The sequence below is a fragment of the Mercurialis annua genome, linkage group LG3, assembly GCF_937616625.2.
Source record: "Mercurialis annua linkage group LG3, ddMerAnnu1.2, whole genome shotgun sequence".
NCBI lineage: Eukaryota > Viridiplantae > Streptophyta > Magnoliopsida > Malpighiales > Euphorbiaceae > Mercurialis > Mercurialis annua.
This window is the reverse complement of record NC_065572.1, coordinates 61,471,878-61,543,966: the sequence shown is the minus strand read 5'-3', so window position 1 is coordinate 61,543,966 and position 72,089 is coordinate 61,471,878. Positions and strand designations below refer to the sequence as shown.

Sequence of the window (72,089 nt, the reverse complement as noted above, 5' to 3'; positions counted from 1 at the left end):
TACCATTGATGAGTTGAAATATGGAGGCGGGATGGTTCTGGACATACAGGGACAATTTGGTTTCAAATTGTTTAATTGTAAGTGATGGTCAAAGGCTGAAAGTGGTCCTTAAATTGTTTTGTTTGAATCAAATAAATCCCTTAAGTTAAAACTTACCAATCGTTTAATTATAACTTTGAATTTAGATATGTTATAAATGATATATTTAAACGAGGGGTGTTTATAAATTAAACTAATATAATTTCTCGGGTAATTATAATTAATTTCAATTTAAAATTTGGTTTAATTGGTTAATTTACAATTTAGCCCCTAAACTTAATTTGCAATTAAATTAATTGGATCCTTGGTTGGTTACTTCATATTTTATTTTAATTATAAAACAAGAGCTAATAATCGAGTTTGAATATCAAATTGGCTAAATTACAATTTAGTCCCTAAGTGGCAAAAGTACAGTTTAGTCCCTAATTGACTAAAGTGCAATTTAGTCCCTAAACTTTTATTTGACTTATTTGATTAAGTTTTTGAGTTGTAACTTGGGTTACGTAGAATTGAAGTTATTGAGTTCCGCTTTTAAAATGGATTAATATTTTGTTAAATTGTTTTATAAATATAAACTCGGGTTTATATTTGATAAACGTTTTGAGTCGGATTAGACTTGGGTCATCCGACAAGTGAGGTTAGCTTGGTAGTTATTGGTAACTCGGCAAACCCACTATTTGTAAATTATTTATTATTTAAAGATTATTAAATAATATTTATAAATTGGTTTTTAAGCGAGAACTCAATAGACTTATATTAATTGGGCTTTATTACCTTTTGAATATATTTGTGTTACTTTGGATTGTTTATTACTACGTGTTAATTGTGCTAGTCTTATGTGGTGTCTAGTACTCTCTAGAGTTAGGGTCTGATTTTAATAATTATTTATTTGTCTAGACTCGTCTACTGTTCGTGCTTCAGAGGCGAATCAGAGTTAGTTGCTTGCCGGTATTTCACGTGGATTAGCAAGCAGTGAGTTTATATTTACTATTTACCGCTTTATTAAGTAAATTGTTATTTTAATATTAAATATATATACTGTACGTATATTTCGAACTGTTTTTATATTATGGCTCTTAGTTGGAACGTGCTACCTAATGGGCATCATTAGGACTGCGTGCGCACCGGTATTGATCTGGGTAAGGTATTTATAGAAAAGTGGTAACTCGGTGTGAGCATAGCTCTCGGGACCAGGTAGAGTAACTCGGTGTAGCTCAGCTCTCGGGACTCTGGAATAAGTGTGGTCAGTGGTAACTCGGTGTAGCTCAGCTCTCGGGACCAGACCTATTGGATTATGATTACTATTTAGAATTGTGGATTAGGGTTCCAACTATTATCTGTAATATCGTTATTAAATGTTTTAAACGTTTTAAAGGTTTTCCACTTAATAAATGTAAATAGTGGTATGAACTCATCTCAGTATATCTGACCCCGTTGTTTTCCCAATTTTCCCAGGGTTGTGATCTGAGAGAGTCTGGAGATCTCCGCATTTACTTTTCCTCGGAGGTTCCTTTATTTTGATAAACTGTCAAACTATTTTATTCTTAGACCGCAGTAGTTGACTAGACGTCTTTATTACTATTACAGTTGTTTGTCGGATTGGTCTGACTAGTTATATTGCTCTGGCATGTTATGTATTTATTTTGGTTTATTTACGATAAATCTATTTTAGTTTCGGAATTGGATAAGCATGTTATATTAACCGTTGAATATTATAACTGCTAGATTTAGGCTGAAGTCTCGGTTGCCCCCGAGCATTGGTTTTCTGCAGGTTATGTGTTTATATTGTTAATTGAAAGGCTAGCTACGGGTTTTGGTACTACATTACCCATACCCTAGCGCCGGTCGCGATTCATGAAAATGGGTCGTGACATAAAATTATTAGATTTATGACTTTTTTGTTGTAATTATTTGAATTTGTAATTTTATACTCATTCGCCTACATCTATTATTGAATTTAGTGTTTATTAAATTTGTTAGGTGGCTTTTAATAGCTCAAAAACCCTGACAAAGTTTGGTGTAATATTCGGTCCAAATATCATGACTAGAATTGAGACTATTAGTCGATTTACTTCACTGATTAAAATTTTATCTTTCTACATCTCTTTATCTATTGATCGATGTAATTTTTTTTTTTTGGGTTTATTCATTCATAAGTATTACCCTAATGATAAGCTTTAAATATAGACAACTATGAAACAACATTAATTACATTAAAATCATGAATATCATTGAAGATGATACTACTAGTTGAAAGCTAGGGCAATAGACCTTAATTACAAGTTAGGCAACGTCCCTCTCATTCACTTCAATTCCTAACCATTGCCTCCTCACAGTCTCCCTTTTTAAAGTCACGAGACCACACACACATTCACTGTCCTCTTTCATTTAGAGTGAGAGATGAAGTCCGGCCAGAAATAAGTTGGCAGATTTTAACTGATAGACAACTTTTAAACCTCTTTTTAAATTTTTTTTATGAATTTTAATTCTCCACCTCCACTACTTCAACTATACCACCCTCTATAATATATTTGCTGTCTCAAACTGAAAGTCTTTGTAATTTTACTTATCTTCTCACCATCTGAATCACTAAATATTTCTCACTATTACCTGATCTTTTATTTTAAATTTCTTCTGTCTTTCTCTGTCGGTACCATGTAGGTCTCCCCACATCTTTTTATTTTTACTATAATATTTACTTCTCTCTTTTTCAATACTACTACCACTTCATTAACTCCTTTTACATCAATTATTTTTCTTGTTTTTTGGTTTTTTCAGGAGACCTGAAAGGAACCCTTTAGACCTCAACAATTTGCCTGATGATTATAGCTCTAGAGACCATGGTAAACAAGTCTTTGATGATAGCTCTTCTTCGGGTAAGTAGCAGAATTTTGTTTCTTGTTCTTGTGTTTTTTAAGTTCAAGAAAATAAGAGAAAACCCAAGATTTTCAAGGGCATAAATTGGTTTCTTGATGGGGAAACTGAACTAGGGTTAGGCTTTTTTTGGGGTGTCTAATTGGTTGGTATTTGGAAATATGTAGGAGGAGGCTATAGGAAGAAGAAAAGCGGCGCTAAGGATGGGAAAGATGAGTGTGGTAAAGTCTACGAGTGTAGGTTTTGTTCCCTTAAGTTCTGCAAATCTCAAGCTCTTGGTGGCCACATGAACCGACATAGACAAGGTTAAGTCTTTTCCATTTTCTATCTTCTTTTTCATTTGTTTGATTGATCATGGACAATGATTTGATTTGATTTGATTTGATTTGATATACTCCATGGAAAATATTCAATCAATGACCAAAGGTCATATCATATGTTCAAGTTGGTTGTTGAAATTGTTGTGATATTATTATTATTATTATAATGTTTTTGAGTTGATGTTTGTTTGTTATTTTGATTTGATGGTTGATCTGATTTGTGTCGTTTGGGTGGTCAGAAAGAGAGACAGAGACACTGAACCGTGCTCGCCAGTTGGTCTTCAATAGTGAAAACCTAGTTGCTCAAGCTCCTCCTCCTCATCTAGGGTACGTATATAGCTCACCATTTCTTTAATCTTTTCTTCATATAAACAAAATAAATCCGTCCATTTCACTGTTTTTGCTTATTTTCTTGAATTTTGATCAAGCAAAATTCAAGATTTCCCACTTATTTTGTTGCACCAAAATACATGTATTCACTGTTTCATCTCATCTACTTGTTTTAGCAGTTGCCACATTGTAGATCCATATAGATCAGTATACCCACCGGCATCAAGACTATTCACCGGATCTTCATCAACAATCTTACCACCACCGCCGCCGCCGCAGCCGCCATATCTCTACACATCCCCATCTCGAATCCCATCACAATATCCTCAACAACAACCCATTAACGATTACTACATCGGCCATGTCATTAACAGTAACACCACATCACAAGCATACCCTATGAACTACAACATAGGAGCAGCTAATAATTCATCCCATCAAGAATCAAATTTCACCTGCATTGGTGCACCAGTAGGTCACGGCGGGTTCGGCGCAAGCCGGGGAGGTAGACCGGAGAGAGACGGGTCGTTGAGCAACCAAGAAGAAGAGTTAGTGAACTGGGGAAGAAGCTATACAACAGCAGCAGCAGCAGCAGCAGCAGGAGGAGTGCAGCGTTTGGATGGTAGTTCATCGATCAATCGGTTTCATCAAGATGGGTTTTGAGTTCACAAAAGATTTGACATTGATTACATGAAATTCATTGTTGGTGGTGATGATGATGAGTATAAAAATGGCGTGGTTGGACACGGCAGGCAGAGAGAAAGAGAGGGACCTAACGAAGCTGACAAATGGGGTCATGCAAAGAAGGGTTCGAGTTTAGGGTTGAGTTAGGGTTAGGTTATATGTACAGGCAGGGATTGGTGCAGCTTTCTGAGCTCATTCACACTCTCAGCTAGTTTGGCTCGAAGCAGATTTAAGGGATTGGATGGGTTTCTTTTTGTAATTGTGTACTGTCCCTGTGAATCGAAGTGGACTTGAGCTGCTTCTGTGGGACAAATACTTAGATTTCAACTCAAAGTTCCTAACTCCTTTTTGCATTTCTAGTTCATTTTGCATGCTTTTTTTTTCTTTTTGAGAATTTTTTTAAATTTTTTTATCTTGTTTTCTTCCTCTTTCTTTTTAACTTATTGTGTTTTCTTTCCCTTCCTTTTTCTTTGACTATTCTGATATCATGGTACTGTTTTATTAATGATAATTAAATCTGTTAAGGAAGATTGTCACATAAGTTAAATTGATAGAAACTAGATGAAAAATTAGTAATTTTAAGAGATCAACACCCAGTTTCTTAAGCTTAACAAAAACCAATGCAATCTAACACCAGAGATTTTCAATTTGAGTAAAACAAACCATTCTTGTTTGGCCTCTACTGAATCTGAAATATTGGGATCCATGCCCCAAGATATAGTAATATAGGGCTGTAAATGAATCGAGTCTAGCCGAATTTTGAGGTGTTTATAAATTTTCGGCTTTTTCATCTTTAGTTCATATTCATTTGATCTTCGAATAAAATGTTTATATTCGGTTGATCTAGAATTTGTAGAGATTATATTCGGTTCATATTCAACTCGTATTTGTTCGTTTAGTTGCTAATGAATGAGCTCATGAATGAGTTCGCGAACAAGCTCGTGAAGGTACTAAACCAACTCGTTCCCGAACTTGTTCGTTTAGCAATTAAACGAACGAACATGAACCGTAATTACGTAGTTTTTTTTTAGAAAAACCACATAGTTTGTTTATATTGATATAGCTTTAATGTATTAAAATAATAATTTATATTTAATTTAAAAATGATTAGTTAAATCGCGAAAACTTTAATGAGTTTTTAACGAGGCAAATCATGAACTCTTTATCGAGCTCATATATGTTGAAGCGGGAGTATCCCACATTATTTGTATGTGCGAATGGACTTGTGTCTATATATTTATTGGACACCTCCACTTAATACCAATTGGTTTTAAAATGGAATCTAACAATATATACATACCGCAATACCAGCGACTTACTACCTATTGATGGTGATTACAGGAGAAGCCGCAACGACCTACACATCGATCTACAACCTACAGCACCGGCGACCTACAACCTATTGGTGGTGATTGTAATAGTGGATAGTGGAGGCGAAGGAGCTGCGCAGCTGGTTGAAGTGAGTTGAAGAAGATAGATATTAGTTATTGTTTTAATTAGATTTTAATTAAGATTTAATTAATTTGGATTTAATTAGGGAATTTTCATTCAAGTTTTGATTAGGTTTCTAATTAAGTGTTCCTACTCATGGCGATCTAGTAGAATTGGGAGAAGCCGTAGGTATTATCGCAGCTCAATCCATTGGAGAGCCGGGCTACGGTTTCCTTAGCGTGTGAAGAGGGGCGAAAAAGATACAAAATGATAATTTTTTTAGTTTTTAACCGCTTTCTTTGAAAATAAAATTTTTGATATTTGTGCCAAATTGAGGTGGTGAGTTGATCCGTTGTTCGATATATTTATTCCAATTCGATAAATTAGCGGACTAGAATGTCCAATTTATTGTTTAAGGATGTTTGACAAAATAATCAAAATTATAGATACAAAAGAGCACCTTGCCATTTAAATATCAATGAAGCTAACCAATTTTACCAATCTTTGTCCACACAAGTGAGTCATAGTACGGTGGAAGTACAATCACCTAAGTATGAGTGTATAAGTGACTAAAAGTCTAACTTTTCTTTTTGATGAATCCAATTTATATTTTAAAGGAAAAAATATATCTTTGGCCTAATATTGACGAAATCTGCTAGTAAACTAAAATAACTAGTTGCTAGGAGAATAAATTGAACCAAATATCCATTTAGTTTCCTGTCTTATCTTTTTAGTATAGAGAGAGAAAGAAAACTTTTTTTAGAGAGAGAAAGTTGCTTTTTATCGTTTTCGAACGTAAGAGAAGGTGATTTACGGCTTCTTGCCAGAAATTATCATCTTTTAACTCGTTTATTTCATTGCTTTTCAATTTTTTTGAATAAGCTGCTTTGTTTGTTGGAAATTTATATTTCATCTGAGCATGTTGGTGGCTTATCTCAAGCCAATTTTGTGTTGAAAGAGAGGTATCTACATGAAATGATGGAGACTGGTGGTGTTGGTGGGACCAAGAAATTTGAATTGGATTTGTACCTTGAAGAGGCAATAGTTGCAAATGAGTGGAATTTTGACATTCTCAGATGGTGGAAGCTGAACTCAGAGAGGTTGCTTGTCCTCTCTAAAATGGCTAGAGACATTCTTGCAGTTCTAGTCTCCATAGTTGCTTCTGAGTCAGCATTTAGCACTGGTGGAAGAGTGCTAGATGACTTCAGGAGTAACATGACTCCAACATTTGTGGAAGCTCTAATATGCACTCAGGATTGGTTTAAAGACCCAACTAAACATGTTTCTGTTGAGGAGTTTTTGGATGAATTGGAGCAGTTTGAAGAAGGTATTCTACTGTCCAACTGTAGATTTTATTTTATTTACATTTTACTTTGATTATTTATGAATTACTAACTCTCTATTATTCTTTGCTTCCAGGCTTTCAAGAACCAACAAATGCTAACACTAATGCTGTAGTTTGTCTATATGTCCTTTTCTCAATTTACTTGATGTTTGTTTGCTCATATGACCTGTTGGCCTGTTGGACTAGGAAGCCAAATCTGAACTTGTTGCCTTTATGATCTAGTTACCGTCTGATAAGTTAGCATAGACATAGCTTATATGTGTGTTGATGGATTTTATTTGTGTCTTTATGCTTAATATTGGCTATGATGATGCTTCCATCAAAGTTTGGATACTAATTATTGTAAATTGATGAAGCACTATATTTATGCCACCATCTTATGGTCTTAGTGTTTGTGCTTGACATATCTTATATCTGAGCCTTTAAAGCTTTTGACATTGCTGATGAGATCCATTTATGTTTTTTTGTTGATTTCTCTACTATGTCTTTGTTAATTTATCATTACACATTTTGGCTATGATGAAGCTTCCACTTGTTTAAGTCTGATAGTTTGATCATTAACTGTGTGACATTAATTGTTGTCTTTTAATAGATTTGAGTTTAAATGAATTATATTTGAAATCTGAGCTTTTTTCTTTTACTTACATTAATGTGAATACTATTTTGCTTTTGGATACTGTCTGATTTTATTCTGTTCTTTTGCAGGATTGACTTGTGAAGAAAGTTTTAAGGTTGTACATAATTATTTTTACCTTAAACTGACAGATTCAGGGGATATTTTTGGTGAATATTTTGCACACCCATTAATTGTAAAAATGTAATAGCTTAGTCATGTTTTCTTTTTGTAAAGTTAAGCTATAGTTTAGTATACTAAACTTGATATTTATATAGGCTTAGTTAGGGGTGATTTTGAGCCAGTGCAATATGCAAAATTGCAAATGATTGGCCTTTTAAATTATAATTTGTATTTTTCATAAAACTGTCAAATATATGTATAGTATATTATCATTTTTTATTATTTTTTGTGTATTTAAATTTCGGTTCAAACAGCTCGGTTCGGACGGTTAAATCGAACTTTCGGTGCAACGAACCGAAAAAACCGTATACCGAACTGCATGGTTTGGTTCCCTTAAAATAAAAGTGGTTTGGTTCGGTTCTGAGAATTTAGACTCCGCACAGAACCGAACCGAACCGAACCGTGCTCAACCCTAGTTAAAAAAGTGAGATATTTTTTCTACCTTTTTTTTATTGAGATAATAAATTATATTTTTTAAAAAATTGATTATTTAACTTAAATTTCTATATTGATAATTATTATTAAAATCTCATTTTATAGTATAAACTTTAAGGTGAATTGCTTATTCGACATAATATTAGAAAATCTGTGAATCAATACCCAGTCATGCTTCAATAAAAATAAATGATGTGCTAGAATTAGTTATACATTTTTCTAAAATTTCATATAACAAGTTAAATTTTAAGATGAATTGGTTATTTAACATGAACCGCGGCCCCACCCCGACTACCTCCGCCCCTGGACACGACTGCTTCCCGATCAGAAAAATCAATGTATGACTGTGTACAAATCATGGTAAACTGAATTAGACTTCATATATACGAGAATTTCGTATCAATTTTAGATTTTTCATTGTTTAGTTTCTTACTTTTCAATTAATATATTTTGTTTCTTTCTGTCTTGGACTTTTCAAATTACCACACATCTAAGCTATAGCTAATGAGAGCTCTACATATATGAGTTAAAAAAAACATCTGTTTAATGAACCCTGGAGTTACAAAAAAGAACTAAAAAACTTCATAAAAGATTGACAAATTTATACTCCCTCCGTCCCAATAGAATTGTCCACTTTGTCTTTATCACACAGTTTAAAAAAAACAATTATTGTTTATAAATTTTGTAAAATTTTCCTTATTTTTCTTGTCATAAATATTTAATATAGGGTCTACTTTCAATTTACTCATTAGTGGAATTTTTTTTTCTCAAAGGCTAAATTTTTTATTAATAATAATAAAAATTACAGATGAACGATTCATCAACACATTGAGTGAACTATTCTAAAATATGATAAAAACTGTAAAATATTAAAGTCATCGACTAGGGCTTTTCTAACCACCAAGCGGGTCACCCAAAAAATTAGGCTTGATTTTATTAACATGCTCGCACAACTTTCGGAACGTTATAGAAGAGTCTAATCTCTGAACGTTCCATACTAAGTGATTATTGATCTCGATGGTCCTGCATCGCTTGAGCCACCGTTAAAGCAACATCCACAGAAACACCTTCTTCATTAATCAACTCCAAAACTCGAACCGCCTCTGGTTCTTAGAAATCCATCGTAAGATGGAGACTCTAAATGTTTCAGAAATCCAAGTTGTTTGCACCGCAACAAACAATTTCATCTCCCAAGATGAAAAAAACTACTCTTAATTTCGATTAGATCAGATCTAATCCCAATGAAGATACTAGGGTAGAAATTTATTTTTAGATCTAGACCAAATTGGCCAAAAAGAAACTTTATTCAAAATAAAAGATAAAAACTGGGAAAAACTGGATTTTAAAGATTGGAAAGGTGATTTTTGGCAAAAAATGGCCAAAAACCACCTCCCAAATGAACAAAAAGAAGAAAACTTACTAGATTTTGAGAGATTTTTCAAAATAGAGAGACGGTTAGGGTTTTTTTTTTTAAAAATAGGTATAGTATATAAAAATTGAGTGTAAAAATTAATTATTTTTTGAAAGTGGACAAAAATTTTGGGATAATTTTTTTTTCTCCAAATGGACAATTCTTTTAGGACGGAGGGAATAGAACATTAATATTTTTTTCTCATGGAAATAGATTCAATCAGATGAGGAGTTTCAGGTGCTTAAAAGTGCAAATATTTTTAAGACATTGAAGGGTAAGATGTAATTGCAATCTAACTGGGCAAATCATAGATACACTAGAGAAGCTATGAAAAAAAAAACAGATTAGTTATGAGATGTAGGATTTAAAAGCAAACCCTAACCCTAATTCTAGCCCTAAAATTATATAAGTAGAGACTACTCAAAGCAATAGGTTATGCTGGATTACTGCACTTTCTTGCAATTTTGATACCCAAATGTCAACCATGCTGCTATTGCTTAACCTAAAATGGTTATATAGTTAGCTGTACCAAGAAACTTTTTTATGCAATAACATAGAGATAATGCTTTAATTAATTAAATTTATGTATTTACAGATTATTTTTCTCCTAAGATAGGGAGTGGCAGGTTTTGCTTCTCCTTAGTAGACATATAGGTCAAGTCTGGTCAGGTGAACTAAAGTTTAACTTCCATTTAATTTTGTACATAACAAACTTTTTTTTATCGGGTGTACATAACTATTGATTAAGTATATTTTAATGAGCAACTTTTGTGCTTAAAGATTCCTCGACCAACAATCCGTCAGTAATTAATTGAAACTATGGTCATGTTCTATTAACTAGTATCTTCATTTTGCCAAAATAGAAAAACTAATTTTTTTTAATATATTCTAATATACTCCAAGTGTTAAAGAAATATAAGGAGAGAATTTGAAGTTGAGTTTCTCTTATGTAATACTAGTGTCGCTTGACGTGTTACACACACGTGGCTCGTAGTGTGACTCATAAAATAATGATAATTATATTTATTATAAATTAAAATATTTATATTTATATTTATGTTTAATTAATAATTATAATATTTTAAGTATAAAATGTTAAATAATAGAAAATATTAAATAATAATTAATAAAAAATAGTATAGTGTACTTTACTTTTATTGGAAATATACACTATATTAATTATTGACATCATATCCGAGAATATACCATTAAAATATTACAAATTGTTTAATATATTTACTTTGTATTAAAAGCAAAAAAATTCTTAATTTTAGATTTTATATTCTCTAATCATATGCCAAGTGATATTATAGAATATAATATATAAAATCTTCATTGAATTAATAAACCCAACTTAAAATTGAATTAGGAATCCCATCACTTATATATATGCATTATACTTCTCAAATAAATACATCGGCTACTCTTTTTTTTAACAGTAATGTTGACTTCTAAAAATTAGTCATTGATTAGGAATTAAATAGATAATTTACAATATAATACTCCCTCTGATCCAATAGAATTGTTCACTTTGCCTTTATCACACAGTTTAAGAAAAGCAATTATTGTTTATTGGTTTTATAAAATTTTCCTTACTTTTCTTGTCATACCCCTATTAAATATGGGGTCAACTTTCAATTTACTTATGAGTGAATTTTAAATGGGGATAATATTGAAAAATTAAGTATAAAAGTTAGTTACTTTTTGAAAGTGGACAAGAGTTTTGGGACAATTTTTTTTTTCAAAGTGGACAACTCTATTGGAACGGAGGGAGTATAATTTTATTCTAATTAGGACTCTAATTTTAATATATCTAATTAGGATTCTAATTATAATATATCTAATTAGGATTCTAATTATAATATATCTTTATTAATAATTTAAACAAATAATTAACGAATGACCATTAAACTTATTTGTAATAAATTATAAAAGACTATTCGGTAAATTTGTTTCCCCCTCATCCGTGCTTTTGTATATAGTATAGATAAAGAAATGGCGGCAAACCATTTGAAAAAAAATTAAGTTTAACAAGTCAAATCCGGCCAATACAAACTCCATGTAGCAAGCTCAATAAAAGGACACACTCAGTCAGGAGCGAAGCCATAATTTATATTTTTGAAAGGGGGGAAAATTTTATGATTTAAAATGAGATAAATAATTAAGGTGGTCAATTTATAAAAAAAAAACAAATATTATATATGTTATTTAAACCAATTGACTACCTTCTCAACAAGGTGGCTTCGCCACTGCACCGCAACGAACTAGAAGTAGCTCGATAGCCTGCTAAGATTAAGTCCGAGATGCCAGTCGTAAGGATAACAAAGTCAAAGACAAAAATAAAGCATAATCTGGCATGTAACATAACTTCTTAGCTCGGAGCATAATAGAATAAGAAAAAAAAAGGACCACGCATATCTTTTGATATAATGGAACGTTCCTCACACCATACACACCTGATACATTCTTTCTAAAATATAATATAATAACACTACTCATCGATTAGTATAGACACCTATTTTTCGGACATAACTCCCTAGCCCTACTCACCAAAGTTATATAGAGAATCTATGAGGACCCAAAATAGATATATATATAGGTATAGCTTTAATAAGATATCAATATCTTCATTTCCCCTTTAAAATCAATAGACCAGTTGATCACTGTACCATAACAAAGAGAAGAAAAAGATCCATAAAAATATTATAGAAATGAGGTGTTTGGTTCTCCAACAAATATATACAAAAGCCAGAGGATCTTTGTCAACATACAGTCCCGTACCTCTCTCGGGATCAAACACCAACACAAGATATAAAAGAAAAATAAATTAACTAAATAATTTGTATTTGATAAAGATGATATATAGAGCCAGAACTACACTAAAAAAGTTGCATGAAACTGTCACAATAATACTGCAAAAACAATGCCCCAATGGAGAATAGTGCGGCTGTATGCATAAAACACCATAGGCTCAGCTTATTTTCATGCAAACATAAGTGTGTTGGAATGTTTAAAGCCTGCTACTTTTCTTCCCTTTTAAAAATCTCATCAACCATTATTACATTTTTAAATTTATTTCAGAATCTGATAATTAATTATTTCACTAGTTTTTATCAGCTTTTAACAGTCTTTTAACTTAATTCTCTCTACTCTTCATGACTTGACTTGATGTGTCTTTTTTTTTGTTTTTTGAAGAGATGTGTCTTTATTATATGTATGTTTTTGTTTGATGAATGGGAACTGGATACACATCTTTAGTTGAACAGTGCATAAAATGTTACTTTTTCCATTATTTTATCGGCTGGGGAACAGAAATTGCGATGGGTATATTTTGAATTTTGTAAAGGTGTTTGAGAAAATGAAACACATTATTTACTAGTTTATGAGATCCACTCGATTAACCAGGAGTTTCGGTTTTCTTTGGTTCAATTCAACGAGAGTATTTTGTATATGCATGTAGTGTTAATTAAAAAGAAAACCCCATTTTCGGATCCTTGAACTATACTTGTTTTTTTATTTGATTTTTAAATTATTTTTTATTTTATCTGGTCCTTCAATTTAATAAAAATTATTTTCCAGCCCCTGACTAACAAAAGCGGCGTCGTTTAGATTATCAATTTGTATTTATAAAAATAACAAAACAACGTTGTTTTTTAGGGACTTGAAAATACGTTTTTGCTTAGTTGAAGGATCAGATAAAAACAAAAAATAGTTTAAGGACCTAATAAACAAAACAGATATAATTTAGGGATCTGAATATGAGTCATTCCTAATTAAAACCATCTCCAACTCATTGCCTATCTTAGGATAAAATGCACACTTTTTTTTGATCCAACTCATTTATATCTCACAATCTATCTTAATTAGAGGATTGGTTTACACAATTCACACAAATCTATTCTTTCGTTATTTATTCTTTGATTTTCTAATTACTATGTATATTGTTAAATTTTAATATATTCAATTTGTTCCAATTTTTCACTATATTGTTAACTCTTTTAACATATATTTAGTTTAGTCCAATATATATAGTCATAAAAAACAATTTAGTCCAAAATATTTATTTTTATTCAAATATTTTTATTCATAAATTTATACAAAAAACGTAAATAATAAAATGTTTTTATTTAAGTATTAAATATTAATTTATTATAATTTAATTTATATTAGAATAGATAGATAGATAGATAAAGATGTATTTATTCAAAAATATAAATACAAGTGTAAATGATTAATGTTTTAAGTATAATAATGTTGATTATAAAATAAAATGCACCGAGAATATTTTTTTTTTATGAATACCGAGAATATTCTTTATAGAGGATGATAGTGTACTGGGTCGGAGTAAAACACTATGAAAATGCAAAGATAGTGTAAATTTTATGCTAAAATGGTATTTTGGATTGGAGATACTCTAGCTATTTAAAATAGGGTTAATTCCTAAAAAAATCACGAACTTTACACGAAGTTTCATTTTAATCATGACCTTTAAAAGTTGTCATTTAAAGGTACGAACTTTCATTTTATTTCAAATCTATCACCAAAGTAAAATTCGGTGTATTTTATCTGACTAAAAATTCCTAATTCTAGATACTCTAACTGAAAGATAATAAGATTTGATGTTGATTAATAGCTTGGGTCTTTCATTAATGGTTTAGTGTAGAATTTAGTCAATAAAAATACACTGAAATGATGAATTTGAAACAATATGAAAGTTTGTGCCTTTAAATGGCAACTTTTAAAGGTCATGATTAAAATGAAATTTCGTGTAAAGTTCGTGATTTTTTTAGAAATTAACCCTAAATATGGTAATTTTTTTATTTTATTTTTTTGCCAAAAATAACAATATATAAAATATAATTAATATTACATGAAGGTAACAAATAATTTTTTTGAAAAAAGTTATAAATAAAGTTAGCGGTTATATTATAAGTCATCCAATTATATGTCCGTTTAACAAATTAAAAAGAACAAAACGTGAATAATTTTACTAAGCGAATGATATAAAATACAACTACCGCACTAAAATCAGATAAACATTTGCAGCTTCAAAAACATTTTGGATGTCATCGTACAATCTTTTTTTCAAAACATAGAACCGGAGGCCCAAAATAAAAGGGTACCAATTTTACAAATTATCATCCAAAGAAAAAAAATAAATAGATAGCAAAGAGTCGAGAATAGAGGTGTACAAAAATCGACCGAAACCGAAAAAATGAATCAAATTGAGAAATTTAATTCAGATCGGTTTGATATTGTAACGAAAATTCAAATGTTCGATTTGATCCGGTTTTAACATAAAAGAATTTCCATAAGGTTTACTGAACCGAAAAACCGAGCACACCAACCAGTTTGATTGAAATCACACTCTCAAAAAAATTATTTTGGTTCAGTTTTAAAATAATCGATTCGATTTGGTTTGATTTGAAGCGAATGTACATCCCTGGTGGAGAAGACATATATAAATATGTATATAAAACGAAAATCAAGATGAAAAGGACGCGTCAATAGCAGAAAATAAAAGTGGGTGGTAAGTGCAGATCACGCCTTTGATGACTGATTATGGCATAATATATCCCATCCACATTTTTACTTATTTGCTTCTCTCCTTTTTTTTTTTTCTATTACACACTCTCTCTTTGTCTTTACATTATAATATTTATTTGTACCTTCTTTTATTTCTCTGTGTTTTCACATTTGTTTTTGCTTTGGTTTGGTTTTATATATATGTTTGAGTTGCTTCTTTTAAATGTGGTATTTGAAAGTGTGATCCATGTTTTTTCTTTTGTATTTTATTGTATCATGCCTGTATTTGTTGTATAAATTTGTCTATTCTGGTGTTGTTTGTGTTACAATCAGTGATTCATTATTAAGTTACTATACCAATTGTACCAGGTCTATAGCCCGATTTCTTAACCTAATCCCGGTAGTCCGGTCTGGTGTTACCTTTAAGTGTTCAGTTCAAGGGAGTGTTTATTTCAAGTTAGAATCGGATGTTCAATTTTGGTTGCACTTTCTGAGCTATTTTTGAATATTATGAACTTGTAATGGTGAGGGGTCAACCGCCCAAATGACTAAACACAGAACCTTAAAGGATCATTCCGATTGCCCGAAATCTGAGATCTCCACATACTCACATAGTGATAATTGCATTAGTGAAGCTTATGGGGATGAGAGTGATGAATGACTACTAGCATATACCTGATAAAGTACAGTTACGGCCACCGGAACCATGAACCATAGCAAATAACAGGTATAAGAAGGTAACACAAATTTATTGCACGGAAAACATAAAATAAATTTCGACCCCTTTCACCGCGAGAGAAGATAGATACACGCTCAGCTTACCAGGTTCAATCGATAGCAAGTATAGGACAAAGTAATTGCAATGTACATTTTTCTTCTGTGATCTTGAGTAGCTGCAGATTAAGCATAAGAACTGCAGTTAAAGATCATTATGAAGCACTACAATGTCCTTGCTTCATCTAGTTTCAATGAGTCAAATTTAACATTTACTAGCTCAGCAGCAGCACGGGCTGCTGCAGTTGCACGCTCTGCCAAGGCAATTGCAGCTCGAGCTTTCTCCATTACATCAGAGGATGGTGATGTTATGCCCCTTTCATTAACTGATCCAGTATTTTGATGCCGGACTGATGGTTCTTTTTCAGTAGTATCCAATGAGGTCAGTTGACTTACGTGTATAGGAGCCTGAAGGTAATGAGAGCCAGATCCTTGTGTGCTATATGTATCAGTAATAGGATTCGCCCCATTGGGAGATGAAACTTTAAGGGAACTCTGTTTCGTGGGAGCTTGGGGACGTGGAAGTTCAGCTACAATTTGCTTTGGTCCAGCCTAAAGATAAAATATTAAGGCCATCATTAACTTTTCTTTAATCAATAGAAAGCAATTAAATATGAAAACAAAGGATGCACAAGCAATAATACATAGCTGTAAGCTCATTACACCAAGAATTTCAAGATTGCGTCTAGGATCATAATGACTTACGAGGCCATAATCGGCAAGGAGAGATAATTATGAAATCAAATTTCACTTAATCCCATAAAGTGGTCAAGCAACTTCTTTACATGTAAACAAAAACAAAGATTTCCTGACATCATTGAAGTTGCAAAAGTTATCGGAGAGAACAGTAAACTATAAGGGCTTTACACGACATCTCACAATGTGCGCTCTAGAAGGTCAGCTGCAGGGTATTCCTCTTGCAGATTCTATATTTAAATGCGACCATCAGGTCATGGAAAAGTCAACTAACAGTAGCATCATGACCAAAAAAGTCATAATTTTCATAATGTAATCCCCAGTGAAACAGATAAATTGGCCTAAAAATAATTCACAATTTCTCCCAACTACAAGTATTAAAACTTTATTGAGTAAAATGTGAACACAGTGCTAAAAAACTACCACCAGCAAATTGGGAAATGAAACATTTGTATTAAAGACAACATAAAGCTAATTAATCTAAATGCAATCAGAACTAAAAATAATCACCTACGAGAAGACTCATTAAAGTCAAAAAGCATGTAACTTCTAATTACTTTTGATTTTCACTTGAATACATATGATAATTAAAAAACCATAGTTCATTTAGCTAGTATTAAGGTATCTTGAATAGAAATTTTGGTTTCAAGCAAGATCCCCTGAAACACGGGAGGCAGGTCATATAAATTTTGACTGCAATAGGCAATATTTCACAATGTCTTCAAATATCTTTTAGTAATTGAAAAAAATTCTGCCCCCACAGAAATAAGTAAAATAGAAAGTTCATAAGTTTCCATGATGAAGTCGTGAATAACTTAATCAGCCAAACTAACACAAAAACAAAATAGGTAATTAAACTGTTACCAGCAGATCTTCATGTTTCTTAAGAAGCTCGGCTTCTGTATTAGAAGAATTCCACTCCAAGTTATATTCTCGTGCAATTTCCTTCAGAACTTTAAGCCTTGCCTCTCCAGATGGAGCATTAACTGAAAGCTTTTCAATGATCTGCACAAACAGAAATAATCAATTAGGTAAAAGAGACCAATACATTCCAGACGTAACAGCTGCTACTGCAAAAATAGCACACTTGCAGAAAAACTAAATAAGGTAAAGCCAATTAACTGAACGGTTGACACCAGAGTCAGGGCGAAGCTCAGAAGCAGCAATGACAAATTCCTTGCCATACTTTGTAGCAAACAAGTTCTTAATATGCAATAAATCAGGCACTTCTGAACATCTTGGAGCAGAAAATATTATGCTTGCAACAGCCTCTCGCAATTCAAATGGACATTCCCTGTCAAATAAGAAGGGTGGTTATGAAAATAGGAAGGATGCAGAGTTTAGTTATTTTAACTTTAGTAGCCCCCATTAAAGCATGGAGTTAGTAAACAGGAAAGGATATCAAATATAGGGAAGAGTTCTCTTAAATAAATATTCACTTTGTAAGGCTAGAAGAGGGGAGAGGGAAAATTAATTTTCTTGCCTTTCTTTCTACAGTAATTTATACACAAAATTGTTGTTTTGCATTTTTCTTATAAATAATTACATCCAAAAATGAATATCACGTCCAAGGGATTAAAACAGATTCTACAAACCATTCCTTAGGAACCTGATTTGTCCATCTAAGAAAACAAATTTAGGTATTACAAGACGTAAAAAAGGAAAAGAAGTAAGGAAACCTGGAATCTGAATCCAGGTCTAAAATTCATTCCAATGTTATTAAACAAACACGGGTTAAACTTGGTTCCAGCGAGAATAAAAATATTGAGAACTAATAATATGATATGGATCACCTGCAGATGTTTGAAAAAGAATTACTGAATCCACTTATGCTCTCACCATCTAATACTTTACAGATTCTAATTTATTCATACGTTGATGAGTTGAAAGTCAGGACATTGCTGATTTATAAAAAGGTAGGAATTTACCTATGCGAAAATCATTCACCAACTCTAATTTCTAATTACAAGAAGGTGGTCATGAAACTAATTCTTTCAAACTAAGAGTATATTTGGTATCTCAAGGAATTGAAATCCAAATGGAAATAAATTACAAAAGTCAAGACATTTTATTTTGAAAATTCTTTTAGATAATTAAACAAAATAAAAATATTTTCTTAGGGATGATGCAAACAAATAGGTACTGATTCCAATAAAATTCGAAACATTTCATTTCATTTGACACTGCAATCTTGAAGTTTACATATAAATCAGTGTACTGAACCAACAATTGGAATGGGAACCATATCTTCCATTGTCAATCCGAATAACAAACATGCTCTAAGTGAAAAGAGATTCTACATGGTAAGTCTTTGGAGCTTGAAGTGGCTAGTATTCAATGTGACTTCAGTCTCCAAAACAGTAAAGTCAAATAATCAGGCACTGAAGAACTTTTATATCTCACTTCCATAATTAAGAAATAGAACCCAAAATATGAGACTTGAAAAAGATCTAAATGCTATCCACCGCAAAAATGTATAAAAATACACTAATAAGTAACTCCTAAGATCACAGAAAAAAATATTAATTTGTAATTTCATTGCTCAAAAAGGAACATAATGTAAGGTCAACATCAACTGCCCTAGCGTCTTTGAACTCTTAATTAAGATAGGCATAACATGCGATCTATTAAGGTTTGGCCATGATAACTAGTTGCAGCACACTTTGTGATAAGTTTCCAATAGAGAAACAGGAAGTTCCATTATGTCTAGAGGCTAGTAGTCAAATATGTGCATCATAGTATAAAAAGGTTAAGTAGGAAACCCCTCTTTCTCCTCCCCTTATCACCTTTTAAGTGAAAGAATTAAAAGAAGACAGCCACAGAGATTCATCTATATTTCTAGTATTTTTGAAAAGCAGTAACAACAATGTTCCTCTACAGGCACAAAGCATAAGTGCAAAAGAGACAATTCCAAGGTCGGTATGAACCCAACTTCAATTATTTATTAAACATCAAAATAGCAACGACCGAAGATACTAAGTACTAACCAGTTGAAACAACTGGCTAAATACATACTGAATTAAGAGATGCAGGTATTGGAAGATTATTTGAGACTTTGCTGAATATCAAGATAAGGCTGAAATTGTGGTGTGAAATAGAGAACGGAGAACTATAGCTCTAATCAACTTTATATTTACAAACTGACTTTTATAAACTCTGATAGCCTAATTACCCGATATCATCTAAATGCAACCCGATATCATCTAAATGCAACGTTACATGCAATCACTGAGGAAGAAGTGTATATTGAGAGATGGTAAGAAACAAATTAAAAGTTCTCTCCAATAAGAAACAAACCCTTATCACTATATGGACGTACTTCTGACTTTCAAGAATGGGAACACGTGCAAGAACAAACTCGCAGAATAGCTCCAATATCTCATAAGCAGCCCATATATTTTGTTCTCGAATCACATGCTCCACCTAGCAAAAAATGCACAAAAAAGAAAGGAAATAAGAGATTCAATTCAACTAATAGCATCCTAATTGCGCAATTGACTTTTCAGCATTCAAGTTAAAAACGAAACGATACCCGAATTCGAGCAATCGCTTCTTGACCAGCCTGCAAAAACTGAGCTATTTCCTTGCGCATATGTTTGACTTGCAAATCTCTCTTGTTTTGCAGCAATTTCATGCGCGAAATCGACAATGTCAAGCATGTTTTGCTGAGAAATCCAATTATCAAAACAGAAATTCAATTATCAAGACATGTAATAAACTAACCATAATACAATTACTCAATTCCAAAGCACCAAAAGCTAATAACTTGACTAGAGCATCCACAACTACAATCACATCCAACATATGCAAAATAAACAGTAATCAAGATTAGTTATGCCACAAAGTAAAATTCATTGAGCTGATAAAAACCCAGAAATTAAAATCTAATTGTGGGAAATGGGTATCTATTAAATTCACAAAAAATAAAAAATAAATAACTTTCTTGCACAATTTGAAACAAGAAAGACTGAATTCAAGAAAGAAAAAGAGAGTAAAAACTGTAGAACAGACCATTTAGCCGCAAAAACGCCTCTGTTGAAGAGTTGATTTAAGAGTGACATGTTGATTTATTTAATTTGATTATACAAACTTTCTTGCTGCGATGATCGATTATGGTTTTGGTGAAGTTTCTTGAGTCGCTTTTGTTTCTGTTATGGATGATTAAGGGGGTGTTTGATAACCCAACTTATTACTTAAATTAATATATTAAGCACTTAATTATTTTAAGTTGGTTTGATAACTTAAAAAAGTTCAACTTAACTTATTCAGTTAAGCCAAAAATCACTTAAAATAATAAGTCAAAAATTTTGACTTATTTTTTTTACTGAAAATATTAAGTTATTAAATATTAGTTTTATTATTAAATAAACTTTATATCCGTATTATTTTCAATTATTACTCACTAAAAAAAATATTTTATTTCACATATATATTTTTTTTTTTTAATATCACAATGAGTGCATTATACTTAGAACAACACTTAAAATACTATATTTTTATTATTACTATTTTATTTTCTATCTTCACTTTTTTCTTATAATCTATATGTCATTTATTTAATATTTCCGTTTTTAATATTATTTAGACTTCTGTTTATAACATACAACATTGATTATTAGATTTAAGCGGTTTTTCAGAGTTTTAAAAACTAATATTTTATTTTAAGGGCTATTTTTCAAGTTAAAAGGGAGCATCATTATAATCTTTAAGGACTAATATCAGCATATGCAATTAAAATTTATGATTTTTATTTATAATATTTTTATATTATTTATCTGTATTTTAAAAATTTAAATAATTTATAATTTATATTTAATAATTTATTTTAAAATAGTTAATATTTAAATATTTAATATGTAAATATAATCATTTCAATAATAATCAGTAATTGCAGACTTGCAGTTATCAAACAGACTTATTTAATTCAGCACTTAAACAAATCAGCAATTATTATTTTCAGCACTTATAATTCAGCACTTAATTTTCAGCACTTAATTTTCAGTTTTATCAAACGTCACCTAATATTCGCTAGTTGGCTTCTCAGAAATACTTTCTGAAAATTAACTCTATCTTCCTACAACTTAAACTCCATCACTTTATTTCTTTTTATATTTTGTTGATTGATTAAGGGTTAAATCTAAAGTTTAATTTCATTTCTAAACTATTCTTTTATTAATGGAATTTTTAATTGTTTTTTTTAATTTACCTTAGTCTAGTTGTTAGCGGAATTAGCTTCAAAGTTAATTCAGAAATTTATTTTTAATTTAGTCCACGGGTTGCATAGGTCGAATTCAATCAGAACCTCTGAAAGATGCACATAAGTTTTGCCAATCAGGTCAAATCCCCCGGCAAAATTGTTAATTATTAAATATTATTTTTTTATTTAATATTTTTTATTAATTGTAAATAAATAGAGTATAATATACTCAAAATAGAGGCCGAAATGTTCAGTCCGCAATAATTGACATCATGCAAAAAAATTATATTTTTTATAGCATTTACTATTTTTCTTAAAAAAAATTATTGTTATTAATCATTTAAAATCTTTACATTTCATATCAAGGTCTTGTTTTTAAGTAATTTTTAAAATTTTATTTACTATACTAACTTTTAGTTTTTAATACTTTTTTTGATTATTTTAAATTATATATTTAAATCATTATTCATTCACTTAATATCTATCCTATATTTATTTATTTTAATTCTTTTGACTTTTGACTTTTTTGCACGATTTTATTCAATTTTCAGGTCAATATAAAATCGACTCAATATCAATCAAAGATCAACAACATGTAATAAATCGAGTAATTTAAATTTTTAAATCTTTTTACACTAATTATTTTTATTATTTTGTTTGCTCATAATTAATTAATCTACACTCTAATACTTGAGGAGATACTAGTGAGAGGTGCTCAAAAGTTCAGTGTTTGTGCTGTAAGTCTGAAAAGCTTTGAACTTCTAAATTCTGAGAGTAGGATGCTTCTTTACAGAGGTGAGTTTGTTATTGTGGCTCCAAATGGTTATCCTCTTAGAGCCTTCTCTACCAAGAATCTTTGTTCTCTGGAGCAAATTGAATTTGATCTATGGATTAACGGATTAATGACGAAGCTCTTCAATCATAGCGATGAGCTAAAGCAACGCTTAGCTCTCAAAGCGCTCAAAATGCTCAATGCATTTCCTATTGCAAAAACCATCACATTGTCCATGAATGTGGTTCCGAATCTAAAGTTTCTGAAGTTGAAGAGTAGTGAGTCGTCCAAGAATGTTAAGATTCCGGGCTTTATCTTAAATTACTTTCTTAAAAGCTCTCCGTTGCTGGAAATATGTTGGTGAAGATTACAATGTAGGTTCATATCATGCAAGTCCAACGAGCTTCGCAGCATGTTTCTGGATCTCGACTTAATTCCGCTCTTCGTTTTTGAATGCACAGGCAACTACTAGTTGCTTACAACACAAACAACAATAGTATCATAACTTCTGCATTAGCTCAATTAGTTATCTTTTTGTTCTCAGTTGTGGCTATTGCTTGTTTTTCTCTGTGGTCCTCCTTTTCGTTGAATTGCTAATAGTTTTTTTACGCGAGTTCTTGTGTATAACTTTTCTCCGTTATGGTATAGTTTCACGCTAAAATTTATGAAAAAAAAAATCTACACTTGTTATTTACCATATATTCAATTTTTTTTTCATGAACAATGTTATTTTTTGTCAATTTTACGATCAACTAAAAATTAACCAAAAATTAAATAAAAAACAACCAAAAGATTAATGTATCATTATTATGTTTCAATTTAATTATTATTTTCTTAGTTTATTTTACGTAAAATATCGTGTTCTTCGTCAATGTTAAAATCAACTAAAGATCAACAATGTAATATTACAACAATTCAACAATCAACCATCATGACGAAGAGATAACCAATTATAGTAAAATACATAAATAACAGTATTTTGAAGATGATTTTTATGCACGTTTTATGGCGAAAAACTAATGTTACATAAAAATAATAGAAAAAATTAAACGGATTGTAAATTTGAAAACGAAGAAAAAAAAACAAAAAAAAAACAATGACAAACAACGACGATAATTACAAATGGAGATGATGACAACCACACTGGTGATAATAATGAACAGAGATCATGGACGCGTAGCAACGACGGTAAATTTTATATCTGAAATAAAAATAGAATAATGATAACAATAACGACGGCGGCGACGGTAATAACAAATAGAGATAATTGCTACGACAGCAAGACAGGGGCAAATGGATAGTATAAATGATATAACTTTCAGCTTATAGTAGGTTTGCAGAATAAAAGTGTATATTTTTGAGAATCAAATCGATAAGTTGGTTAGTTCTGTAAAACCCCCAAAAAAATTAGCTCCGGAGGACCGGAGGTCATAATAATTATCCCCATATCTTTTTAAGCTGAAAAAATTGCCTTTTAAAAAAAACTATCCTATGTGAAAATGGTAAATTCATCTAATGTGATATGACAAAATAAATATTCATGCAAAAACCAACTAAAAGAATTTAAATGGCTCATGCTTTACTTTCACAAATGCAGAGCAAAAGAAATTGCAGAGGATTTGCCAGCTACATTGTTTTTAATTTTATTCAACATTTCATGGATATAACAAACTTAAACATAAAATACATTTACATTACTTACATTTGCTTTGATTCACCAACAAATTTCTATTGTTATCAAATATAATGAATTATCTGATAATTATTTTTTAGTTATATGATCCTAAAAAACTAAATTAGAAACAATAATATACCAGGCTGGACACTACCACCATGTGCAAGAACTAGAAGCAAGGGATTGATATTGCATCAGGCAAAAAAATGGGTATTTGCATGGGCGGTCCCTCAACTTTCTTCTCTCTCCATAATAGTCGTTTTTCTTTGATTTCTAACAATCTCTCTCGTTAGTTTGATTCCATTACCGTTACTTTTAGATGATGTGACGATGAGTTTGAAGCCTATAGGCGTCCTCCTCATCGTCATGTAATCTAAAATTAATGGAGATGTAGCCAAACTAATGGTATGATTTTTTTGATGCAATAAAATCAAAGAAAAAGAACTATGATAGGACAGAAAATAAAGTTGAGGGACGTTAGTACAACTTTCTAGTCAGTTGAACACCTGAAATCCAGCCATGAAACAATATCATCAAAGATGCCAAATATTATGTCACCAGGTTCCCCTTCAAGAATACAGTGATAACCTTCTTCATATAGTTTCAATGTTTTATCTTTGCTAGAGGCCCTCTCATATAGGAACTGGCTCACCTGAGGATCCGTCACCTTATCGGCAGCTCCATGAATAATCAACAATGGAGCTGAAACCTGTAACACTTGCCTTATCAGTTAAAAGTTGGTTCGTTAACTAATTGCGTAATCGTGGCAGAATGTCAACCGATAAATGGGAGACGACAAATGATAGGAAGGCACCAACCTTTTCTAGCCGAGCCTCAATATCCTCTGTAGCCTTCGAGAGTTCCACAGCAGTTTTAAGCCGCATTAGACTATTGTAACTAATTACATTGTATTCGGCCTAATAACAAAGAAGCAACGTTAGAATCAATGAAAAATCCGACTCTGAAGACTGCTATATTTGAGACATGCATTTGCTCATTCTTTGTTGATGTATGTGTTTGTTAAATGCATATTCATATAGTTTTCTTACCATGGTCACAAGTCATGAAGATGCTAAGGATGATTTCCAGTACCCAGAAAGAAAAAAGTGGCTTACAGTAAGCAGCGTAAGATCAATAAATCATTGATAAAGTGCTATTTGATTTCTATGGTGATGATCAACCTAAATTGTTCTTGGTATAAATAGTTAAATTCAAGTTCCTCTTCTAAGTTCTACTTACTGACTATAAACATGCTCAAAAGACAGCATCCTATTCATTAATAGCATGTATGAAATATTACTAAAACGAGCAAAAGTGCCTGCATGTACTTGGCTGTCCACTAGTAGACGCAAATAGAATACAGAAACACCTCACCATTTAGGCCATGGTTATAACTTTTAAGGTTCATAGGGGCAATTATAGGGAATTGATTTCAATTTTTTACCATTCAAAAGCTGAAATATAAACAACAAACCATTTTTCTTGTCTTCAGGTCTCTGATGAACAGCTCTGATAGATCTTTCTGAGGGACAAGCTTTGCCTTCGGCAAAACTCTAGATAAACAGGTTACTGCCTTCAACACTAGCGGCGGTGGCTTCACATCCTCTGCAATCTTGGCAACAATTCAAAGTTAGCAAAAATTGCATAATTGTACCTTTCTGTATGTAGAAAGAATCGCAGAAAAAGGATGTGCTTGCAGAAAACATGCTGAATTCAGGCCGAGGGAGAACTAAAATTGACTAGGGTGTCAAAATTAGATGAATGATGCATAGGCGATGAAGTGGGCTCTACTCTACATAAGCTTGGTACTATTATAGCAAGAATTACTTCGGCTAAAGCTTTTCTATGGACAATTTAGCACCAAAGTAGAGCTCTACTGAAGCAGGACTCCTTGTATAGTTGTATGGTTCTTTTACTTATTTATTAAGGTATATGCAGAGTTTGTAAAGTTGAAGTTTGCCTACTTGTTCTTAAAATGGACTAACAAAGATGCAACTAAGGGAATTTTACAAATTTTATGAATTCATATGGACTGATAATAAGCCCACTAGCATGAAGAACCGACATAGCCATGGTTAAGTAAAGAGCAACAATGTGCTTACTCTGCACATAGGAGCTATAAGGATCATGCCATCCCAAGCATGTGAATCCTTTAAGTGAACTTTAAGGGTAACAGCTCCACCCATAGATTGCCCTAATAGGAAGCAAGGCAATCCTTTTAGTTCTGGTCTTCCTGCCAACATAAGAGTAGAAAGAAAACTAATTAGAACTCACATTCTAAAATGCCTCAGATCTGCAATAACTATAGTCTATAAACAATTTTATAATTTCCATTAAAAATGCGGTAGATCACAAACCTTTGATAGTCGTATATTGTTCCATAACATTGTCAACTAAGTATTCAAAGTCTGGAATGTAACCATGCAATCCTTGAGAAAGACCAAAACCAGGATGATCCAAAGCATAAACTGCATATCCCGATGCAGCAATTCGCCTTGCTATACCTGATTTTTTGCTTATACTTGTTACTTCAATTCAAACATAATGTAGAATGTAGAATGCCAGCTGTTTCAGAATATAAGAAAAGAAGAGATAAAGAGACAAACCATCCATGAAGAAAGTGCAAGTATCGCCATATCCATGAGAAATAAACACAGCACCTTTAATTACAACTTCTGATGGCGGCATCCAGCTCTTTAAAAAGATTTCTAAGCCTCTCGAATTCCTTTCATACCACTACATTATGCAACAACTCAATCATTACAGTGACTTAATACTCAATTCACTTTAATATCACCTAATAAAACAAAGTTTTGATAGTTTCTCATTGTGTAGCACAGAAAAAAATGCTGAAATGAAAATGCCGAAACTAGAAATGGCGATATCATATTTTTTATGCTGAAATGAAAAATGCCGAAACAAGAAATGGCGATTTTTTTTTAATGCTAAAATGAAGAAATGCCGAAACAAAAAATGGCCGGATGATATTTTTTACGAGAATATATTAAATAATAAATATCGAGTTTCCGAGTTTTAGAAGCATTCCAAATATAGAAATGTCCAAAATGTAGGACTCCCCAGTAGTTTTCTTGCAGGCTGCAGCATAGATTTCTTATTCTTGGCAGCTAGCTACCTAGCCGGTTGATGATGAGTGACATATATTTAACATTATTTGCCCATAAGCCTGATTATTTTTGTCATTTATATTACATTCCCATAAGTCCAAGAAAAACATTCAATTTCAAAAAAAATTATCTAAAACAAAATCCAAGAAAATACAAATAAAGAAGCAATCTTATTACCTCTTGTGTTGTGATCCCAGTGGGAGCCCACTGTATGCAAATTCAACATCAACAAATTAAACAAACATATAATCAGAACACATATAGAAGATCATAACCAACTAGACATGAACATGATCCAATCAAACCTTAAACAAAGGATGGTCAAGCTGCCGTTGAGCCTCAACAAAAGCTGATCGAACCAGTCTACGAGCAGGGGCATGATCCAAATTCTGTGAAGCGATCAAATTAAGCTCTTCACTAACACCTTCAATGTCCCTTTTTTTGCTAAACTTGGACATTATGAAACTACTTAGTTGGCTGTTTAGAGATGATGATACTGAGAAAGATTTGAACTTTGAACTCAATGTTGAGGGCGAGGCAATGGGTAGCTGGTGGTTCAGTGGGTGGGTGATCGGAGAGTGACGTTTCCGGTGGGTGAGAGTGGTGGGCGGTGATTTTAGTCTAAGTTTGTGAGAGAAGTCCATTGAAAGGGGACTTGTAGAAGTGGGATCGAACTTTTTTTTATGTTGAAGTTGAAGTATTAAAGAAAGGAAATTATGGTAGTGGAGTTGTGGGACTGTTGTTGGGTGGCTGGTCGACAAACGCTTTTTGTTTAACTAGTTTCGCATTACGTGCTATGCACGTGATTCGTAACGTAACTCGTAAATAAACATAGGAAAATGCTATTTAACCCAATATTTTGTACCTCTTTTATTGTCACTCCTTACGTGGCAGCATTTAATTCGTCCAATTCCCCTTCAAAAGTGTATATCTCAAAAAACAACTTTCAATGCATCTACTAGATTGTTGCCACGTCAGGTGGGTTAAAGAAGGTGGGTTAAAAAGGAGGGTTATATAGCATTACTCATAAACATATTAATAAATTTATTATAACTAGTTTTACATTACGTGCTACGCACGTGGCCCGTAATGTGTTTCATCATATTTATTTTATATATATTATTATGAGTATTAAGGATGCTTTACTTTAGTTATTATTCTAAATTAATTATGTATTTTAATTGTATTAGAAGAAATATAATAAATACGTTATTTTAATCGTATTAGGAGTAGTTTTGACTTGAATTCCAAATTTAATCATTATCTATACTGTATATACCATTTCCAAAAGCAATATGGCTCACAATGCCCACATATAAACACCATTGTTATACATAAATTTTAAAGTAAATTTATAATTCAAGTTAAAATAATGAAGAGTAAAAAATGCCTGAAGTCAACATATATGTTCGTAGAATTAATTTAGTTTATTAGCTATTTTTTAGTTTATAATTAACCTATATTATAGTTCGTAGAGTTAATTTATTAGCTATTTTTTAGTTTATAATATAATTAGCCTATATTGTAGAGGTAGTAGTTTAATAGAAGTAATTTAACATTTAAAAATAAAAAGGACATTACTGTAAATTTGCCTGTCCCCCCCCATCCGTGCTTTTATATATAGTACTAGTTTTTCGCCACGTGCTACACACGTGAGCGATATTAATATGACCCGTTATATATATAAATTTATTAAATATAATAAATATTTTTAATTGATTATTATATATTATTTTTTTATTTATATGACCCGTTTTTTTATATTGAGCGATATTCATATGACCCGTTACGTATATAAATTTATTAAATATAATAAATATTTTTAATTAATTATTATATTTTTTTTATTTATATGACCCGGTTTTTTATATTATAATGCTCACAATGTAATCAAAATTGATAATTCTAAAAAAATGTTAAATAAATGAATTTTTAAATACTTATTCACGATACATATGAAAGATTAAAATTATCACCATCTAAAAAATTGATAAATTCTAAATTAAAAATTAAAAATGCAAGAAAATCAAATTAAATACACACCTTTTCTTAGAGCCGTCAATTTTTCCAGCTGATCTAATGGTGATTTACTATAGTAAATTTTCTGGCTATTATGAAGATCTCATCACATAATATAACATAAGCTACGTTATCCGAATCTGATTCTATAAACTAATTTTAATATTTCAAAAGCTAATTAGCCACCAACTTTGATCAAACTTCAAATGTGCAGCTTGAAAAAAATAAAAAGCACTAAGAAAGCAAATCAATGACCATATTTAGAAGAAGCCGATTTCTGTTATGTGTTTGCTTATTCAATTTCGTTTGATTTGCCTTTTTAATATATACTGTATGAGGTAAACTTTAACTAATTCACTACTATTAAATTTGTGTTTTGGTAGTAATCAAACTCCTATTCAATTTCGTTTAATTTTATGAATACATATTATTATAACTTTAATGAAGTCTATTATTGTAATTTTGCATGTCCCCCCCTTCACACTTATAGTATAATTACTAGTTTTTCGCCACGTGCTACGCACGTGAGCGATATTTATATGACCCGTTAAATATTTAATTTTAGTTAAATTATTAAATAAATTGGTATAGTTGTTAATAAAGTATTGTGAATTATTTTTTATCGGTATGTGCTACACACATGAGTGATAATTATTTGACCCGTTATTTGATCTCAATATTAATTAAATTATTAAATATAATATTTTAGCTATAAATAAATGATTATAAAATATTTTTTACTAAAATTAAAATTACAGTATGCAAATGATATTTGTATGACTCGTTACATATATGAATTAAGCAGAATACATTTATAGTAATCTCACATTAATTTAAAAATAATATATCTATCAAAATTAAATTATTATTTTTAAGATATTATAAAATAATGAAGAGTTTAACTTAATTAATGAAGCGTTTAACTCCAACTGACATTAGAAAATACCAAATTATCAGGAGCTTTATATCAATAAGATAATAGTAATCTCTAAGAAAAAAAAATATAAGTCAAATCACTATATTAACTTTAATTAAAGTATTTAAATTTCACAGTATTCTTTTAGTAGTTAAACGGATATTCTCTGCATAAATATATAGCAACATAAGTCTCCATTTTTTTAATTAAAAAGAACAATATTATAGGAAAAAACTACGACTGGTTACAAACATTACCTTTGGCAAATTGGATTATGAGAAATTATGACTTCTAAAATGATCATTTAAACAATAAATCCTGCACAACACATCAAAGAAAAGTTTTCATAGTTATAATGCTATTATAATTGACTGGCTATTAATTAATCAATATTTTCCAAGAACATTCTGAATTTCAAAAATGATAAATAAGATATTAATCCAACATATTTCTTGATTTAAATTAGTTACCGCAAATAACATACAAGAATCTGCTATAGTCTCCAAATTTAGTTTATCCTGCATAAATTTAAAAGGTTCAAATAAGTTATTAAATTGTAAAGCATTCAAGTCTCTTTTTGAGCAACAATTAAATATTGATCCATATGGCATTATGTCAGAGTTAGATAGCACAATCAGAGATATCAAACCGTACAAGGACTTCAACCAGATTATAAGAATTTCGAACAGCCGCTTTTCAGAGTGTTTAATACTAACCGAGAAATTTATATTGTTAGTGAATTTATAATAACATGGTGATCTTTTTCATGGCTATCAATTCAATTAGTAGTTTACATTAATTAGAAGTTTAAAATAAATAGTAGTTTATTTTAATTAGAAGTCTAAAGTAGTAATTTACGTTATCTTCATTTGTCAAATTTTTTTATTCATTAATTATTTAATTGTATTTTATAATTAACTATTATTAGCTGGGAGAAATTAGTGTCTTATTAACATTCTTCTTTTAGAAAAAGAATCCTATTAGCTTACTAATCCTTCAAAATTCACGTAGCAATTAAACTTCTTTCCTTTGTAATTAATTAGTTCTATTGTTATTTTAAAAAAAGTCCTATTAGCTTAACAATCCTTCAAAATTCACGTTAATTAAACTTCTTTTCCTTGTTAATGTAAAACTATTAGCTAATTGGTTCTATTATAATTATTAATTTATATGGACTCTAATATCGTAATTTTGCCTGTCCCCCCCCCCCCCCTCCTTCACACTTATAGTATAGTTACTAGCGTTTCGCCACGTGCTACGCACGTGAGCGGCATTTACATGACCCGTTATTTAAATTTAAAATTATTAAAATATTAAATTAATATATTTATTTTAAATAAATTATATATTTTTTTCTTTTAAATCGAAATAATATAAGAGTCTCACCCTGTTGTTATAGAGTATTCCTTCATTATTATAATATACATTCAATTAATTGAATTACTGAATATAATACTTTCATTGAATTCCTAAATATGATACTTTTCTTTTCAATAAGTTATTATAAATTATTTATCATTAAATTAAAAACTTTATCTTAGACAATTAGTAGTTTAGTGAATTGATATCCTAATTAAAATTAAACTTTTTTTTGAAGAAATTGAATTAAACATAGCAAAATAAATCCAGTATATAGATTTACTGTAGCAATTGTGGTTTGCAATAGAAGTATTACTATATTAGGAGTGATTTTCAATATATAAGAAGTGGTATTATAGTATAATTCATAGAATTAATGTCTTCTCTTATTTTCTTCATATCAACTATTACCGTAATTATAAGATATTAGTAGTGTTGTGAACCTTATATAATTAAACTCCCTACGCTTCTATTTCCTTATAAAAATTAAACTCTTATTATGGTATCTTTATTTATAATTACAAACTATTATAAAATATATAATTAATAATTTTTTTTTACTGTTCAAATTCAAATTGTAGTATGTATATATTTTTTAGTAATTGTTATTAAAAAAGATTTATTAGAATTAAAATTATTGTGCGTGAATAATATTAACATGATCCGTTAAACAGTAAATATTAATTGAATTGTTAATAAAATATTTTAATTTTCAATAAATTATTATAAATAACTGTAGATTAAATTTCTTATATGCTATAAGCATGTGTAGATTAAGATTGCTATGTGCACATCGGGCTATTAAGCCTGACTACATTTTTTGATCAACTTTTAAGATCGACCCGCCTAACTAACTATATTAAATCTACCCGCCTAACTAACTATATTGGAATCATACGATTTTCATGGGGGTACTTCCTCTCTCATCTCTCTAAACTCTTTCTTTCTTTTCAGAAACCCTAGCCGCAACAAAAGGGAGGTGATTTTGGCCATTGTTTGGTTCAAAATCACCTCCCTACCTTCTCGTTTTCTCTTTAAATCTCGTATTTAGTTTATTTTACGTCAATAATCACAGATCTGAGATCTGTTGGTTTTTTCTTTCTTCCTTTATGGATGTTTTGTCTTCCTTAGTGGAGTTCTGCCTCTTACCCTTTATGGGTTTTGCTATTTCCTTGATGGAATTATCTACGGAACGTAGATCTGAAGTGCTATCAGTAGAAATTTTATTTCTAATATCCTCTCAATCAGACTCATTCAAAGACCAAAGAGTCGATTTGTGGTTTAAAATAACCTTCGAGTGGAGCGGACGGATCGCCGAGTTGCACATTCAAAGAGCTCCGTCAATGCGATTGAAGAAATTAGATATAATTTTTTGTTATTTTACTGATGTTCTATTATTATACCTCTTGAATGTATTGATATATTCAATATTTGATCAAGTTGTATTTTTATTTCCCTATTAATGAAATTTTCATTATTCTCAAAAAAAAAAAAACTAACTATATTGGAATCAAACTCTTATATTTTTAATTGTTTTTTTGTTTCTACAAGATAAAAAAGAAGCAACCCTAACCCAATGAAAAAAAAAAAGCAATCCTAACCCAAATATATTTATATTAGTACGCTTAAATTTTTATTTTAATATTAAAATTATTTTTTTGTTGTTGTTAGAATTAAACTTGTACATAATTACTATTATGTTAATAATTATACCTTAATGAATCATATTATTGCAATTTTGTCTGTCCCCCCTCCCACAGATAAGCAAATATTAATCAAATTTATAGCTATAATTAATAAATAACACCGTAAACAAATTATTTTTGTATGAAAACATTACCTCGTAATCAATAAACGGTTTTTGTTTATTTGGATTAAACAGAGCATCTTTGACCTTCGACAAATGAAATAATTAGACAATTTATGTTTAGTAATTTCACTTCAAATATATATATAGAGTTCCCGTTTTTTTAATTTCAATTAACAATCATAATAGAAAAGAAGGACCAACTACGAATCACAAGTAATACACATCAAAAATTAATTAGGGCTACCAACAGTAAAATTAATCCATTAGATAATTTCTATATTAACAATCAAAGCAGCAACAGACATAATCATCAAATTCACTAACATATTAAATTAATTGATGTCGTTGTTGTCAAAATCATCCTCGAAATTATTGAAGAAATCAGCATCAACCAGCTTGTTATCGATATTCACCACGCCTTCACCGAAAATCTCCAACGGATCCACATCATCAACGTCCATCCCACCGACGATCTTGCTCGTCCATGTCAGCAAAGTACGCCATCTGCATCGGCCTCATGTTCGCTGGAATTTCACCTGTTTATTTAATATGTGGCTCTTATATATAGAGTTCCCTTTTGATATTGTATTCCTTTTTTTTTTGAACAAATGAGATTATCATTAAGAAGAGATAGAGTCAGCGTACAAAAGAGCCATGAGCTCAGAGGGTGGATAAAGATACCACACTGGATTATACAAAATAACGCTTGCTTTGCTCACCCAATCAGCAACACAGTTTTGCTTACGATTGATGTGCGAAAAATTACAACTGAAAGTACTAGCAAGACTTATAATCTCTTCAATAATTGGCTTGATATCCCACGGAATAACTTCGTCGTTGCGGTTACAACATCGAATCACAACTGAAGAGTCAGATTCACAATCTACTTGGGGCCACCCAGAGTTGATTGCACATCTGACTGCATCCCGGAGAGCGAGAGCCTCAGCGGCTAGAGCTGATCTACATGGGACTCTAACCGCTTTACCAAAAATCAGATGACCATGGTGGTCCCTAGTGACAAAAGCTGTAGTGGCCATCTGGGAGCTGATGTCAAAGGAGGCATCTGAGTTAATCTTGAGCCTGCCAGAAGGTGGCAGCAGCCATTTCTGATGATGGGTAGAAGCAGCTGGGGCCCTTGGGGCAGGAGAGGAGACTTCTAACTGAAAGCAGTAGCTTTTCCATGCTCTGTCCACTATCACGCCGGGATTGGAAGGCGACTGGCTGAAAATAGCTGAGTTCCTTGTTGGAGATGGAGGTAGGCTCACTCGTGTACAGGTGCTCGAAGAAAGAACGGACAGCTTCCCTAATTGCAGATTCTGATTCAGCCCAAGAACCGCCAGGGAGCATAAGCTTACAGAGTTGATTCCGTTGCCTTCTAATAATAGTTGAAACATGAAAAAATCTGGTGTTTCTGTCTCCTTGCTTGAGCCAGGCAATACGGGACTTTTGATGCCAAAACGATTCTTCCTGTTAATAGGCTGCATCGATGTCCTTCAGAATAGCATGTTCTTGGTCGGAGATGTCCTGAGGGGGAGGGGAGGATCTTTGGAGGGTCTCAAGTTTAATTCTCAATGCATCAATGCGTCTAGCTGAGTTGCCAAAATGGGAGCGACTCCAAGATTTTAGATTCTCCTTGCACCTGTGGAGCTTGAGAGAGAAGGAGTTGGTGGAATCTGCTTTGTTGATCCAAGCTTCCTCCACTACAGTCACGCTTTCCGGCGCTTCTAGCCATCTGTTCTGGAGCTTGAAGAGACTCCGAGACTTTTTATGGTTTTTATGCAGCATAACCACCAGAGGCCTGTGGTCGGAGCCTATCATAGCTTCATGAAGAACTTGGGCAAATTGGAACTTTTCTCTCCAAAGGACGTTGGCCATGCCCAGATCGATTCTTTCTAAAATTCGCCTGCGCCCTGTTTGCTTATTGGACCAGGTGAAACGGTTCCCCTTGAATCCCATATCTAGGAGCCCTAAGTCTGAAAGAAATTCGTTAAATTCAATAATATTCGTTAAAAGTGTATTTGCGACGGATAATGAGTGAATTGCGACGGAATTTTCCGTCGCAAAACAGCAGATATGCAGTAGTGGGGCAAGCTCATATTTAATTTCATTCTCCTATTAAAAGATAAACGATTAATATTTAGTACTAAATTAATCTCTAGCAATTTTAAATATACGCAAATGAGCGGTACCTATATGACCCGTTATGTATAGTAAATATTATGAAATTATAAGTATAATATTAGTTTTTAATATGTTAATATTTTATACATTATTAGTTGATTTTTTAAATTCAATAAATGAATGTTATATTTTAATTGACAGTGAGTATTATTTTATCAACAAAGCACTTTGACCTTTAATTATAAAACTACATACCTTTCTAATCAGATTTCTAATTAGGTTTAGATATGTAAAATACAACTAATTAGACTTCTATTTTGCTACAAACTTACACTAAGTTTATTATTAAATAATTACCTGCTCATGCAAACGTGTATTAGACTTCTACTTAAAAAATGAATTGCGCGTAAACTCTTCCTTATTTATTTATATTATATTATTTAAGCGTAAACTCTTCCTTATTTATTATATTATATTATTTAACCCTTAATGAAACCTATTATCGTAATTTTGCCTGTCCCCCCCCTTCCCACATATAAGATAGTTATTGATAGATAGATTATAGATAGATAGATTATATCAATTTTTTATTTATAATTAATAATAATTAGTTAAGAATTTTTGTAAAAAAATATATAATATATTCGGTTATTAAATTTTTTTTCATAGTAAATTTATTTTTCTTTTGATTTTATAATAATCATAATTAAATAATTAATTTAATTTTATAAATAATATCTTAAAAATAATAAGATAGAAATTTAAATAATAATATATTGACTATATACAATATTTTAATTTTATAGTTCAATCAAACTAAAAGATAGGTATTCCTACTAATTTGGAGACAATTTAGTTATCTTTTACATACTAAAAACTAAATTGGAGATAATTTAGCTACCTATTCTAATTAGGGTTTTATTACAATAGTAATTAATTAAATAACTAATTAATTAATGACTATAAAAAACTTTTATTTAGTAGTAAACTGAAAAGGATTATTCAGTAAATTTGTCTGTCCCCCCCTCATCCGTGCTTTTATATATAGTATAGATTTCGACATTGTGATTTTGAACAAAGTATCAATTCATTCCTCGACTTGGCACAAAATATTAAAAAAGTCATTTTCAAGAATTTTGGTAGAAATGAATTCCCGAACTTGATAAAAAAGATCACACTACACCTCCCCAAGAGAGTAAAACGTACTCTCCGGTTTTGAATGATAAAAAGTTCAAAATAGTTCTATGAGCAGAGCGGAGTTCGGGGGGGAAGGGAGGCGCTCGCCTAGACTTATGACTGACCTTTGTTCTGTAAAGGTTTGAAAAATGTGAAGTTGCCACCTAAATCATCTAGAAAATGTCTTTTCTAACGATTGGATAATCTCACTCGCTTATGCTAAAACAAAACAACTTCAATTCAACATGAATTGAAGTTCACATTAAAATAGTTATTATAGGAATATTATGATTGGTTAGTTGTTCTTTAAATTTTTATTTATTTATCGTAAGACGATCGCATGGATTCAAGTTCAACTCGTACAAGGAACACAGAACGTGATGATGAAGATACTAACTCTTCTTTTGACCCCAAGAAGTGAAAAATGAATTCAGATGCTTGGAAAGAATTTATACTTATCGAAGAAAATTTTTCAGATAACAAAGATAGAGCAAAGTGTGTTCATTGTTAGAAGAATTATATTGCGGAGTCGACTCACGGCACAACAAATCTTAATCACATTTGAAGGTTTGTAAACTTCATATGTTAAGAATCATTAATGTTGAGAAAAGAGTTGTCAAACCATTTGATCAAGAAGGGTATAAAGAACACCTAGATAATTTAGCCGTCATTACTTATGGATATACATTTACTTTTGCCGAACATGAGGAAAATAGGAAACTTCACATCTACTTGGCAGAAGATGTAAAACCTATTTGTAGAAATACGATGAAAAACATTATCTTACAATACACAAAAAAGACATGGCTAGAGTTAGGAAAGTTTGAAAGAAATAGGTGGAATTTTTCTTACTTTAGATATGTGAACTTCATGTGTTACTTAGGGCTATTTGTGTCTTACAATTCATTATGTTGATAAAGATTGAAAATTATATAGTAAGATACTCAATTTTTATCACCTCCCTCCTCCACATAGTGTTATTGTTTTATTTCAAAAAGTTTATGAATAAATATAATTTTTGGGAATTGAAAAACAAATTTGCACAATCACATTAGACAATGCTAGGGCAAACGACAATATGCAAGCTTTATTGTGTGACCAGCTTAGTTCGAGTGGTAATTTAATTTGTAATGAAAATTTATTTCATGTTCGATGTGATGCTCACGTTTTAAACCTTATTCCGCAAGAAGGGCTAACAGTGATTGATATTTCAGTTTATAAGCTTAGAGAAGCGGTTAAATATGTGACCGGGTCAGAGGGAAAAGAATTGAAATTCTATGATTGTGCTAAAAGGAACGTATGGAACTCTACTTTTCTTTTGCTTGAGAGGGCTCTCGGATATATACATGCTTTTGATGCATTGAGTGTAACCGATAACAATTTTGTTTGGGGGTTGACAAATGATGAATGGACTAGAGTTACAAAGATTTGTAATTTTTTAAAGCTATTAATAATATCTCAACTCTATTTTCTAGGATTAGTTATCCAACATCAACTTTGTACTTTATCAATGTTTGGAAGAGTCAACTATTTCTTTTAGAAGAGCAAAAAAATGGCGAGTCATGTATTATTGAGATGTCTGAAGGATATTGAAGAAGTTCGAAAAATATTAATCTCCTCAAATATTCTAGGAGTGTTGCTATTGGTAATTCTCGGGCTGCTCTTATTGCTGAATTAAAAGATTCAGCAATATTAGATGTCATTATTGAGTACCTGATATAAACGAAGTACTCGTTTAGTAAACATTTAATTAACTCTTAGTAATTTAAATAATATAAACTGTTACCTATTCGTCGTTATATATGCTCTTGCCCATTTACCTAATCCAATATCTTACAGGTATGGTCGATTTCCGACATTTAGGCCATCAAGTTCTTCCATGAAATAGTCAAAACCTTTTGTTGTGTGTGTCTTTGCAACCCCAAAAAAACACTCTTTCAAACTCTTAGGACTCTTTGGATTGACTTTAAAGTGTCGTTTCACGTTATTCAAAAGATGATACACGCAAATTCTATGACTCACTAAAGGGAATACTGAAGTTGCAGCGTTACGAATGCCTTCATTCCTATCAGGCACAATACATAAATTGTCCTTTTCATCTAAAGCTTCTTTTATTTTTTTCAAAACAATATTGCCAAGACGCATCATTTTCAAAGTCCACAACACAAAATGCAAGAGGAAATATCTTACTATCGCCGTCTTGTGTAGATGCAATTAGTAGAGTTTCTCCGTACTTTGATTTTGAAAATGTCACATCCACTACAATAACTGGTCTATAATAATTCTAGCCCTTTGTAGATGCATCAAGAGCCATGAAAATATACTGAAAGGTAACCCCATCAGATGTTCGTAAGTCTACAACTGACCCTGAATTTGTTTTAAGTAGCATATTCAAGAAACTTGGCAAAACTGAATAAGAATCTCGTGGTTTACCTCTAAGCTGATCAAGTGCTTTTCCCTTTGCTCTCTGTGCCTTGTTGTAATTCAAAATAACGCCATAGTCTCTTTGCATGTCAGCTATGATATCTGCAGGTGTATAAACTGTTTTTACATTCATGAACTTTGATTTAATCATTTCACAAATTACTGAAGATATCTCTTGCCGTTGTTCTTCCATTCCCATTTTTGGCAGACATGTGTGAATATTTTCCAGTCTTCTAATAACAAACAAACTTGTTTTTTCGTCCCTTGAAGCCCTTAATTTCCATTTGCAATTTTCGTCTAGGCAATTAATCAAATATTCCAACTTGCACGATTTACCAACTGTATACTGAAAGTTGTTCTCAATTGCGTACAAACACAAACATGTTTTCATAATCTTTTTACCCTTGAATCTTTGTCCAACAAAGTCCTTGACTGGTGGTTCCGATACAACTTCATCGTCATCAGGTTCATTTGTGGGTTCTTCTTCGTCCTCAATTCCCGTGTGCATGCATATCATTTCAGCATATTTGACAATATCCGTTGACGTGTTACTGCAAATTGAAGGTTCCTTTGTGTTTTCCAGCATGTTGATCACAGTTTTATTGTTAAACTCAATCATTTCTTGCTGATTTTGACGCCTTTTAGTTGTGATGCACAATGGATAACTTGTCATGCTTGCTGAGTTCTTTTTCAATTCAATGAAAACTTCCATGCTTACATTGTCATCAATATGCAAAGCCTGCTGGTTTTGTTCAAACTTATATTTAATTTCTATTCAAGTTTCCCAATCGTTAACTTTCAGTATACCAAAAATGATTGATTTCAGCTTCTCAAAATCATCATCTTCTTTAACTAAAATACCTCTGATTTGGTAAGTTGTGTAGTTAAGATATTGGTCCCATACTCCATCATAATAAACAAGAATCTGCACCGGTGTCATTCCTATAAAATAATACATATTTTAATTTTCAATCATTTAATACATAAACATCATTAATAAATTTACACCCTTTTTCTCATGTTTGACAAACCTCTTACCCGTATCAGAATGATAATTTTTATATTTTTTTCTTTGCTGAATTGTAGTGTATTGTCTATGGATTTCAGTTTTCGAATAGTGTTTTAGCCGAATGTGTATTTTCTCTAGTGTAAAAGAAGTTAAAAGAGGTAATTCAATTTAAAAAATTGAATTTGCAATTATTGATTTTCAAAGATTTGGAGTAATATTCTCAAAAATCATTTAATGTGAGATATCTAAATCTTGATTAATATTCTATAAATCATTTAATGTGAAGTATTTAAGGAGATATTCATTATGAAATAAGCTGTTGTCTTTTGAAAAAGTCACTGGATTTTTCAACTATCATTAGTTATTTTTGCTAAAAAAATTACAGCCTCTATATTCTTCAAGTTTCATTATTCTGCTTGTATTTTTGGGAATATTTTGACAAATGTAGGTCATTGGGTAAAAGATTCTGGAGGTTATCGAACTTTGTACAAGTTGCAAAATGGTCACTCAATTTCAAAACGTTACAAAATGACTACTCTACTATAAAAACCCGACTTCCGGCGGTTTTTAAATAAATTCTGGCCAATTATTTCCTGCGTGGCAGCCGGAGTCCGAATCACCCTCCCTTTTTTGCCATGTCATCATCTTCTTCCTCAGATTTCTTAAAAAATTAAACACCTAAAATGGGAAAAAAAATTAATCATCCCCTACCACCTACACCATCACCATCTGCCACCTCTACCTGCCGCCGCCACCCTTACTAGCCGCCTTCCTTCTTCGTCTGGGTTCTAACTAGACGAAGATCTTCATCTGGGTTCGACCCAGGCGAAGATCACTTCGTCTACGACGAACCCAGATGGAGATCTTCGTCTGGGTTCCTTTCCGGACGAAGCTCTTCGTCTGGGGATGAACACAGACGGAGAGCTCCGTCGGCTTTCATCCCCAGATGAAATTTTTTGTTGACGTTTGTTCCCAAACAACAGTCGACGGCTGAATGGTGGTCGTGCTAGAGGAGGTGGAAGTGCTGGGACAAACAGATGGCGGCGGCACTGGGAGGTGAAGGTGGTGGCGGCGCTGCAACATGAAAATGGAGTTGTAGGGTATTTTTTGTTAGGAATAATAAGAAGAAGAAGCTGACATGGCAAGCTAACATGGCAAGCTGATGTGACATATTATAAGATTATAGTATGACATGGTAAAAAAGGGAGGGATGACTCGGACTCCAGCTACCACGTCTGATTATTTTGGTCTGCATTCATTTACAGGCCATCAGAGGTTCACTTAGTAAGAGTATGGTGATCATTTTGTAACGTTTTAAAATTCAGTTACCATTTTATAACTTGGTGAAAGTTTAGTAATCCCAAGAATTTTTAACCCGTAGGTCATTTGTCAATTTTTCTCTAAATTCAAATTAAAAATATGATCCATTAGTATATATTAGTTCAATCACATCAAAAATAGCCCAGTCTAAAATCACCCAGCTCAAATAATTACACCCAAAACCACCCAATATTGTCCATTTGCGGGGTTGGTTCAAGTGATAAGCGGCTTGATATTGCTTATGCAAGGTCTCGTGTTCTAGTCTTGGGAATGCAAAAAAATTTCACTGGGAGACTCACCAACCATATCAGGTGCGCGATGCGGGTCGGATCCGGATTAGTCAGGGCGAAACCCTGAAAACCGGATGGGCTTACCAAGAAAACAGAGAGAATGATTCATCTTATTTGTAAGGGTTAAATACTATTACCCCCCTGAATTTAGGTCATAATTATTACTTCATCACTTAATTTTAAAAAGTGAATTAGTTCCCCCCTGAGTATTCATTAAATTCATGACAAACCCCCTCCGTCTCTCATTCCGTCAAATGTACGTTAGTTTCGCCCCATCTGTTGGTCAAAGTAAACAAAATATTTTTAAAACCCAAAAATACGCTCCCTTGTTGAAATATTATACCCCCCCTGCTTTTTATGTTTATAAAATTATGTCCCCCCTGCTTTTTGGCTCTATTGCATTATATCCCCCCTGCTTTTTGGCTCTACTGAACTATATACCCCTGCATAATTACTTATAAAGTGACCTATAATTAAGAACTATAAATAAACACATTCACAGTTTAAATCAACAATGCTCAAACACAAAGCATGTAAATATCAGATTTTTGATTCACTGTTAGTTGCATTAACAATTTGCATACACGTTACCAAACAATAGCAATACTGCATGCTCCAAAAACTAGCAATATTGTATGCTACCAAAAATTAGCCATAATGTATGCTACCACAAAATTACAAACTATCAAAAGACTATAAAACCATAATGTTCCAAAAATTCAGCATTATGCACACGAAAATATATGCGCTATCCAGTTTGACGTTCTTGATCTTTTGCTCGAAGCAGTCTATGCATGGCTTTCTTGTGTTGCACCTTCAGTGACGTTTCTTGCTTTTCCAGTCCTCTTAGTCTACCTTGGTGCCTGTAATTGACAATAAGAATCGATGTTATTTGTATGGAATGAAAACAGATAAATAGTTGATTATGAAAAAATAACTAAACTTACTCGTTGGTCATTGGTTGTTCGCTGACAGCCTCTTTTGTTGTGGCCTAATTGACCGCATGTTGTGCATCGAACTGTATTAACTCTCTTAGATGCTGTAGAAGGAGCGGGTTCTCCGGCTTCCCTACGTCTATTTTTTCTTGGTCTTCCAGGTAATCTCTTAAGAGGCGGGGGCAGTAAATGTAGAAATGTATCATCCGTGGTCATATCCATTTCAGGCATGGGATGTAATGCACCATTATAAGTTTTTAAATATCTTTCGATTGAGTGGTAATCATCACAAAAATCCTCTGCATTCAGTCTTTTATAGCCAATGCAAATACATGCATGCTTACAAGGCATTCCAGAGATATCCCACCACTGGCAACTACATTTTCGCTCTCTAAGATTGACCGCAAATTTAGCTTTTCCCTCTTTAACTTCAAACTCATCATTTCTACCAGGTATAACTCTACATTGCCTCCTACTCTCATTAATGACTTTGTTTAACATCTTTTGTGCATGAGGTGTTAGCTTACCCTCCCAAGTACTTCCTACTGCATATCTCTTATGTAATCTAACCATGCATTTTTCCCTAAAACAGTCTAATAAGGTGGTAATAGGCATCCCTCGTAACTTTCCAATCCAAGCATTAAATGATTCAGACATATTATTACTAATAAGGTCACTTTTAGCATCTTTAGTAAAAGCATGTTTACACCAATGCTTTAGCTTTACCTTTAATAACCACTTACTAGCCTTACCATTATCAATTTTCTGTATCTCTTTCATTACAGCCCAAAATGAAAATCCAGTTGTGCTTCGTGCTGCCATCCAAAACTTCGGCCTTAGAGAAATTTCAGGAAATTGCTTGATGAAATTGGAGAAGATATGTCTACAACAATATCTGTGTGTAGCTGTTGGAAATATGTTGGACACTGCCTCAATCAACCCCTATAATGGAAATAAATTATCAAAATAAGTCACCTATTTAAAAATAAAAGACATACAAATTGGAAATAAAAATATACCTTTTGTCTATCTGACATGAATGTATAGTGTTTGCCTTCATCTTCTCCTCCAATACATTGTTTTAAACAGTCTAGAAAAAACTCCCAGCTTTGATAACACTCCCCTTCAACAATTGCAATTGCTATAGGCAGGATTCCTCTATTTCCACCCAAAGCTACAGCATTAAGAAGACAGCCTCCATATGGACCTTTTATGACACCCATCAACTCCTATTAAAGGTCTACAACCCTTAAGAAATCCAATGATCAAAGGTTCAAATGCTATAAAAATTCTCTTGAATTGACCTGGTTCATCCATATTTTGTCTCTCATAATGCTCAAACTTTACAAATGTTCCAGGATTAATGTTCATTAAATTTTTGATATACACCTTTAAGAACTTATAAGACTCAGCGTGTGATCCCTCTACTGATTCTTTTACTGCATTTCTTGCTTTGTACAACTGCCATTTGGGAGGTTGAATGCCCCAATTCTGCTGCATTTCTTTCTCCATTAGATCATAGCTCATGTTCCCATCCACAGCTAGTTTCTCATGAAGTTTGCTTGTAACCCATTTTGTATTTGCATTTGGATTTTTATTATCAGTGGGTCTAATGCAGCTATGCTCATCAATCAAAGTTTTTATCATGAAGGTATGCTTATCACATAAAGCAGAGGCATGTACCCTCCATTGGCATCCCTCCCCTTTGCAAAGTACTGTTACCCTATTTTTATCATTCACCTTCCAATGTAGCAAATATCCCCCTTTAATTGCATAATCCCTAAGAACCTTTCTATATTCATAGACATCATCAAACACCTGGTTCTCTTTCAAAATTATATCGCCGTCATCAGTGCGAGTAAAAGAAACGACTTCCATTTCTTTGAAAGGGTCAAAATTACCATTTCTTTTAGATGATCTCATTGACTCATACTCACCATCACTCTCACTGGTTGTGATTGCAGCAATTGACTTATCAGAACCTGCATCACTTAGTTTCTCATCACCACTTAATAAAATTTCATCCTCCATATATTCATCGTCTGTACTTACTAAGCTATCACTACCCGTATCTTCTTCATTATCTGCATTCCATTCATGATCATCATCATTTGGAGGTTGCTGAAAATTCTCATCATTTAAGAAGACATTATCTTGGGTACTGTTATTGCGAACCATCCTGGAAAACCTTCCTCTTAAAGTTTTACCCGTTCCTCTTCCCCTTTCTATTAGATTCCCAATACTTCCTCTAGCTGCCTCACCATTTCCTCTACCAGCCCTACCTCTTCTTCCACCTCTACCTTGATTTCCCCTTACATATACGTATTGAATATCCCTAAAAATTTCAGAACCATGAATTTCTTGTATTTATCTTTCAGTTCTGTTTAACTCACCAACAACCCTTATAATTTCTGATTCTAATCCATTTTCATTTTCTGGTGCATTAGGCATTTCTATTTCTATTGTGTTTGATTCATATTGAGCATCTCTAATGGCTTCCTCTAACTCCAACTAAAAACAAAAATCAAAAATTACATAATTAATGTTTCAGTATAAAACTACACTCAAACTAATAGAGTAAAGATAGTTTTTGATATCTTGTAAATTTTTAAATAGCATAAATAACATTAATCTCAAGTTAATCCATTCAACTTAAACAAAAATTTAAAGAAAGTGCAGAGAAACAAAAATTAAGCAAATCCATTTATAAACCATAATCTAAATTGTACTGTACTCAAAATCTCAAGTTAATCCAATCAACTTAAATAAAAATTTAGCAAACAATACATACCTCATCAATTTGATACTCTCTGCTCATTTTAGGTCATCAAATAAAATTAAACAAAATTAGAAGTTGTTTAGTAGGAAAGGTAATTTAGAGAAAATGAAGAGAAAAGCTAAATCATGGTTCAAAAAGAGAAAGAGACGAAATAGAAAAAGAGATGGACAAAGCAAGGTAAAATATTAGGGTTCAGGGATTTATGAAAAAGACGAGAGAGGGTTAATAAAAATGGAAATAAAGAATTGATAAAAAAGATGGAAATGAATTTGTTTTCTCTTTAATTAAAAGGGCAATATTGTCCTTTTTACGTAATTAACAGACATTTGACGGACTGAGAGACGGAGGGGGTTTGTCATGAATTTAATAAATACTTAGGGGGGAACTAATTCACTTTTTAAAATTTAGTGATGAAGTAATAATTATGACCTAAACTCAGGGGGGTAATAGTATTTATCCCTATTTGTAACCACTAAAGGAAATTCAGAAAATTGCATGAAATAATTCAGCACCCGGGAAACTGTATCTATACAATACCTGCAAGCCATTTCCCCTGTTCATTTCGGAGTCCATGTCCGTTGTCGTTGTTTTGTTTTAGCATGGAAAAACTTGGCATTGATTTCAACCAATTTTGTCGGGATTTTTGAAACCAATAATGTTCATCACTGTGATAGACCAACAACAAATGTGTTTCAAAGCACGAATATGATCCCAATCAATTGAAGAAGAAGGCCGCTGATGTAACTGATCCAACTGTTTCTGTATCTTCTGAAAAGTCTGTCTTCTCCATGTTAAAAGATATTTTTTCACAAGCTTGAGTTTACAGTGAATTTGATACATGGACGATCCTCCAAGTGAGCTGGACCATATAGATAAAATAAATCGTGCCTTGGAACAGAAATCCAAGTCTTCTTCTCCAATCTGTTTCGCTTCAAAACCCTAATTTCATCTTTCGAAACCCCACCCAAAATATTTCATCAAACGCACACACTCGAAATTTAAGCTGTTCTAAACAAAGGTGGCCAAAATTGCTTCAACTTTAGCCTCAAATCTCCCTCACAGACTCGCCGAAGACAAGTTCATTTCACTTTTGAAATCATGTAAGACCCTTAATCACCTGCAGCAAGTCCAATCCCGCATTATCACTCATGGCTTTCAGTTCCATGACTTTATCACGCCAAGGATTATCACAGCTTATGTTTCTTTCAAAAAACTCGAAGACGCCCACAAACTGTTTGATAAAATTCCTCAACCAAATGTCTCCAATTGGAATGCATTGTTTAAAGGCTATTCTCAGAAGGAAGTTATTGTGTTGTTTAAACAAATGAGAAGCATGGAAATTATGCCTAATTGTTTTAGTTTTCCAATTGTTCTTAAAGCTTGCATAAAGATTAATGCTTTTAAAGAAGGGGAAGAATTGCATTGTTTGGTGATTAAGAGTGGTTTTAGAACTAATCCTTTTGTGGGTACTTTGTTGATTGATTTGTATTCAAGTTGGGGAGTGATGGGATCGGCTTATAGAGTGTTTTGTGAGATGGTAGAGAGAAATGTTGTTGCCTGGACTTCAATGATTAGAGGTTTTATTGCGTCGAATGACATGGACGTTGCACGTCGCCTTTTTGATTTAGCTCCCGAACGTGATGTGGTTTTATGGAATATTATGGTTTCGGGTTATATTGAGAAGGGGGATATGGAAAGAGCGCGGGAGCTTTTTAATAAGATGCCGAATAAGGATGTTATGTCGTGGAATACTATTTTGAGCGGTTACGCTAATACGGGTGATATTGAGGCTTGTGAAAGATTGTTTGAGGAGATGCCCGGAAGAAATGTCTTCTCGTGGAATGGATTGATAGGAGGATATGCACATTATGGCCAGTTTTTGAAAGTACTGAGTTCCTTTAAGACGATGTTAGTTGATGGTAACGTGGTTCCTAATGATGCCACACTTGTGATTGTGTTATCTGCGTGTGCGAGATTGGGTGCTCTTGACCTGGGTAAGTGGGTGCATGTGTATGCTCAGAATAGCGGATATAAAGGAAATGTTTATGTTAGGAATGCTTTGATTGATATGTATGCAAAATGTGGAAACATAGATAATGCAATTAGTGTGTTCAACTGTATGGAGAATAAAGATTTGATTAGCTGGAACACCCTGATTGGTGGCTTAGCAGTTCATGGGCGTGGAGCTGATGCTTTACGTTTGTTTTCTGAAATGAGAAGTTCTGGGGAGAAGCCAGACGGAATCACCTTCTTAGGTGTTTTGTGTGTTTGCACACACATGGGTCTAATTAATGAAGGGTTTTCATTTTTTCAATCAATGATTGACGATTATTCTATTGTGCCTCAGATAGAGCATTATGGTTGTATGGTTGATCTGCTTGCACGAGCTGGCCTTTTAGTTCAAGCTGTGGATTTTGTGACAAAGATGCCTATGGAAGCAGATGCTGTTATTTGGGCTGCGTTGCTTGGTGCTTGTAGGGTTTATAAAAATGTTGAATTGGCTGAAGTGGCACTTAAAAAACTCACCAAATTTGAGCCAGAGAACCCTGCAAATTATGTCATGCTTTCAAACATATATGGTGATCTACGAAGATGGAAAGATGTGGCAAGACTTAAAGTTGCAATGAGAGATACTGGATTCAAAAAAATACCAGGCTGCAGCTCGATTGAGGTCAATGACGGTGTCTTTGAGTTTTATTCACTAGATGAGAGGCTGCCTGAGCGTGAGTTGCTATATGAAACTTTGAGGGGTTTAACGAAATTGTTGAGATCGTTTGGATATGTACCAAATATCATGGAGCTTGAGCAGAAAAGCTGAAGATGGAAAGCATTTGATGTTCTACAGGATAATAACAGGATGAAGTTCTTCCTCAATACGTATCTGTCCGATGTGAGTGCGAGTTTTCTATTTCCATTGTTTTTGCTCAAAGTTCACATGGATCATGTCATATCCTTTTTAATTACCCTGGCAAACCTGAAGTGCTGAAACTTTGAGCCTACACTTAGTTTAAATAGTGTTGCACCAGGTTTTAAGCATGTAAGGGAGCTGCAAGCTTTTCAGCAGTTACTGTTAGCTTGTCAGCACTTAGTTTCAATATTTTATCTTTGCTAGAGGCCCTCTCATATAGGAACTGGCTCACCTGAGGATCCGTCACCTTATCGGCAGCTCCATGAATAATCAACAATGGAGCTGAAACCTGTAACACTCACTTAAAAGTTGGTGTTTTAACTAATTGCGTAATCGTGAGAGAATGTCAACCAATAAATGGGAGACGATAAATGATAGGAAGGTGTCAACCTTTTCTAGCAGGGCCTCTATATCCTCTGTAGCCTTCAAGAGTTCCACAGCAGTTTTAAGCCGCATTAGACTATTGTAACTAATTACATTGTAATCAGCCTCATAACAAAGAAGCAACGTTAGAATCGATGAAAAATCCAACTCTGAAGACTGCTATATTTGAGACATGCATTTGCTCATTCTTTGTTGATGTCTGTGTTTGTTAAATGCATATTCATATAGTTATTTTTTGTCATGGTCACACGTCGTGAAGATGCTAGGGATGATTTCCAGTACCCAGAAAGAAAAAAGTGGCTTACATTAAGCAGCGTAAAATCAATAAACCATTGATAAAGTGCTGTTTAATTTCTGTGGTGATGATCAACCTAAATTGTTCTTGGTATAAATAGATAAACTGAAGTTCCTCTTCTAAATTTTAGTTACTGACTATAAACATGCACAAAAGACAGCATCTTATTCATTAATGTTGCTCAAATGAGCTAAATTGCCTGCTACTCGGCTGTCCACTGTTTTATTGAGACAAATAGAATACAGGAATTCCTCACGTTTAGTCCCTGTTTCTACGCGGGATAATGGTTATGAGTTCATGGGTGCAAGTATAGGGAATTGGTTTCAATTTAATACCATTGAAGAGCTGAAATACAAAGTAACAAACCATTTTTCTCATCTTCAGGTCTGATGAACAGCTCTGTTAGATCTTTCTCAGGGACAAGCTTTGCCTTTGGCCAAGACTCTAGATAAACAGGTTACTGCCTTCAAAACTAGCGGCGGTGGCTTCACATCCTCTGCAATCTTGGCAACAAATCGAAGTTAGCAAAAATTGCACCATCGTACTTCTACATATAGAAAGCCGAACAGAAAAGGGACGTGCTTGCAGTAAACATGGAGCTGCCGAGTATTACCTTGGCTAAATCGTACTTCTACATAAGCTCAGTATTATTATACCAAGTATTACCTTGGCTAAAGCCTTTTCAAAGACAAAATTCTAACGCATGACTTCTTGTACCGTCCTTTTATTTATCTAATAGGGTATATGCATTACTTCACCTGGGTAACAAGCTGCTATACAGAGTGTCAAATATACGTTCATTGGACTTGAAGCGTGAACAAACACATACCCATTGTATCTAGTACTGTAGTACATTTAATTAATCATATGAAAGTTGTCAAGAATCGAACTCTAGATCTTTCAATCATAGAAACTCTGGTACCATGTCATGGTTTTTAGAAACCAAGTTATTTTTATTTGATTTCACGGGGGGATACTGGACTCAAATTTGAGACCTGACGTGGATGTTACAATGCTCTTTTAATTAGTCGATAACATCATGCTTGCTTCTTCATTGCTGCATTTTGTGTTTTCTGTGATTTTTTTTCCAGGGCATTGACTAGATGAACAAATATTACATCTAAGGATACTCCCCTACAATTGCGTAGTAGTTTACTATGATCTCTTGCCTGTCAAAAAACTGAGATAAGTTGCATTTGCAAGTTTTTTCGGCCTGAAAACTGGCATAAGCCTCTTGATAAATTGAAGGAAACACAAGAATCGCATCAGAAAACATTGCTCCGGCGAACCTAGCAAAAATAGTTCTCAACATTTTCCAGGTAATGTATGCATTCATGGTTTGAGTAAATTAGATTTGGGTTTGTATAACAAAAAATATTTACAAAAAAATACTTTGGGTTTGAAAATTTAGTTTTTCTCTCATTTTTTTTTAATTTATTTTTTTAACTCTGATAATTTATAAAATATACATTGTTCTTTTTAGAAACAATTATAGCAATGGTTTTAAAATTTGTTTTTAGAAAGATTTCAAAGCAATTTAAAAATAACTTTTTAAAAACGGTTGTAAAATATATTTTTAGGCACTGTTTGAAACATTTTGAAATTTTTTATAACAGTTTGAGATTTTTTTTTAAAAAAAACAGTTGCAAATTGTGTGTTTAATAACCGTTTGAAATCATCGAGAAACCATTTAGAAATTGTTTAAGAAATGATTTTGAAAAGGTTTCAAATTGTGTTTTTTTTTTTAAATAGTTTGAAACTGCAGAGTAATAAAATAAAAAATGAGTCGTGCTGAGATACGACTAAAAACTTGTTGTTTGGAAGTTAAATATTATAAATACTGTTTTTTTAGGTATATTTATAGAATTTCCAATTTTAAATCAAAAACTCAAAATTATGGTAAGTGTCCTATGCGGCCGTGGGTTTATAGGTATGTAGGCCCGACATAAAAATGCTAACTGTCAAACGGATTTTGGGCAGGAATGGCAAATGCCCCAACACACGGTGTAAGTGGAAATATGTGGCCTAGTAAAACTGTGATACTAAGCCTATGTTTTGGGCCCATTTCCACATAGTTTCACTAACCTTAATTTGGGCCTAGTAAAATGGTGATAGTAAACCTGTGATTTGGGCCTAGTATAACAGTTTTACTAGGCCAAGTATGAACAATAGAGTTTCGAGGAAATTACACTCTATACCTCACTTTTCTTAAAATTATACATTAGTGACTCATAAAACAATTATGTGCAAAAATCTCTCATTATTATTTGAAAGATATCATTCATACCTCAAAATATCTTTATTCCTATTTCACCCTCACCCTGCCACGCATTACACCTGCTCCCCTTCCCTTCTACTGTCTCACCAACCAGAATTGAATCTGACCCATCAAAAGTACATAAATCATCTTCTCCGGCAAACTCTCTTCCTCCATCTTCACCACTGCCGCCATTAGGTGATAAAAGCCGAACCGGACTGTCGTTGATAAATGCCTGACCCGATCTGGTAACCCATCACCGTTAACAAAAGACCCAGTCATGAAAACTAGACAAAATCACTCAATATCAATAACCTTTTCATCAACTTGGTCGTCGGTGATCGTAGCAGAGCAAAAATTAGTTTGATTTCTAAGAGTAACTCGAACTTATCATTGATTATTGCTACGAGATTTAAACCGACGAAATATTATAGCTTGATTATCTAATAAGAACTTGATTTTATTGTGTTCAATTTTAAGGTGATAAAAAAATGCAATCGATTTTATCGTGTTCTCCGCGCTGTGCTTGATTTCCTCGGTGATGGACTAGCCTTGTCACAATAGAAAGATATGATCTGGCTAATGTGAGAATGAGGGCTACTGTCAAAGTCCTACTGCCAACTTTGTGCCTTCCGCTGCTGAAAGAACCATGAAGGCTGCTGTTAAAATTTCAACTATTATTGCTGCATATGACTCAAATCATAATCTTTCTGATTCAGTTTCTCTTTTTTGATTTTATTTTTCTGGTTTGCTGTTTTTAATATGTGAGTTTCATAAAAAAGAGAATTTTAAATTTTATAATGATATGTTGATGTTGTAAGCATTAAAGAGGGACCTTCAAAGTTTGGAGAGAATTTGTGGACTTTCTTGGCATGTTTGATAGTTGTTTTCAAGTTGGCATCTTTGTATTTGGTCTATGATATTGATTTTAGGCAAAATTATAAATGCCAAGAATATAAGAGAATGCGTATAAAAATAAGGGGCTAAGTCTCTTTTAAAGTTTTTAAAAAATGAAATGAAAAATACTAATTTTCTTAAAATGCAAACAAAGAAAGAGAGCAAAGTTTAAGAATAACTTTTTTTATTTAAAATTAACATTAACATTTCTTCTTTCTTCCATCTCGAGCCTTGATCTGAATTGCTCATCCGACTCCAAATATCAACTGAAAATCAACCAAATGTCAACCAATTAATTTTTATTTTTCTTTTATGATACAGTCCAACACTATTATTACCATTGTCCTTCCCCCCTTTAAAGGTTGAAAAGTGTTGATTTCAACTGTTTTAATGAGTTCTATTTTATAATTTGGCCAAATTTTATATGTCAATCAAATGTCAACCGAACATCAACTGAATGTCAACTGAAAATAAAACAAATATCAACTAAAGAACAACTGAATATCAACCGAAAATCAACTAAATGTCAACCGGAAGTCTATCAAATGTCAAATGTATATGGTCCTTGATTCATATTAAATATTTATAATATCAAAAATAAATTGATTAAGTGAAAATTTAATTGATAACATGCTGAAAGTAAATATAAAGTAAACTTAATGTGTACTTGGTATATTCATAAAAAATATGTACTCGATAAAATTAAATACAAAATAATTATTAATTGAACTAATAATAAAATTTTATCAATTTTAGTTTACATCGAGCTGATTTTCAGTATGCATTAACTATATTTAAATTTAATTTTTTGTTTATACATAATAAAAAATTCTTACTATAAAACTTCAAATGTATAAACAGTCAAAAATAAATATATACAAAAATATGCACTATACATTTTAAAATTATTTTATTTCTGAGATAGTTTACGCCAAGTTTCAGACTGATTGTAGATTTATTTCATACCCATTTTCTCCATGTAGTTTTATCATGTTAATAATCAAATTTTTTCTTAGGTAACAAACCAAAAGAATACCAACAAAGCAAATATTAACATTTAAAGCATACACCATAGACATCATCCCGTGATTTTGTGAAATAAAAAATTCTCTAAGAAATAAGAAATAGCTATGCTATTATTTATTGTCTTTTTCGCTTTATATTGAAGCTCTTATTTATAATTTTATTAAATTTTAAAGATCAACCAAATATGAACTGAAAATCAACCAAATGTCAACTAAAAATCAACCAAATGTCAACGAAAATCAACCAAATATCAACTGAAAATCAACCAAATGTCAACGGAAAATTAACCAAATATCAACTAAAAATCAACCAAATGTCAAATGTTTTTCACTTATTTATAAATGAGGATAGAAATTCGTTTCAACTTGTATTATGCAGTTTCAATGTTTCGAGAAGAAATTGGTAGCGCAGATTTGATAATTTTAAAATCAATTAAAGATTAATATAAGATTAACAAAAGATCAACTAAATATCAACAAAAGATCAACTAAAAATTAATATATTATTATATCTCAATTTAATTTTAATTTTTAGTTTATTTAACGTACGATATCGTCTTTTACGCCAATGTTAAAATTAATTGAAAATTAACACAAAATCAACCAAAATTAACTAAATGTCAACAAAAAAATCAACTAAATCATTAATATATAAGTAAAAATATTTTTCTCATGCCTAAATGTTGGTCAAACTGTGAAAAGTGTACATAACATGGAAGCCATAACTACCACCTGCAAAAGCATCTTCCTCTTCAAGTAACAAGTGAAGTCGCTGATATAAAATAGCCTTCCAATTGCATTTGTTTAAAAAACCAAATTGCCTTGTCATAATGACATTCCACATACCCAGAAACAATAGCATTCCACATAATTTCTTTCAAGCAATCTAACAAACACTTTGTTTGCTTAAAAAACATACCCACATTTATAATACAAATCAAAGACAGAGGTCCAATTCTAATCAAATCAGTACCCTTGATACTAGAAGGTATCTTTTTACCTCTCCTAAATTCATTTATCCCATTATAAGTCTTTGAAAATAAGAGATAAAGTTGAATTATTAACTGCTACCCAAGAGATTTCATCTTCAAATAAAAGATGACCCATATTCAATGGAAAGAACAACCAGCTGTTTTAGCGAAATCCAAATTGGTACATAAATTATAAACCCATCCAAAAAAACTCAAGCATTCTATTTTCCAAAGTTAATTCACCGGCATCAATACAATCAAAAATGAGAGATAAATTACAGTTTTCCTGCTCTGATAACTCTGATCTGTCATCATGAAAGCTAAAAATGGAGTGCGACAATATATGCGAGTTTGCAACCCTATAACATCTCACGGAGGAACTGTAGTCTGTAGCACCGATGGATGTAGCGGCAGACATGAAAAGGATCAACTGGAAAATAGTTTGGAAGAGAACATAAAGATAGTGCAGGGGACGAACATTGAGAAAACCGTCGTCGCCGATCAGACCAGGATATCAAAGCTTAGAGGTGCCTTCAATTTCTTTTTCTCTGCTATGTTAAAAAGAAGGGGGTACAACTGTCATATTTTAATAGTAAATTAACATATTTTAAGTTTTGAGGTATAAAAGTAAATCTCTTTTTTTTCTTGAGTGATTTTTGCACAAAATATTTTTGTGAGTCACGAATGTAAAGTAAGCCTACTTTTAAGGTATTCGTGTACTTAGCCCGTGAGTTTCTTATACAAATACTTGAATTAGGCTAAGTGTTTATATTCATACGTTATAAATTTGTAAAAATATACTTTTTTGAAGTATGTTTTTGTGAAAATATGTTTTTTCTCCAAAAACTAATTGACAGAGCTAAATCATTTTGTCCAATATTTATTAATGGAGAAAGAGATGTCTTATGTTATTCCTTTTAATTTCAGATCTTTATTATGTTATATCCTGGATATCTTTGTTTTCCACCGAAAAGAGACAACAAGAGAGGAGCGAGCCTAGATAGCAAGCAACCATGAAGGCAGGGAATATAGAGTCAGAGGCAACGAATGTGATTTTTTTTTCTTTTGTAACGAAGGTATGATTTTTTTTTCTGACCAAGTGTTGAATGAGTAGTTTTGTCATGATTTTGTTGGCTAACAAAAAGAGCACTAAATTAAAAATTTGGATATATATATATACACAATAAATGTAAACTATTTTTTTTAAATGCATATAACGTGTTTAACAAAATGCCCAAAAAACTATTTTAATTTATTTTAATGTTGTGAATATATCGATGATGTGCTTTTTAATATATTTATGTCATTCCCTTTATTTGAGATTATATGATTAATTTTTTGAAAATTTATCATATCTTTTTTAAGTTTGTAATATCAATGTTCTAATTTGATTTTCAATTGTACAATACTTCCATCTTTCAATTCATTGTCTGGAATATTGGAGTATGGTCTTGGTTTGCCAGTTTTTTATTCAGTCTTCACTAATTGATTTTGTTTTTCATAGTCAGGCTTCAGTTGATATTACCTTACCTGCGGTAAGAGCTGATCAAGTGGGTTATTGTTATTGAGTTTTGTCTAATTATCCCTCAATAAAAAAATCTCGTCACTCATGAATGTTATATGCCACTCTATTCTTTTAAAGGAATTTCTGCACGGTCATGCCCAAACACTACAAATATATATATATATATATATATATATATATATATATATATATATATACACACACATATCAACCGAAAATTAAATTTATAATTAATAATAGACATGAGCAACTTGTTTGTATTACAAAAATCTTGTTTATTTAGATATTTGTGGCAACTCTTCGGTGATAAGAGGTGTCATCAGCCGAGTGCACAATTATGCAGAGATTTTAGAATTTCAAATTGAATTTTATGAATGAATCCTTTTGAAAGCGTTTCAAAGATGATTGCACTATTTTAAATATATTTCTTATAAATGTAAGTGTACCTGGACAAGAACTCTGTAATGAAAGTAAAATGCTTGATGTCAAACTGTAATCGATTATTTATGAGTGGAAGTTAGAATTTATGTGAGATTAGTCATGGATCAATAATGACCGAATTACGATGAAATAGGATAAAAAATATCCTTTAAAAGAGACTTTTGATTAATTTGACTAAGGCGTCAGAAGTACATGCTTTCTTTTTAAATGAGTTTCAAGTGTTTTTGAGAACCGATATGGTTTAGTAAAATCCCGTTATCTCTTAATTGAACCGTTAAATTGATCTCATTCTGGTATATGGTATTCCTAAGAGGATCACCTAAAATTTAACCGCTGTGATTGTTAAACATAAAATTAGACGATATGTTTTTGTGAAAGTATTGATAGGAAGCTCACGAACAATGGTGATGTGCCAAAATACATGAGCAATGAAAATATGAAGTAAAAAGTTTAATTCACTTAAAATTGTCAAACTTAAACTTCGTATAAATGTGAATGTTTCAAAACAAGTGATAAAAGAAGTTTGAGAAATGTTTTGGAAAATTATTTAGAAACATAAAAGGTCCAAAAATCGGGTCTAGTAATTATGAAGTATTGGCCGACGGGTTAAGGAATATATGTGAAAAGTGATTGAAATTCTTATGTCGGGTCTAAAAGTTTTTAATCTGGCTGACAAAGAATGAAAAATGTTAAATAAACATTTTATTTTTATAATGTGAAATGTTTTGAAAACGGAATTAGAGTTGATAATCAATTGATTATTTATAATGTGACTAACTTTCATATTTTGGCGAATTGAAACATCGACAAATCATGCAACAAAACGTGGCTGTATATTATAGTGTCCACGCCAGCGACTTTTTAGCTCGGTGTTCTGATTTGCCAAAAATGAAAGGTTAATTGCAAATTTATACACGAATTTTACCCTAATTTGCAATTACAACATAAATTTTGAAACTTGCAATGTTAGTAACCAACTTTACACATTTGGCAAATCGATACACCAAACACGAAAAACACTAATATGGACATTGTAATATAACGCCATGTGTCGTTGCGTGATTGGTCGGTGTACCAATTTGCCAAAAAATGAAAGTTGGTTACTGACATTGCCAAGTTTCAAAGTTTATGTTGTAATTGCAAATTAAGATAAAGTTCGTGTATGCATTTGTAATTATCCAAAAATGAAAGTTGAAAACTAACATTATAAAAATTTCAAAATTCGAGTTGTAATTGCGAATTTGCTAAAGTTCATGATTTAATTTGCAACTAATCTTTTTTTTTTAAATACGAAGCTCATAAATCTTATATTTACTTAAAATAATTTTGTTTTTTTTATATTTTTATTTTTGGCTATAAAAAAATACATTATAGATATATATCACATACCTTAAAGATTCGTCGATTATATATTTTTTATATAGAACAAACAAAGCAATAACTTTAAAATTTTGAATGAATAGCTTTTTAAAAAATATATATTTTAAAAAATTTGATTGGCTTTCTGTTTTTTGGTTATTTTCTCTTCTCTTTAAGAGATTGTCACGACCCAATTTCATGAATCGTGACCGGCGCTAGGGTATGGGTATGGTCGTACCAAAATCTGTAGCAAGTCTTGCGGAAAACAATTAAACATTTAAACCTGCAGAAAACTGCTCGGGGGCAACCGAGACTCTAACTAAGTCTAGCAATTTATATTACAGTTCTAATATAAATAACTTAATTATCCAAAAATGCTCAACAGCATGCCTAAAATATAATATTAAAGTAATCCAGAGTAAACATGCTAATAATAAATAATCGATCAAATCGATAATCCCGTAGTGTAATATCAATGTAATATATAATAATAAACTAGTTCTACTGCGGTATAAGAGTTCGAAAACAGTAACTAGTTTAAATAACATAAAAACCTCCGAAGAATCAAAAGAATCGGAGTGGACCAGCTTTCAAATCATAAACCTGCAAAATTTGGAAAAACAACGGGGTCAGATATACTGAGATGAGTTCGCAATACTATTTACATTTATTAAGTTTAAAACCCTTAAATCAAAATATTTTATACTAATATAATATGATTATGGAAATATAGTATTGAAATGATCCCAACGTGAGTATGACATATCATACCGAAAAATATAAACCCAGAGTGGACGGGAACAAATCCTCGTCATATATATATACCAGCGTAAGCAAGACTTTAGTCTGCCGATTCCCAAAGTACTTACCGGTGCACACAGTCTCGATACAAGCCTATCGAGTAGCTCGTTTCAATCCAGATCCATAATCGCTTAAAACAGTTCAAAAGCATTTATAATATTAAAGTAAATTGCGGTACTTAATAAAGCGGTAAATAGCACTACAAACTCACTGCTTGCTTATCCACGTGAAACTTCGGCAAACAGCTAACCCTGATTCAACTCCTGAGCGCGAGTAGTCGAAGAGTTTAAAAATAAATCATAAGTTAAAATCACTCCAACCCCTAACTCTAAGAATACTAAACACCACGTAGAACTAGCACAATTAATAAGTCAGATAAAATCACAGAGAAACACAATTTTCAAATAAATTATATTGCCGTAATAATTCAATACTATTGAGTTCGCACTTAAAATCCAATCCGAAAATATTATTAAAATAACATTTAAATGATAAATAAAATCCATTCCTCAAATAGTGGGTTAGCCGAGTTTCTTAAAACTAACAAGCTAAATCCACATGTCGGGTGACCCAAGTCTAACCCGACCCAACCAATAATCCATAATTATAAACCACAGTTTATAATTATAATTTAATAAGATAATAATTAATATTAAAATGGAACTCAATAGCTTGAAATCCAAGTAATTAATAACTTCCGGTAAAATATCTCATTAAATAAATTAATAAATAATAAATGGTTAAATTATAAATTTAGCCAAATTGACATGATAAGCCAAAATCACAAACTAATAATTAGATAAAAATATCAAATTTTCCCTTTATAATAAATTACATAAATAATTTAAAAGTTAAATTAAAATTTAATCACATTGGCACATTAAGCCAAAATAAAAGTGTCACCCGAGAATTTATAAATTTATAGTTTAATAATAAATATCCCCTTTTTCATTTATAATAATTAAAATAAATAGTTTTAAATTATAAATGGACTAACATTATTTTAGATTTAAAATAATGTTGACAAATTATAAATCGAAACTAAATTCGAAAATAAAAATCAAATCATTTATGTTTATTTAATATTTATTTTTATAATTATAAATTGTATTTAAATATAAATTATTTAATAACTATTGAAATAGTAGTTAATTAGGAGTTCTATCTTATTTATAGAGAATATAAACAGAAAATATTAAATAATAATTAAATTAGTAATTTATAAAAATAATTTATCTTAATTAAAATTCTAAATGATTAAATAACAATTGAAATAACAAAAGTAGTTTATTTTAGTTAATGCTCTACACAATTATCTTGACATAGTATTATAAATAGTTTATTTTAGTTAGTACTTTAACTCTAATTAACTCTAATAATTATATCAATAGTTTTTTAATTAGTGATTATATCTCATAAAGTAAAAAAGACATTAACGTAAATGTGTTTGTCCCCCCTCCCCCAATCCGTGCTTTTATGTATAGTATAGATAAACAGCAACAGCTAATTAAATCTCACCAAACACGTAGTGTCTATCAGCTACCAGCCAATAGCTAACAGCTCTCAGCAATAGCTAACATCTACCAGTTATAAAAAACAGCTGAACCAAACAGGTCCTAAACCTAATTTACCCTCTGATATGCATAGTTGATGTCGCTTATCTAATCCAATAAAAAATAATCGATGATTGCTGGTCAGTACACTTGTTCATGGGTCGGACACGGATCAGATCCATTAGGCTTTTTAATTTCTTTTACAAGTTCAAGTCCGGCCCAAGTCCGGCTTGGGTTTTATACTTCCTATCCAAATCCGCTATATTTCTGCGGGCTTGGGCCGAACTTGTGCGGACTTATATAGAAATTCTATAAAAATAAAAATCCAAGCCGGTTCATAAAACATCTAGCTTTTTTCAGATTCGGGTTCGAACTGAACTTAAGACGAAAAATCAGTGTTCAATTCCGACGTTAAAAACCGGGTTCGGACAGATATCCGAACCCATGAACATGTCTACCAGTTAGAAAGTCGGCCCCCACCTTACCTCCTTACTTCCATCCTATGGTAACAACAACACTTGTGAATTCCATCTGCTTTACACCAAATAATTCTATGACGTACCGATCAGATCAAATCAATGTTATTCTTTTGGTTTATGTTCAGTTAGGAGTAGCAATAGTACTTAGGACTGAAAAGTGGGTACGATGAAACTGACATATACTGCAAAAATCCCACTTTCTAAATAAAGTGGTTTTAGGAATCTTTAATGATACTAACAATTTCATTTTTCACATTATCAAATTATTCATTCAACATCGTATTTATTTGCTTTATCGGGCTAGGCATGTAGTTGCATTATCCACCATTTTATTCTCAATGCAAAAGACAATATTTTATATTTACATTATCAATTTTAGGAGTTTCGAGAATGAATAATTGTTGAGTTTTTGTAGATTCCTTTCCTATGCGACATTGCATGTTCTTCACAATAAGTAGGGTTGTATATTTGGTTTGATTTTGTTTGGTTTAGAATCGATCAAAACTAACCAACCAAAGTCCGTTAAATTTTTAAATCGAATTAAATCGAATTAAAATATGAGTTATATCGAACCAAAATAAAAAATTTCATTAGGATCAGCTAAAAAACTATTTTTATTTTAAAATTAATTTAAACATTCAAATTTATTTTTAATAAGATTTCATATATATATTTATTTACTATATTAAATTTATTTACTTATGTCTCAACCATAACTATGGAATAAAAGACAAATAAAATACAAATGTATGTAATTATATTGTTTTTTATTCGGTTTTCTAAAGATTCAAATAGAATATCAAACTTTTATACAACTACAAATCAAACCAAACCGTATTTATTAAATAACTGAATTGTAATTACTATTTGGTCAGGTTTAGTTTTCAGTTTGATTCGGTTTTGTTTTTACACACCGCTATACCAATAAGTGTCCCTCCGCATTTTGTATCCACTTGATCTGATTACCAAAAACATTTCATGAATCAAATCAAATGTACTAAATTAATAATTGTAAGTATATTGGTACGTTGTTAGGGTACCCTAACAATGTATGTGGAACCATGACAGCAAGAGTCTAGCTAGTTGCTTCTATTTAGAGCTCACGGGCACATCCCATTCCTCAATTATGTAACCATCTAGTGCAACAAATTATTAGCTAGACTTCATCAATTTGCATTGCATCACAAGAGAATAATATGGCTTTTTTTTTACTTTCCATTTAAATCTGTTATTAATTAATTTGATATATTATGAAGGCCTAATAATCTAATAATTAATGTTTTAGTCTTCTATTAATTTTAATTAAAACTTTTTATTTTTGATAATTTTGGTTTAATTTAAAAGTCAACACTAGCTTTAGTCCAGCTTCACTAATTGTTCAATTTGACATGCGTTGCTAGAACTTTTGAAAGGATAAAATTAAGTGAGTTCGGATTAACATATACTTGGTTGACGATTTTGAAAGTTTGAGCCGTTAATAACACGGAATATGCCTAAAACCGAAGATAAAGCAACTTAGCACACATACTTCATTGTACGAGTTCAACATCCAGCTCAGTACGCATGCTTCATTGTGTGTGTATAACATTTACTAGAAATTCTTATAGAGCATTAGCTTTAAATTTATTTTTTAATTTGTAATTTTACAATCCAATCCATGCAGTTTCTTTCTTCTTCGGTTAGGTTTTTGATAATTAACAAAAATACTCAAAAAATAAAATATTTTTTTAATTATTAAGCCTTCTATAAATTATATTTATTGAATTATTCAGTATATGATAATTATCGTTATTAGGAATCGATTAATTCAAATTCGAGTTGTATGTAATTATATGTGTATTCTTCAATAAAATAAAAAGTATTTATGAAAGTCATAATTGGAAAGTAGATGAAAAAAGTCCTAGTTTTCTAACATCCTAAAGGAATGCCGACAGAGAGGAATGAGTGGCTAAAAAGGTTGGAAAATGAAAGAAAGGACTAAGTAACTACTTTACCAATTTGTGATTTCTGGAGCTAATTCATATAATTTATGACCCTAATTGTGATCAATTTGACACCTACGTTGTCCTTTTCCAGTACGGTTTCCGAATTTCCAGCCGATCCCTTTCTGTGGGCATTTTCATGATATAAATATAATAAAATAAAAGTATATTTAAATTCACTTTTACCAATTTAAATTATCATATAATGTAGTAGTATTTAACATCTATTAATCTAAAAATTTAGTGCTCACCTTTTAATATTTTTCATTTAAGTAATTGGATATTTGAGCATTAAATAAAATAGATCAACATTTATGCACACTTTAATTTTAATGATCATTAGAGTGGAAAATATGTTACATACATTAAAATCATAATTGAAATGTAATATATATTAGAAATAAAAAAACACAGTCTTATCAAATAGTTTGACCTTTTAAATTGATTGGTTATTTGACAATTTGAGTTATAGCAATTTACTAAGTTTCTTTCAAAAACTAATAACATTGCGAACATATAGTACCTAATTATTTGTTCTCTATAGGTGACTAATAACCATCTAAATTATATAATGAAAAATTTAAAATAAAATAGAAACAATTGATATGGTCGATTTTAAAGTTTTCCACCTAAAATTGCCGACTTGAACGTCTATAATAAAACCGATATGGCATATGGAATATATTTCAACAAAACGTCGGCGTCACATCAATAATATTCACAATTTTTTTACCGAATACCATTGACGTGTTGCCGATGTGTACACTTTTTATATTTTTGGCTTCCGTTTGTCAGATCGGTTGCATTATAGGCATCTAGATAAATGATTTTTGACATATATAAAACTGTGAAATCGATGAGAATTTTCTTTATACTATTTAAAGGGTACGTATATTGGTAATTATAAAATGAAGTAAAAGATTTTCGATGAAAAAACGACGAAAGTTCAGTGATCGTTGGTGAAAATTTCCCCGTTTCAAATAATTCCGGTGGCCGACTTTGGATGTAGGTATAGGTCAAACTAGGGAATTTGATTAGGAATTCATTTGTTAATTCATCAGAGAAATTATTAAATAACTTGATTTTTGGTCGGCGGTGGAAAGAATGAAGAATTAATGTGATTATGGTTTAATTCGAATAGTTTGGTATGAGTCAATTTTATTATTTTTGCTGTTGTTTTCTGTTCAAAGTTCTAACCCTTTTAGGGTTTGATTGAGTTTTCGTTCATGTGTGGTGGAGGTGGGGAGGTGGGGAACTTTGACTATGAAAAGAGGATTTCTTTATATATATCGGATAGTAGGTATATATTTTAAATTTTTATATTTAATCAATGAGATTTAACTATATCATTTTATTTAAATTATTCCTTAAATTCCCTTATGAAATGTAATAAATTCAGCATAGGTAAAAACTTTAGAAAAAAATATCAATAATAAACAATTTCTTTTTGAAAATTAATAGACAATTTTAATTGCATTTTGAAGAAAATAAGTAAACATTGATATGGAAATAAATTAGGGTACATATATCTTTTCTACGGAGACAATTTAAATTTCCAGTTGAATTTTTTTTTAAAATATTATGAGATGTTCTGAACGAGTCTCAATTATAAGACGACGCCTTTAAACTTTCTACAATTAGACTGATCTCCGTTCGAGTCGGATAAGTCTTTTGCGAGAGGGAAAATTCTAGCTCCGAATTTTAAACAACTTCATTTATGGGTATGTTAACCCGCGACTTCACTTAAATCAGATAAGCGCTATACGTCTTGAGGTTAGTAGAATATTTTATTTGAAAATAATAGGAGTGTTAAATTTCAATATTGATCCAAATGTCAAGGATTGGTTTTAGTCTGTAATGTTAACGTCAATTTCTTTATATGTTTTTCAATTTTAATGAGTGCGAGGACTAAAGAGTTGTGGCTAAAAATTTATACAAATGTTAACATGGAAGATCCTAACAATTATGAGTTTTATAAGAAAAAATGTTATATTTTCACATAAATCTTCCATTGCAAAAACTAAATTATTTTTTCTAATCATTAAAGATGAAAAACCTCAAATTTAAGACTATAGTTTTCTGCTTTTAATCTTTTTAAAGATTGCAAGCAATCAATTCCTAATTGATTCATCATGTTTCATTGTTTTGGCCAAAAAATATACTGAACTGTCATATATTTTGGTTCTACACAAATATCACCTTGTAAAAAAAATAAAATGAACATATCAACTTTTGTATGCATTTTTTTTTCCACAAATAAACTAAGACGTGTCAACACAGATGTTAAATTCCTTTATAAATTAAAAAAAAAATAGTACAAAAAATCCTTCATACTTAATAAAAAAATTATTCAACACAATCAATTTTATATTTATTTTTGGACAACTATATCCCCATTTTAATTAAGGCTTACATCCATAATATTTTAATAAAACTATATACATTTATATTTATAAGAACTTTTTAGATAAAAGTTAAAGATAAACAATATCTTAAATTTATATATGATTAGTTTCTTTTAAAGAACTTTTTCGATACTTTTCATTTATTGTCTCATCTTTTAAAAATCCTTAATTTTAGCATTTTTTTAATTTTTCAGTTTTAATTATAGTATTAGTTTATATTGAAGTGGAAAAAAAATTTTAATATACCCTTCATATTATTTCATATTTAAAATTATTTTTATAATAAAAATATAAATTGAAACAATATGAAGCAATATAAAAAACATACTTGAACTGTTTTTTACTTTAATATGAACAAATGACTATAATTGAAACTAAAATTTAAAAATTTACTAAAAGTGATGATTTTAAATGTGGGCTATAAACAAAAAAAATTATTTTAAATGATTAAACTTTATTTTTTGTTTACCGGTTACTTTTTCTTTTGATCAAAAATAGGAATTATATTTCAAGTTTATAAATGGGATCAATTTCACAGAAATAATAATAATAATTTAAAACCTTATTAATGCCATAAAAGTCTGAAAAGAGAGGTTTCAGATTATCCAAAGGGGAGGGGAGTATGACATTATTGAGTGTGATAGGAAAGTTTGAGAACAAGGCGTGTGGTGTGGCTGCTTTTTTCTATTTGAATTATTTTTCATTATATAATAATATTTTATATTTTTTTTTTGAACAATAATAATATTCTATATAAATTTGTTAAATTCAATGATATCGTCAAAAGGTATGTAATGCAATCATTAAAAGTAAAGCCCTACTTCATGTTCTAGTCCGAATGGTAACCTTTCACTTCACAACTTTTGTGCATATAGTCTTGTAGACCCTCCTCATGCCTAAATTCAGTCTCACATCACAAAAAAGGGGTAGGATTTTATTGGTATATGTCATATGGATCAAATTTTACTAATGATATTGACAAAAAAAAATTGTATAAAACCTATTGTATAAAATATATGCTTAATCACTTCAAAATATTAAAATTTTGCGAATCAGGTTAATTATACGATTTTTCTTTTAAAATCATTAATTAAAGTCCGTTTTGGAATAATGTATTTTTATATAGCCATTTTCAGATTAAACTATTATTTTGCCAGCATGTCGGTCACGTCACTGGAAACTCAGCGAATAGCTGTCATGAAAACAATCCTAACCTAACCAGATCACATAATAATCCAACCAAAATAAATCCAATTTTTAAATTATTAATCAAAATTATAATTAATTTTAATTTAAACGCCTTTTGTATAGTTTTATTTATTTATTTATTTATTTAATTGATTGATTTTTTAATTAAATAACAAAATTCTAAAACAAAACCAGCTGCTGCCTTCTTCCACTCCCACCTCCGTCCTCTCCCACTCCATCCACCGCTAAAAAACGAGTTGGTGGTTATAGAGACCTAATTGTTTGTCCTCAGCTGTTCCCAATTGTTCATCCTCAAATGAACATATGGGTTCGCCTAAGTTGTTACTTCTTAAATGAACTCAGGTAATCATCTGAGTAGGACAAACAAAACAAGGTTTGTTTGATATTGTTCGTCCTCCTTAAACGAATCTAGATCCGTTCGTTCTTGAAGGATGATTGGAGGAGGGCGGAGGCGCCGAGAGCAATGAGTGGAGTTAGTTAAACGTGGCGTCTGATTGCATTTTGAGGAGTTTATGAAGTACAAACAATGAAAAAATGAACTTTTGTTTTGAAGGAAGGTGGTGAAGGAGAAGCAGCGTCTCCGGCGAAGATGAGTTGCATATATACGACTAATGTTGTGGTAGTGGTTGATAAGTGAAGCCACTGTGGACTTGACGGTGGTGGGAGTTTAGCTTCATTATGATGATGATTTTCAGAGAAACTCGTCCGAATGACGAGTTAGCTATCCTCATGTTTAAATTCATGCGGGCTAGATCAATACACAGTGAAACACTTGAGGGATTGAAGCATAATTAGCCGCAAATACCTTTAAAATATAAAGGGGTCACAATAAAAGTCTTTGGACTAATTGCAATGCTTTAGAAATCTATGAGCCAATTTGCAAGTTTGACAGACTAAATTGATCAAACCCAGACTTTTATGGCTTTGGAAGCCGTTTTTGATACTTACAGACACCAAATAGTTTTTTTACCGCTTTTTATATAACACATATAATTTAATACGGATTTAATTAATTTAAACCTAAGGTAGACTTTTCACTCAACCCTAACACTTATAGAACACTCCTAATTGACCTTAGAATTATGAAATCTAACCTTAAACTCTAATCACTATATAAACTAACCTTAACTCACAACTGAGGGAGGTGGCATACAATTAGGATATAAAAACAAACAAAAACCCCAAATTACTAAGTTTTGGCCGAACCACCCAAGTCCTATACACACCAAAGTAATCAATTCAAGTCAATCAAATAAGCTAAAAATGCTTCAATCGATCAAGAATGCACTACTACCTATCAATATAGAGCTAGAATGTTTCATCCAGATCGCTAGAAAATGAGCCAAGGACTCAAAACTGTACTTCCGAGGACCCAATTTCATCTCTATCATTTTTTTACTGTCATATGCATGTTTTGTTTTCAATTCTGTAAATTAGGGTGCATGATTAGTTAATTTCGATATAACTGCCATAAAGTGTCATAAATTGCTGCATTTTCCATAATTTGCCATGTTTGATTTAGAAACATATTTCAGATGTTGTTTTTTATTTTTACACATGTATTTCAAATATATATGATTTTCGACATGCAAATATGCTTTTTTTTATTGTTTTTCCATCGTTTTTATATGATTCCCTAACTCCAAATGAACTGCCCCTCGGACCTGCTTTGAGTAGCGTCGCTGTCACATCAGTGTGGCATCACCGCTATAAAGATGCGGTGATGCTGTGTCACGACCCATTTTCATGAATCGCGACCGGCGCTAGGGTATGGGTAATGTAGTACCAAAACCCGTAGCTAGCCTTTCAATTAACAATATAAACACATAACCTGCAGAAAACCAATGCTCGGGGGCAACCGAGACTTCAGCCTAAATCTAGCAGTTATAATATTCAACGGTTAATATAACATGCTTATCCAATTCCGAAACTAAAATAGATTTATCGTAAATAAACCAAAATAAATACATAACATGCCAGAGCAATATAACTAGTCAGACCAATCCGACAAACAACTGTAATAGTAATAAAGACGTCTAGTCAACTACTGCGGTCTAAGAATAAAATAGTTTGACAGTTTATCAAAATAAAGGAACCTCCGAGGAAAAGTAAATGCGGAGATCTCCAGACTCTCTCAGATCACAACCCTGGGAAAATTGGGAAAACAACGGGGTCAGATATACTGAGATGAGTTCATACCACTATTTACATTTATTAAGTGGAAAACCTTTAAAACGTTTAAAACATTTAATAACGATATTACAGATAATAGTTGGAACCCTAATCCACAATTCTAAATAGTAATCATAATCCAATAGGTCTGGTCCCGAGAGCTGAGCTACACCGAGTTACCACTGACCACACTTATTCCAGAGTCCCGAGAGCTGAGCTACACCGAGTTACTCTACCTGGTCCCGAGAGCTATGCTCACACCGAGTTACCACTTTTCTATAAATACCTTACCCAGATCAATACCGGTGCGCACGCAGTCCTAATGATGCCCATTAGGTAGCACGTTCCAACTAAGAGCCATAATATAAAAACAGTTCGAAATATACGTACAGTATATATATTTAATATTAAAATAACAATTTACTTAATAAAGCGGTAAATAGTAAATATAAACTCACTGCTTGCTAATCCACGTGAAATACCGGCAAGCAACTAACTCTGATTCGCCTCTGAAGCACGAACAGTAGACGAGTCTAGACAAATAAATAATTATTAAAATCAGACCCTAACTCTAGAGAGTACTAGACACCACATAAGACTAGCACAATTAACACGTAGTAATAAACAATCCAAAGTAACACAAATATATCCAAAAGGTAATAAAGCCCAATTAATATAAGTCTATTGAGTTCTCGCTTAAAAACCAATTTATAAATATTATTTAATAATCTTTAAATAATAAATAATTTACAAATAGTGGGTTTGCCGAGTTACCAATAACTACCAAGCTAACCTCACTTGTCGGATGACCCAAGTCTAATCCGACTCAAAACGTTTATCAAATATAAACCCGAGTTTATATTTATAAAACAATTTAACAAAATATTAATCCATTTTAAAAGCGGAACTCAATAACTTCAATTCTACGTAACCCAAGTTACAACTCAAAAACTTAATCAAATAAGTCAAATAAAAGTTTAGGGACTAAATTGCACTTTAGTCAATTAGGGACTAAACTGTACTTTTGCCACTTAGGGACTAAATTGTAATTTAGCCAATTTGATATTCAAACTCGATTATTAGCTCTTGTTTTATAATTAAAATAAAATATGAAGTAACCAACCAAGGATCCAATTAATTTAATTGCAAATTAAGTTTAGGGGCTAAATTGTAAATTAACCAATTAAACCAAATTTTAAATTGAAATTAATTATAATTACCCGAGAAATTATATTAGTTTAATTTATAAACACCCCTCGTTTAAATATATCATTTATAACATATCTAAATTCAAAGTTATAATTAAACGATTGGTAAGTTTTAACTTAAGGGATTTATTTGATTCAAACAAAACAATTTAAGGACCACTTTCAGCCTTTGACCATCACTTACAATTAAACAATTTGAAACCAAATTGTCCCTGTATGTCCAGAACCATCCCGCCTCCATATTTCAACTCATCAATGGTATAAAATCATGATGTTGCTTAATCAAGTTCATAATCCATGAAAGTACAACATTTAATTTGAACCAACATCAAGTTTCTTGATCACAGCAACTTAAACTAATAAAATCATAATCAATATTTCAAGAACATAACCCACAATACAAACGCAACAGAGCAACATATCGACAACGATCAAGAACCAGAAACGATGAGATAAATCTCAATCCGAACATTCAAACTATAAACAATTAATCATTTAAGAGATTCAAAACCATGGATAAGCAAAAACCAAATCCAAAACTCATGCAAGGAATCGGCAGCAACATGACAGCAAAACAGAGAACTCACTTGCGTATAAAAACGATGAAACGGGATTGATTAGAACGAGATCGACGGCGTACCGTTCAGCGAAACTGAGATAGGGAGACGTAGGGAATTGAGTCTAGAGCGTCTGAGATCAAGCGGAATCAATTTCGATCTAGAAACGAAAGAGAACGAACCAAATTACGTAATGTCGTTCAAGAACAAAATCTGGAAATCAAAGAATCAGAAAACTTACCGAACAGCGATCTTTGGAAGGTGATAACAGGTTCGATACTCAGCGAAATGACAAGCGGAAAACGGCTAGGGTTTCAGTGATGAGTGGTGAAGATTTTCTGTTAAGAAGTCGACTTTAAATATCGAGAGGAGATGGGTCGAAAATGAGTACGAAGTGGGCTGGGCGAAGGGGTCAAAAATGCAGACCTGTTCCCGAACGGGAATGGCCAAAATTGGCCTGATCCCGTTCGAGAAAGGGCCTGGTCCCGAACGGGATCAGGCCTGAAAATGGATTCTCGTTCGAGAATCCTTGGATTCTCGAACGAGAATCACAAAAATAACTCAGGTCTCGGTTGAGACCTGAGTTAACCAGAAGTGGTTCAACCACTTCGGTTGAACCACAACCCAAGAAGAAAATCTTTTTTTTTTTTTTTTAAACCGAACCAAAAATGAATCGAACCACAAAAATTTACGAAACTTCAAATACCCCTCAAAATACATCCGGAACCACGTCGGAAATTACAAAAATAAATTTAAAATTTTACGGGATATTACATTCTCCCCAACTAATTAAAAATTCGTCCTCGAATTAAACACGATAAGCAATTACCATCAGAACAACACGTAACACAAGTAAAAATCATAAAAGTCACAGAAATCAAAATATTGTACCTCACGGAAATAGAAAAGGATAGCGATTCCGCATATCCAACTCGGTCTCCCAAGTACACTCCTCTACAGAATGATTGCGCCAGAGAACTTTGACCATCGGAATCTCCTTGTTCCGCAATTTACGCACCTGCGTATCAACAATCTCAACTGGCTGTTCCTCATAGGACAGCTCCTGGTCAATCTCAACACTCTGAGGCACAATCACGTGCGAAGGATTAGAAACGCACTTTCTCAACATAGAAACGTGAAACACAGGGTGTACTAACGACATGTCTGGCGGTAGAATCAGACGATAAGCCACCGCTCCAATCCTCTCTGAAATCTCATATGGACCAATATACCTCGGTGCCAACTTTCCCTTGACACCAAAACGAACCACGCCTTTCATAGGCGAAACCCGAAGAAATACGAAATCACCAACCTGGAACTCAATGTCTTTTCTCTTCGGATCAGCATAACTCTTATGCCGACTAAAAGCAGTCTCTAACCTCCGCTTAATCAACGGTACCTTCTCAGAGGTAATCTGAATAATCTCCGCTCCCGAGAGTTTACGCTCTCCAACCTCCTCCCAACAGATAGGAGATCTACACTTGCGCCCGTACAAAGCCTCATACGGCGCCATCTCGATACTCGCATGATAACTGTTGTTATAGGAAAACTCAACCAACGGCAAATGAGTATCCCAGCTACCCTGAAAATCGAGAACACACATCCTGAGCATATCCTCCAACGTCTGAATAGTCCTCTCAGACTGACCGTCAGTCTGAGGATGAAAAGCTGTACTGAAATCCAACCGAGAACCGAAGGATTCCTGTAACGCTTTCCAAAACCTCGAAGTAAACACAGAACCTCTGTCTGAAACAATAGAAACCGGTACACCATGCAAACTGACAATCCTGTCGATGTACAACTGAGCCAACCTCGAAGCAGTATACGAAACCTTAATCGGAAGGAAATGAGCTGACTTGGTCATACGGTCAACTATCACCCAGATGGAATCATATCCCTGTCGAGTACGTGGTAAACCAACCACAAAATCCATAGCAATCCGCTCCCACTTCCACTCTGGAATAGGTAGTGGCTGCAGATAGCCAAAAGGTCTCTGATGCTCCAGCTTCACCTGCTGGCACGTCAGACACTTAGAAACATACTCAGCGACATCCTTCTTCATCCCGCTCCACC

At 32.0% G+C, this 72,089-nt stretch overlaps 7 protein-coding genes across 8 annotated transcripts; 2 read left to right on the top strand and 5 right to left on the bottom strand.

Moving 5' to 3' along the window:
- The first annotated feature begins 2,365 nt into the window (after positions 1-2,365).
- On the top strand, positions 2,366-4,600 carry LOC126671609 (zinc finger protein JAGGED-like). 2 transcript variants are annotated; one of them, XM_050365390.2, is made up of 5 exons: positions 2,366-2,696; positions 2,818-2,915; positions 3,081-3,218; positions 3,473-3,560; positions 3,740-4,600. In XM_050365390.2, coding segments are annotated over exons 1-5 (813 nt in total). In that variant the 5' UTR covers positions 2,366-2,694; the 3' UTR covers positions 4,227-4,600. The 2 variants fall into 2 exon arrangements, with proteins under 2 accessions (XP_050221347.1, XP_050221348.1); XM_050365391.2 differs by having other exon boundaries at positions 2,374-2,696; positions 3,743-4,600.
- Positions 4,601-15,956: 11,356 nt separating this feature from the next.
- On the bottom strand, positions 15,957-20,820 carry LOC126675035 (uncharacterized). Its single transcript, XM_050369600.2, has 6 exons — positions 20,673-20,820; positions 20,194-20,326; positions 19,981-20,084; positions 17,784-17,955; positions 17,526-17,666; positions 15,957-16,517 (listed from the first exon to the last, which is right to left on the bottom strand). Exons 1-6 carry the CDS (start codon positions 20,720-20,722, stop codon positions 16,131-16,133), a joined length of 987 nt encoding a protein of 328 aa, XP_050225557.1. The 5' UTR covers positions 20,723-20,820; the 3' UTR covers positions 15,957-16,130.
- Positions 20,821-24,208: 3,388 nt separating this feature from the next.
- Positions 24,209-28,174, bottom strand: LOC126673084 (caffeoylshikimate esterase). The gene is made up of 8 exons (XM_050367055.2): positions 27,736-28,174; positions 27,608-27,637; positions 26,912-27,041; positions 26,663-26,809; positions 26,408-26,538; positions 25,780-25,917; positions 25,124-25,222; positions 24,209-25,014 (listed from the first exon to the last, which is right to left on the bottom strand). Exons 1-8 carry the CDS (start codon positions 28,072-28,074, stop codon positions 24,796-24,798), a joined length of 1,233 nt encoding a protein of 410 aa, XP_050223012.1. The 5' UTR covers positions 28,075-28,174; the 3' UTR covers positions 24,209-24,795.
- Positions 28,175-42,472: 14,298 nt separating this feature from the next.
- Positions 42,473-43,525, bottom strand: LOC126673085 (uncharacterized). Its single transcript, XM_050367056.2, has 2 exons — positions 42,822-43,525; positions 42,473-42,737 (listed from the first exon to the last, which is right to left on the bottom strand). Exons 1-2 carry the CDS (start codon positions 43,464-43,466, stop codon positions 42,726-42,728), a joined length of 657 nt encoding a protein of 218 aa, XP_050223013.1. The 5' UTR covers positions 43,467-43,525; the 3' UTR covers positions 42,473-42,725.
- Positions 43,489-44,987, bottom strand: LOC126672797 (uncharacterized). The gene is made up of 4 exons (XM_050366749.2): positions 44,114-44,987; positions 43,829-44,016; positions 43,531-43,751; positions 43,489-43,495 (listed from the first exon to the last, which is right to left on the bottom strand). The coding sequence occupies exons 1-4, from the start codon at positions 44,985-44,987 to the stop codon at positions 43,489-43,491; spliced, it is 1,290 nt and encodes a 429-aa protein (XP_050222706.1).
- A 1,828-nt stretch (positions 44,988-46,815) lies between these two features.
- Positions 46,816-49,076, top strand: LOC126673083 (pentatricopeptide repeat-containing protein At1g08070, chloroplastic-like). Its single transcript, XM_050367054.1, has one exon. It carries the CDS (start codon positions 46,913-46,915, stop codon positions 48,404-48,406), a length of 1,494 nt encoding a protein of 497 aa, XP_050223011.1. The 5' UTR covers positions 46,816-46,912; the 3' UTR covers positions 48,407-49,076.
- Positions 48,618-50,030, bottom strand: LOC126672796 (uncharacterized). The gene is made up of 5 exons (XM_050366748.1): positions 49,934-50,030; positions 49,606-49,671; positions 49,186-49,294; positions 48,887-48,965; positions 48,618-48,785 (listed from the first exon to the last, which is right to left on the bottom strand). Exons 1-5 carry the CDS (start codon positions 50,028-50,030, stop codon positions 48,618-48,620), a joined length of 519 nt encoding a protein of 172 aa, XP_050222705.1.
- Between the last annotated feature and the right edge of the window lie 22,059 nt (positions 50,031-72,089).

What these genes read in the sequence shown, in the direction of transcription:
- LOC126675035 (XM_050369600.2), bottom strand. Translation starts at nt 20,722, where the DNA reads ATGTCACTCTTAAATCAACTCTTCAACAGAGGCGTTTTTGCGGCTAAA. An exon ending in GGCGTTTTTGCGGCTAAATG is followed by an intron (nt 20,327 to 20,672) that starts GTCTGTTCTACA and finishes TGGATTTCTCAG; the next exon opens with CAAAACATGCTTGACATTGT. An exon ending in ACTCTGGTGTCAACCGTTCA is followed by an intron (nt 17,667 to 17,783) that starts GTTAATTGGCTT and finishes CTGTTTGTGCAG; the next exon opens with ATCATTGAAAAGCTTTCAGT.
- LOC126671609 (XM_050365390.2), top strand. An exon ending in TGATGATAGCTCTTCTTCGG is followed by an intron (nt 2,916 to 3,080) that starts GTAAGTAGCAGA and finishes GGAAATATGTAG; the next exon opens with GAGGAGGCTATAGGAAGAAG. An exon ending in GCTCCTCCTCCTCATCTAGG is followed by an intron (nt 3,561 to 3,739) that starts GTACGTATATAG and finishes TACTTGTTTTAG; the next exon opens with CAGTTGCCACATTGTAGATC.
- LOC126673085 (XM_050367056.2), bottom strand. Translation starts at nt 43,466, where the DNA reads ATGTCTGAATCATTTAATGCTTGGATTGGAAAGTTACGAGGGATGCCT.
- LOC126673083 (XM_050367054.1), top strand. Translation starts at nt 46,913, where the DNA reads ATGAGAAGCATGGAAATTATGCCTAATTGTTTTAGTTTTCCAATTGTT.
- LOC126672796 (XM_050366748.1), bottom strand. Translation starts at nt 50,030, where the DNA reads ATGTACTACAGTACTAGATACAATGGGTATGTGTTTGTTCACGCTTCA. An exon ending in TTGATTTTACGCTGCTTAAT is followed by an intron (nt 48,966 to 49,185) that starts GTAAGCCACTTT and finishes CAATGTAATTAG; the next exon opens with TTACAATAGTCTAATGCGGC. An exon ending in TAGAGGCCCTGCTAGAAAAG is followed by an intron (nt 48,786 to 48,886) that starts GTTGACACCTTC and finishes TGAGTGTTACAG; the next exon opens with GTTTCAGCTCCATTGTTGAT.
- LOC126673084 (XM_050367055.2), bottom strand. Translation starts at nt 28,074, where the DNA reads ATGGACTTCTCTCACAAACTTAGACTAAAATCACCGCCCACCACTCTC. An exon ending in CTGGGATCACAACACAAGAG is followed by an intron (nt 27,042 to 27,607) that starts GTAATAAGATTG and finishes TGCATAATGTAG; the next exon opens with TGGTATGAAAGGAATTCGAG. An exon ending in TTGAGGCTCGGCTAGAAAAG is followed by an intron (nt 25,015 to 25,123) that starts GTTGGTGCCTTC and finishes CAAGTGTTACAG; the next exon opens with GTTTCAGCTCCATTGTTGAT.
- LOC126672797 (XM_050366749.2), bottom strand. Translation starts at nt 44,987, where the DNA reads ATGGTTCGCAATAACAGTACCCAAGATAATGTCTTCTTAAATGATGAG. An exon ending in ACAAAATATGGATGAACCAG is followed by an intron (nt 44,017 to 44,113) that starts GTCAATTCAAGA and finishes GTGTCATAAAAG; the next exon opens with GTCCATATGGAGGCTGTCTT. An exon ending in TCATGTCAGATAGACAAAAG is followed by an intron (nt 43,752 to 43,828) that starts GTATATTTTTAT and finishes TTTCCATTATAG; the next exon opens with GGGTTGATTGAGGCAGTGTC.